Genomic DNA, 72,089 nt, shown 5'->3' with positions numbered 1-72,089 from the left:
GACTAGGTTCTCAATTCATCTGTATGTTTTTTTGCTTTCCTCGTAGGTATTCTTAATGAAAAGCACAGGGTTTAGTGTTATTAGTTTTACCAGTGTTTAGCACCTACTCTACTTACTTAGGATACTAAGTATCCTTTATCCCCTAGATGGGGTGTCAAGAAACCCCGATCGACCAGCAGATCAAGCGATGCAACTGAAATTGGTTTACATTGGGTTTGATCCTTATTTAATTGCACAGCCTATTAACACCCTCGCTGCGATTAGACTCTAAACCCCGCCAAGGCATTAAATAAGCGCGTTTCGCTCCTTGAATCACATCTATTACAGCGATGTAACTATCGTTTAATAAATCACATCCCCACTACTGGGGCACGGGTCTCCTTCCAATGGAGGAAGGGTTTTAGGCCTAGTTCACCACGCTGGCCAAGTGCGGGTTGGTGGACCTACTTACTTTCTTACGGGTAAGTGGGCAAGCCGACTGTCAGATGTTTTCTAGCTGCCCGAAGGGTTCTGACTAGGCTTAACGACTGCTGCCGAAGCAGCAACCGGGACCCACGGCTTAAAGTGCCGTCCGAAGCACGGAAGCGTCCAGAAAAGAACCGCTTGTAATCGGTCACCCATTCAATGGCTGACCGTGTCAGTTGTTGCTTAACCTCAGTGATCAGTTACGATCACTGAGGCCCGCTCGACTACGGACGCTTCTATAATTATTTTAGAGTATTTTGAGTCCCTTTCTTATGTATATTTAAATAGGTAAAGTGGTTGTAAGTCTTAAGTGCTCCTTATTATGCAGCCCAGTGTACGACACACGCGGACGCTCGGAATCCGCTCTCGCTCGGCTTTTAGTAAAAACGCCGATGTCGACCGACGGCGCATCTCACATAGATAGAGACGAGAGCACGAGACCACCTCACTTAAGTGTTGTCGCTAAACATAGCTCGCGATCGTTCCAGCAAAAACGAATAACTTCAGCACTGACTGACTGAATACGAGTACAACACGGCAATGTGAAAGCGTTTCCAGGAATTTTTATATGAATAACAAGATGTATGACATAGAATCTCCGAAACGTCTTATAAATATTTAATTTTGGAAGTAGTATCTTGAGAGTTTCATAAATATCTGCTCTTTGATTTGTTAATTTAAACCAAAAGAAAGGACGTCATGTCCAACCTGTATTATGTACATTAGGGCATCTGGCATTTGAAAGTTTACCTTTTTCAACTTTTTATTGTACTGATGACTGTTATACCGATATCCGTAGTGTGGTATGTTTTTTCTCTATTGAGTTTGAAAAGACTTCGACTTTTTTTTCGATTGTCTAAGTTGGCTCCACCTGTTTAAAAATAATTTAACTAGATGATTTATTTTTTGGACATTTTGTAAAATATATTATGAACTCTATGACAGTGGTCAAATTCATATATGCTATATTTTACAAATATAGGTAAGTACCTAAATGATACGACGTTTTTGTGCCACAGATAATAAAACCATTCTACTCGTATAATAAAAGTTGAGTGTAATTTAAACTTTCAAATGGCTAAGGCCAGGAAAGACTATGGAGTATACAGCTTGGAAAACATCTTCCATTCAACAAGATCATTATATTTTAAGGACATAGGTACATAAAAAGAAAACAACGTGTCTTTAAGATCATAATTTTTATTTATTTGATCACAGAACGAAACGTTCGTACAATGTCTCTACTTCTTTCTGAAGATAATTTATTTGAGCAATATTACTACTTAACCACATCGATACACTTTGCACCAAGGAAGAAGGACTGTTCCATTTATAAAATATGCTTCATGTACATAATATTACCTACATATTTACATTTTTTTAAATTTAAATTCTTTTTATTGCAATAAACCTTCAATATTATTATTGAATCCGTCCAGCAAAAGTACTTAAGTATACAGAATTTAAGTTACTGTTCCACAGCTGCGCCATTTTAGGTTGTGTTAGTTCATAAGTACTACATAAATACATGATTATAATGTTTATGATGTTTTCCAACCTCGACCACTCTTTCAATGTAGCAAAGAAATGGAAGTGAAACGAAAGGTACTTCTTCAGTAATTGTTTATGTGCTCGTAAGTTTAGCAAGCAACCTTTAAGTAGTGAAAAGTTAATTTTAGCTTGTCCTCATATTTTTTTATATAAATTATGAATACTTGTCTAGATTTAAGTTAGTTGCCAATGTAGGTTAGTACCTAATAATTATATCTTTAATCATTTTATGACTTGGTTGTGAGTAATTTGTCACATGATCAATAAAATAAGTAGATTTTTTATTTTATTTATTTAATGTTAAGTAATATTTAGCTATAAGTAACGGGTATATATCTATTTATATGCGATTTATTTTTATTTGTGTCGTGATCCAACTGTTTCAACTAAAACGGTTCTCGTTGCATTGATTTGTCATCTACTATGTAGTATGTTTTATTTTGCTATCTGTGCAAAAAAGGTGATATCAGTGCAATCACAAAAAGAAAAAAAAAATTACATGTATGACATTTTACAGATATTTATAGTAACTATTTCACAAACTATCATTTTATTGATAATCCCAGGGCCAATGCCGTATAAAGAAGTGTTCTGCACTGGCCTATTCGTGGTCTTGACTCGAGAACTCATTATCCCCGCCGGTTATAACTTCTACGGCATATTATGTGTCTGGCCCACTGTCACTTCAGCTTGCATATTTTAAGAGCTAGTCGGTTACTTGACTTCTCTTATATACGAATTACCTCATTTCTGATGTGGTCTTTTAGAGAAACCCACAGCTCTAGAATTTTCCGATGGGGCCGTATTCATCTGCTTTTTTGGTTTTTTTTGCAGCTAATGTATTTTCTTTTTTTATTTCTATTCATGCCAAGTCGGTGTTATCGAAACGACAGTGAGTTTGTAGTACATCGATGATCAAACGTCAGAATTGAATGAAAAAACAATGGATTGCGAATTTCATATCTTTTCGATAACGCTTAGATGACATGAATACGGCAGCAGTCCAACAGTTACTATCTATATAGTGTCCAAGTTACTGAACCATACGTCAACAGCAGCAGGACCAGGACGCATTGATTGAAGAACTGTCTTCTAGATTTATCTGTTTAGGTAGTTATAAGTTTTCTTTACACCAACTTATGATTTAGATATTTTAAGTGATTTACTGTCTGTTGAATCTTGAATAATAAATCATTATTATTCCCGTTCAATCAGAAATTCTTTTTTTATTTTGCGTTTGTTTGCACTTTTTTATGTTGAGTTCTTGGATTAAAGCGTATCAAACAATAGTTGTCTGTTTCACATATGAAAGCTTCGTGTGTGTGTGTGAAGCCGCCTGCCGCTATAATTGTCGGAATTGTTGTTGATTAGGGATTAAGGTCATGGTACAGTAGTTTATTCAAGTTAGAATATGGGCCAAAGTAATTTAAAAATCTGTATGAATAAGAATAAAAGTCATTAGTTTATTAAGGTACCTAATTTTAAATTTCAAATAAACATGCAAAATTATGGTATTTTCTTTAGTTTCACCGTATTGGGTATAAATTTAGAAACCATATAAAGAGGTATCCATACGTAGAAAGCATTAATAAATTAAAAATAATATAATTAATTTATTAATAGGGGGAAATTAGTAACCATATAGTTCTTTATCATATTTATTTACAATCCTTCTAGATTTTTCATTCAATAAACTACGTATCTATTGTTTGACCATAAAATATGATAATAGTGTAAGCCTTGTAAGGCCTACGTAAGTGTTTTCTAGACTTAAATACTTATGGTACTCGTACAATATAATTAACGTAGATTTAGATTAAGATTTAGAATTTGTTTAAGTCTGTCAGTGTTTAATTAGTAATCATTGATACTTCTATCTTTCTTATAGTATAAGTACATCTAGTACACATGTATCAATAAATTTATGACAACCACTATATCTTTAAATAAAACATTCTATTTTATATTATTTTAGTGGTACCTATAATAATTTACATGTATTTGTAAAATTTATACATTATCTTCTTCAAACTTAGAGTATTTTATACCAAAATATGTTCTAAGAAGAACAAAAAGAAAAAAGATGTATATGTCGCAGGCAACTGGTTTAATCTCCTGTTCAATTGAACCACTAGACCGTTCATTGGATGGCGCTGTTCAGTTGTATGACTAGGCCGAACGTTGATTGTACAAGCGTCACAAAACGTCCAACTAGTTAGCTGACTTAAAATCAGTCAGGTGGTGAATAAAACAAATATGGCGTCTAACAGGTAACAGCTGACACAAAAAGCACCTATATTGTTAGTTTTTTGCAAATAAATTACCTTTAAAGTGCGTTATTTGTGTTAAAATAGTGTGACAACATGGATTTACCTATTATTACGCCGCGGGCGGATAGTTTCAAAGAAAAAAAGTGGCGAAACTGGATAATTATGAGCAACAATATGAAGGTACGTTTATTGTTATTGTTTAGTTAATTTGTGAGATAAGAGCTTTGTAACATAGTCTTTTTGTTGATTCTTGTCTGGTGATGTTCACCCTAACCAGACATTACAAAGTTGCTATACTATATCCCATTCAACGACTTCGCTGAATGACGTTCAGTCAAGACGTCGAACGTTACAATCAACGACTTGACGAGTTGTCCTTTAGTCATACAACTGAATAGCGCCATCCAATGAACGGGCTAGTGGTTCAATCAAACAGGAGATTAAACCAGTTGCCTGCGACATATACATACTGACTAAACTGAGTGAGATCGTATCTTGTAGGTATTCATAATACTTTTTAATTAAATTAACAATTCAAACAAACCTGTATACTATAGCGCATATAAATTATTGCAAATAAATTCATAATTTTAGTTGTTTTTATTTATTTGTAAGATTACCTTTCAATTGTGAAGGAGTAGTATATAGGTAAGAGTAGGTAAAACATACTACCACAATCTTCAGGAGGATTACGATTTTGCATAAGTTACTTAACTGTTAGTTTGTGTCCTTGTGGCTGTAGCCAAAAGCCCATATGAAATGAGCAGGTTGTTATAAAACGGACCGCAAACTTTTTTTGAGTATTGTAAATGACTAACACTCCTGAAAATTTGAACCACTTTATCAATTCTCCCAAAAAACCAACCGTGGAAAAGTAAATGAACTTTTTATCTCGATAGTCGACATCCCATATTATTTGAATGCAATTTTTTATTATTTAGGTACGTACTCGTCGGTTTAGGTTGTTACTTAAATAAGAAAATAATAATGCTCCTAATAACGTATCGTAATGACGATTAATGGATGATTGGCTTTTCTTTGGATATGGACTAATAAAAGGGATAAAGGATAGGGGTATAGCAGTCAAATTAAATAAATATAATTATATATTTTCGATCCAAATCATCTTTACCTATTCATAGATACTAATTTTCTGTATCAATTCCCAAACCCCCCTCAATACCAGATTAGAGTGAAAGTTACTGTTATAATTTTATCTTCGTTGATGATGATAATTTAGGAGATAAAGTATTATTCGCGTTGGTATTAATTCATATTTTTTTTTAATAAAGACTATTTCCATAATAAAGTGAAATAAAATTATATTTTCATGAATTCAAATATCTATAATTTGTTTTTGGAATAACAAATACATTCGTCACATAGTTACATTTATGAATAGGAATGTATAGTGTATAATAAATGAACAGTTCACATATAGTTACCATAAATACTAACATTTTAGAAGTGCGCACTGGCAGATTGTAGAAGTGCCCCAACAGACCCAAAGAAAGGAACTCCCTGCTTAAGCCATAGTTTTTGCTCATAGTATTTCATTTAATTATAAAAAGGGCATCTCTTATAGCCGCGAGTGGCACCATCTTGTCCGAAATTACAGTCCTTCCACACTGGCAATAATATAAGTAAAACGATGGTTTCCTTTTTAACCAAGTATCTGCCAGGACGGAATACTTTCGGCAGTTCCATCGAAAGTCGAAAATAGAAAAGTTTACATCTAATGAAGGAGTACAAAGTCTGACTTTACATTTATTATCTTACATAATCTACAGCAATAATCTATACTGATACAAAAGGAAAGACATTGAAGTATCGTTTGTATAACAATTAATATAATTTTTCAATTCAATAACAATTTTAAATTATTCTGCTTTGCTTGTGAGTTGGTTTTGACAATATTTTTATAACAATCTTCCTTAACGACTCACCACAAAAGGACATTAGAAATGCAACTTTTCCGTATTTTCTTTACTTTGGTGTCGAGCAGGGATTTTGTAAAAATAAATATTTTAAATATGTATTTTACATTCCAACTGTTATATATACCTATTTAAATAACAGACCAGATGTTTATAACAATTAAACCACTAATAATCGATAAAAAATCTGTCATGCACTGTTTTATCACATGTTGTTTATAATTTATAGATTTGAAGGTAACATCACTTTTTGATATCGTGTCGTCAAAGCCTCATAATATGTTTTATGTTATGCAAATCAATACGGCAAATAGCTGTTAAGATTGTCACCTATTTCCAAAAACTTAAATTCTTACATACAGGTTGTTCACTTGAATACGTTTTTCATTTAACAATTGTAACAACATCAACAACATTTCAAGGACAACACAACTCTTTCATATATGATCACAATATGACGAATTGATGATAAACTTAAATTTTGACGACAGTGATTATTGAACAAACGGATTAATTAAAAATTATACTTTTTATTAATGTAGTCAGACTCTATTAATTACGTTAACTATTAAAATGAGACGATCGATGAAGACATTACGACAAAACGGAATTTCCTAATCTCTATGTTTAAAATAATTTCATATTTAAAACTTTGTTGGGTAGCTCTACTAATCAACCGATTTTGTTGGAAAAAAATCGCAAAAATTTCAGCAATTGGAAATAAAAGGATCATTGTGATAGATCGATATGTGATAAAGTTCATACTTATGTGATTAGAAGTTTATAAGTAATAATCTAATAATTGCACTGTAGGTAAGTACTTTGTTTCATCATGCGGGAATCATTGAATGTCTGGGAATGTTTTTTGTAGGATATAACAAAAAAAATCATTTTTTTATGTAAAAATAAAATTGCAATACAAACTGGTTGATTAGACCTGCAGCATTTATGTTTTAAGGAAAAACGCATTCAAGTTAACACTCTGTACTCGTATATTCCAATTCGACCAAAAATATGTTTGTCCATAACTGTTTGAACCTTACCGATTGTCGAAAACCTATAAATTTATTTAATTAATTGTGTACTAAGCTGCCGCTCCTAATTCTATAATGTGATGCTAAGGCCATCCCTTCGCCATGTCATAGACTCATAGTCCATTTCAAACCGAAGTTGGAAAACTAGGAACATTAAATTATTTAGGTGCCTTTGTATGTAATTCTTTGAGTGAAGAGTTCAGAGTAAGAATATTTTTTGTGAAATCAGTAAGAAGTGAATGTGAATTTCTTTAAGCGTTTAATTTAAATATTTAACTTTTTTTTATCTTTTTGTGTAATGAAGACGAAAACACTTTTTTAAAGTCAAGTTATAGAATATTACATTGAATCTTTGTCATTTTGGAAAGCATCGGTGGATCCATTTCGGATTGATGGGCCTAATTATTATAATATACTTAACCCACTGACGGACACTGACTGCATTTGACGTCATCCACACTTTTAGAAAAAAATCACAACGTCGAATGCAGTCCCCACTCTTTTTCTAATTATTTCAACAACGGTCAATGCAGTCCTGTTTTACCTAGAGTTTGTATGAAGACCATCTTGTTGTGCTTTATTTGGCAGGATTTCAAAGTTATATGTGCACCCAGAGTACCTATTTTTCACACAGCAATAAATTTTCATACAGAAAAAAGTGTGCACTCATACGCACACAACGGTCACCGACGTCGTGTTTTCTTTACTGCGTCTAGGCAGTGTGCCGGCATGTGCACCAGCAAACCATCACTCAACTCCCATACAAAAATGTTGTGCGTTTTTATGAGTTTCACCGTTAATTTAGTGTCCATCAATGTGTTAATATAAAAATACAGTAAATACTTAGAGTACTCACTGAAGACTTATGACATGACGAAGGTGGTATTTTCCTTGAGGAATTTAGTATGTGTGAAATACTTAATGAAAGAAAAAACATTGGCACTTAGCTTTCTTTAGAATTTAATTTAGAATCATTACGATACCATATGTTTGTAATTTAACTCGAGACCTTAACAGAAGTGAGTTCTGGAAGAAATCGCTTACAGCGATAAGACCGCTCATTGTACTTTTGTTGCATTATATGTCTTTATTACATTAATTAATAATTAAGTGCAATAAAAAGATTGAATACCTACTAACCTAACATAGCAAAAACTATGAAGGCGCCTACCTAATCTTCCACATTAACTATAAAACAAGGTTATTGTTTTAATTTTAAAACAACTTTATCTTACATTTCAAAATAAAGCGTATGTTTCATTATTTCAATTTATTTAGAATTGATTCGTGTATTTAGTATCTATTGTTAGCTAAACAAGAAAAGTGTAATATAATATTATACTTATTAAAAAAAACTAAATAAAAAATGCATGTTTATGTTTACCATAAACACACTATACAGGACTAGGTATGACTTCGTAAATAAATGATAATGTTTTCATAGTGATACAAAATTATATAAAAAATATATATCATGAACTGCATTAATAATAATTGTACTTAAGTAATTTAGTTACTTAGTTGTTTTTATGTATTACAACTAAACAAAACTCCCTTGGCGGGGTCCTGGAGGCAAATAAACGTTACGTAAATGATGTATGTTTCAATTAAGGTACATTAACTTTTAAAAAATAAAAAATAGCTGGACTCAATTATTATGACGGGTTTATATAACTATATGTATAATGTATATCATTTTCTGCAACTACGTTGTAGGGATATCAACAATCCAGCACTTACATATAGTTGGAATTCTTGAACCTAAATAGCGAACTATAAAAAAAATATTTTTAGAATATTTTTTCTAATCCCTTAGTACAATTATTTAGTTTATGTAATACATTACGTCTAGGATTTATTTAATATGATTTAGAATTTGTTACGCGCAAAAGATTTACGGGCAAGAAGAGCCAGTTGTATTTGTGAACATATTATAATTAAAGTTGGCATCGTATAATATGAAAAGTAGTTTTTAATTAAACTTGCTTTGTTTGGCTAGATAATTTAAAATATTCCGTGTTTGTGCCGTAGACTTACTCGCCTCGCCCGTTCTCCCGTACGCCTTCATTAAGCTACAATCCTTAAATCTAGGTGCAGTACATGCGAATTCTTTTCTTAAATATACTTTCTCTTATACTACTCTCATTTACCCGTATCTCAATTCATTTTATACTGTTTTACAACTACATACGATGCACATATCATTTGGCAATTGATTACAAACCTACGTTTCTAAAATAAATGTTTTATGGATTTTTACTGTCATACCAATGCAGATGTGATTTTAATCAATAACTTATACTATATTAACTAATTTTCTGTCCCAGATTCAAATATATTAAGATTTCTTGACTTAAGTTAATTGTAGAGTAGTTACTCTCCAAATCACCGGATACTTAAATTATTATTACAAAAAATTAATTAGTTTTAAAAAGAGTCACAGCTATTTTTTGTATTGTCATTAGCCATAGTTGATATTTAAGTATATTTAATATATAGGCCCGTCGTAAAATCGGCCAATATTGACATATTACTCTTATAAATTAATAGGCAATGAAAACTCAATATATTGAACTGCGGACTTCAAAAGATAATCCTGTACAGCAAAATAATTTCTATACGAAATTATATTTATCAGGGGTACATAAATACATAATATTGATTTATAAATACCTATATATGTTATCGATCAAGCATGTTAGAGTTTCGGTTCTTAAAAACAGACATAAACATATTGTAAACATTGTTTCAGTCTTGACTTATTTTAAGGAAATTACAGCAGGTCTTGGTCAAATCAATTTCTAGTGTGAAATTAATTATTTTTAATGGTTGATTAAATAATGAGGATTTAGTAGTTAGTACAAGAGAAGACTTGACAATGCTGTTGAATTTTGTCTGAGTTTGAATATTTAGCAATTTGTGTATTAATCCAATTGGTTTTAGTTATACAATACAATTTGATCTTACCAGCCCTGATCCATGCCTTTTGATGCGTAAATTCTATAAAAGAAACTAGGTATTATATATTACTACAACTTCGCGAACTTCTAAGCTCCTTACTTACAAACCCTAAGCATTTGGATAAACCACATTCTCGTTTCTTTGAGCAAATTCAGAGATGTCCAAAAAAAATTCTCGTAAAAATCATGCAAATATGGAAAGAATAGGAATACTTAGGAATGTTTTGTATACTCGATATGTGATTATTGGTAGTAATTAAACCATCAGGTGTTAAACTGTAAGCCATCTCGCCATATCTATTTAATTTTAAATAAATAAATGTATGTGTAGTTGCTAGTGTATTCTAAAAATTGCATATTTTAATAACCTTCCAGTTACTAATAAAAAATTCGTTTTTATAATTTTATCATTAGGTACCATCTACAAAATTTACAGATTTCCTTACATCAAATATTGACATCTGTGCATTCTAACTTTCAAATTAGTTAAGTTATTTTTTTTGTATGAAAGATTTGATCTAACACTAAATTTAGTTTCTTATAAATTGTATCTTCCATTATAAAGCCATCAAGACTGGTTATCTAAATTACACGCCTTTGTGGAGAGGATCACATCGTACACTAGTGTAGTATAATTATGTAGTCAATTTACATTTAAATAAATAAGAAAATAATTCTGGTATCATGAATAAGGTTTATACAAATCACCTGATAACATTTCAATTAAAACATAAAATAATTCGGAAGATTTTTCTGAGCAATTCCATAATTATACAGGGTGTCCCAAAAGTCAACGTCATCCCTTAAAGGGCTGATAGGTCAGCTCATGAGAGGCCAGAATATCACAATATGACCTTAGTAAGAACTCGATAATTTTCGAGATATTGACACTTTTATAAATTTGCTGAAAATCGACACCTTGGATCAGTTTTTTGCGTGCCGCCGGTACAAAAATCCATATTGTTAGATTTTGTTTGGTGTTGCATCACCCTGTATAGCCCTGCTATTGATCGAAGTCAAAAAAAATATCGAGTAATGCTGTATGTTTAAAAAAAACACGGTTTTCAAAGTCATAAAAGGTAATCGTATTTTTTTATAAACAACTTTGACTCCACATACTGTAAAAAAAATATACCACGCAAACCTGGCACCTTATTTGAAAAGATTGCTCATTTAATGCAGTTTCCAAAATGGTATGAAACGTTGCTATTGTTTCAATTAACAAAAAAGTTATTGCTATTTTAGTAAAAAACGACCTCGATGTAAAATTGTTTGAAGGAAATTTATCTGACTGAATTTATTAAGGGTAAGTCATATTGGAATGAGTAAAAGTAAAATAGGTGGTGGGGTCAGCCGTGGCAACATAGATGACGCAAAAATAGCTAAGATAAAACTTAACAAACTCTTATAAAACATATTTTGAGTTTTTTTCACCTTATTTAAAAAAAAACAAACATTTATTGACTTTTATTTTTATTTCTCAAAATTATAACTCCACATTATTATATTAAGTACATAATCAGCAAAAAATAATACTCATTAATGGTCATAATCATAATTTTGAGAGTTTGGTTTTGTTTAACAATAACTTTAAAATAAATAACAAGTAATTAGAGGTAATGTTAATGACAAACTCATCTGTCCCTTTTTTGGATACTGTGGGTGTACAATGTACATGTGTAAGCGTTTTACTTGTACAATATCACACATTAGCACTACTCAGGAATGTACTAATTACCATGCGCTACATTTATGGGGAATGTGGAGTTGCTATAGTCCACTTTTTTCGAGAAAGATACTCAAAATGCGTTTTTTTTATTAACTGTCACAACATCGTCTCTTCCCACTCCCGGCCACACCACCTATTTTACTTTTACTCATTCCAACATGACTTACCCTTAATAAATTCAGTCAGATAAATTTCCTTCAAACAATTTTACATCGAGGTCGTTTTGTACTAAAATAGCAATAACTTTTTTGTTAATTGAAACAATAGCAACGTTTCATACCATTTTGGAAACTGCATTAAATGAGCAATCTTTTCAAATAAGGTGCCAGGTTTGCGTGGTATATTTTTTTTACAGTATGTAGAGTCAAAGTTGTTTATAAAAAAATACGATTACCTTTTATGACTTTGAAAACCGTGTTTTTTTTAAACATACAGCATTACTCGATATTTTTTTTGACTGCGATCAATAGCAGGGCTATACAGGGTGATGCAACACCAAATAAAATCTAACAATATGGATTTTTGTACCGGCGGCACGCAAAAAACTGATCCAAGGTGTCGATTTTCAGCAAATTTATAAAAGTGTCAATATCTCGAAAATTATCGAGTTTTTACTAAGGTCATATTGTGATATTCTGGCCTCTCATGAGCTGACCTATCAGCCCTTTAAGGGATGACGTTGACTTTTGGGACACCCTGTATATTCATGTTGTAACACTCAAATTAAATGCCGACTTCATAATTTTTTTCAGTGCAGTTCAATTGACATGAGTTGACCACTCAATAAAATAAATGTTGAGATGCCCTGAGAGGAAGGTTAGGAACCGCGACTGCAATGTGGTGCATGAAGTCCCTCCACTACACCACCCATATTTTATGACATTATCCTGTTTCGAGAAGTTACTGTCCCATAGAAAAGACAGCGAGTAGAAATAGGTAGCAGACTGTAATTCAAGATAAGAAAGCTCTGTAGTCTGCGGGCTAGTGACTTTGGTCTTCACTGTCAGATTCAACCTAGTCTCCGAGACTATGGAAAAAATGCAGTCTAGAAGGAGGCTCCATGTGCCGAAAAAACTAAAGTGGACTATTAGCCGCCAACTCACGTGAATTATACTGTAGGTATATGTAAGTATCTGTATTATAGCCGTGGCATTGAATTTGAAATACTTCATTAGAACGTATACAGAAAAATTGGCAGTTCGGAAACAAAGGTATCAAACAAACAGGGAGAATATTACAAGTCGACAATAAACATCCCACGATAAGCCTAAGCATCAGGTTAAAACTTTCAGAAAAATTTCATCATACATTATAGTAACAAATCCAATATCAAATACAGATAAATTATTTTGAGCATAAGTCTTTGCTCTCAAAGTATTCTAGTTAGTCTTTTGTTTTTATAGACTACGTAAATTTTACTGAGAAAAATATATGAAAATATATGAAATAATACCTGAATAAATAACCCAATTTTAGTAATATTTTCGAATTAAGGACTTATTTTAGAGATATACAGATATCCGTGCATTCTAGGGTAAATTTTGTAATTTAAATCACTAACTATGCAATCGCACAGTTAGCTGTCAGTGAATTAGTGTTATACATAGAGTCGTTGGAATTAGGTAATTGCCTTACGCTTGAATTTTACGGTGGAAACGGATTCTAAAGAAATAGATACTAAGCAAGAGTTAAGTGATTAAGTCACTTATATGTAATTTTAGTGCTCCTTATTATAAATTCTATTAAAAACCGTGACTGTAATTTTGAATGTTATTAAACATGGTAGAATATTATCATAAGACATTATAATTATCTATTATCGGAGGGTTCGATGGTCATTGCCCTAGTTTCATCAGTAAAATCTTATCCGTTATTCATCAGGTATATCAATATTTAGTTAATGTCTCCAAGTAGTACCAAGTCATCAGCAACTACATCGGAGACGTGCAAGTATATAATCCAGTACATCAGGTTAAAACAGATGAAGCAGACGGGGAACACGATGCGAGAGTATTTGTCGATGTCCGATGGAGTTGTGCCGAGCAATTTGTTGATTCCCTGTAAATTTATTCAGCCTTCATATAAAATTAATAACACGTATTTGATTATAATGTTATAGATATGGGCGCGAGCTAATTCGCTGTGCATTTTTAATGTTATTCAGTCGGTCAGTCATTAAACAGATTGTAAAAATTTAACTTGCTTTTGCGAACGCTGGCTAGTAAAGGTCGCAATGCTTGTGTCGCTAGCTCGGTGCACCGAAAGTGTTAGTTTTAAGGAAATACCTTCGATGCAGGAATGAGCGGGGGTCCAGCTTCTTCGTCCGCGGGGGCTGCCGGCAGCGGCACGGGGGGCGGGGCGCGCTGCGATCCGTTGATGGTGTTCTCCAAGGTGCCGCCTTTCGAGTAAGCTTTAGGATCATGGACCTTGTATCGCACTTCCTACATTGAAAAGAAAAACATTTAAATACGTATGGTACATATCGATGGTTTACAGGTTGCATTGCCCAATAAACTATTAATGTGTATATTTTGATGAGATTTTGTTAAACAACTATACAATCAAATTCAAGGAGTAACTTACCGATGAACGGCTTGGAGGATGGGGATGTCCGTGCGGGTGACTGTGGTGGAGCGGGTGCGGGGGGTGGGGGGGATGACCGGGAGTGTGGGACCTAGAGAGAGTTCCTCCCCGTGGAGGAGGGATAGGTTCAATAGCGGGGCCTGGAGCGGGACCATCAGCCATTTTCTTCTCAGCAGCCATTTTTTGAACCGCGGTGTATCGTTGTTTGCGCATCTGTATCCTCTTGGCCATGTAGCCGACAGTAGCGTATTCTGTAATGAAATTAATTATTGAATCCTTTCCATTTGTAGCTTATTACCAAATGTAGCATCGCGTACGACATAATATACCAAAAGTACTAAATGTTTTTTAGAAGACTAGCCTTTTTTACTATCATCATAAATCATTATAATTCCATCACCATGATTTCTGGTTTGATCGATTCGTCAACTTGATCATGTAACTTGATACTGATTTAGATAAATATTTGAATGTTTTAATAGATTACGAACTCTTATAATTACCAAAGTCAGGGAGTCTAGCATCTGGGTAGCTTACACTACAATCTACCCACACAATACATATAGATAAATAAATGAATTTAATATTTAAATGCTCTTGCAAGCTTACCTAAAAGACTAGCGAAGACCATCACGAAGCATGTTCCCAGGTAGACGTCGATAGACTTTACATAAGAAATCTTTGGCAATGCTGCGTTCGTAGAAGACATGAGGGTAGTCATAGTCAAGACAGTGGTGACTCCGAGAGACACCCTGGCGGGAGTCGCATTTCGGTTCAACCAGAAGGAAACCCAAGAAATGATGACAATCAAGCCGGAAGGAATGTAGATTTGAATCAAATAGTAACCCATAGAGCGGACGAATTGAATCTCGCAAGCCAATCTTGAGTAGTTTCCTGTGAAAAAGAGTTTTTTTAAACATACACTGTCTGTACCTATATGTTTACAGAAAAAAAGATCATTCTCGAACACTTTTTGGTTTGTGCAATCTATCAGGATTTACAAAAAAAATGTAGACATACCTATGTACCTATATATTTTTCATAATTGAAATCTAATTATTACTGTATCAATATGATTGATATCTTAATAGTTGGTAAATACAAGCCTTCACAGGCTGCATAGCACTGCAACACTGATTTCATTATTAAATCCTCACTAAGATACAATTGCATTAGTATTCACTGTATTCATAATAATTAATTCCTGAATTCATTACTGTGAAATGTTTGTTCAATTCATTTCCATACGTAACAAAGCATTTCCAAGAAAGGATATTTATATGATTCTAACTATAACAGAAATGCATTAACAATTTATAACGTTGCCGAAATACAAACTGGTCAGAAATTCGCATCATTATTCCGATAGTGAAATTCAGAACCGGATGCAAACTTACTTTTGAATAATAAATTCATGTTGAAGGTGAGTTTCATATTATTATTGGTTGGAATTCACAAACGATGTGCAATGTAATAGTTATTTATCAATAAATACGATTCATCTTGCTATAACAAAAGTAATCTGTGGGCTCACTGGCGAAAAGTGGTTAGCAACAAAATACCTTCGTATATCCCGCAAAAGTTTCAAGTTCAAGGTATGAGTGTCAATCTCGATGGAATGCTATGTTAGCTTAATTTGAAGGCAAAACAAAAGTCCTAACTTTACTGAAAAATGTGCAAAATTTATTGGTGGTTAATTTTACATGTGAAATTTTGCTCAACTAAGTTATATAATAAACACATTATATGTGGCAAAACAAAAGTTTATTCATTTTAAAATTGTTTTGAACTAAATATGATGTGATGACAAAATACTTAGTACATAAATGTGGAAACCTAATTAATTCCGTTTAAGCTGAATTTTGAAATAAGTAAATTCTTTGTAAAGCCTAAAGGTTTGAGTATTTGTAATATTTATATTTCAAATAACTTCGTACGTTAATTAGTCACTAGAACATACTTGACAGTCTATACTAAACTTTTAATGATTTTGATACTGATCGACGGTAAAGTATGTTCTAATGAACGCACGGAATTATTTTATCAATATTACGAACTCTCTCTGAACTCTGCCTTACCTGTAGTGAGGGAGATTTCCATGGCCCGCTGGCGATGGCCGAGCACCTTGAACTGCGGCAGGGACACCTCGCTGGACACGCCTACCGAGTTGGGCCCCTCGTTCCACTTGTAGCGGATGTCCCGCATCGTGTAGCCGACTGTACATCGAATAAGTCACTATTAGGGTGCTTTTCCACTAGAGATTTGCTACGTTCCACCCACAATTCATAAATTAATTGGGCCACATAGCATATCACTGGTGGGAATGGATTTCTATCACATCATCGTAGCATAACTGCATACAACATCTCTGATGGAAAAGCACTCTTACACACAGACTTCATGACATGAAGTTTAATAGCGTTAATAAAGTGTCGCTTAGTGGTATAGATCGAACCCATATGCAACCTTTTGTTAGGCGCCACCCCACTTAGCCGGAAGGGGTGCTTAATGCTTATGCTTCTCTTACTGACACACATTTTTGTCGCTTGCCTTTTGCTCTTAGAAAAGGTTAATCTACTTATTACTGTGCGAGCACTATCTGCAATGTTGAGGCTTTTTCCATTACTTACGTTGAAACTGTACAATGTTTAATAGCAAACAGTCAGTTTTGGAAGAATCTCGGACTGAAACCTAAAATTCAGCAAGAGAGTTTGCTTTAATCTCCATTAAAACAGTAAAAAATAGTAATCTTAGCTTTATTTTTGACTGAAACAACGTTTGGTATCCTAACTGCATTAATCAAATTGGTAGCACAAGCAAACCAAACAATATATGTATATATTATCCTGCTATTCATCCAGTTAAGAGAAGTTAATGAAAAATGTTTACTACTTACTTTTCTAAGTAATAAATCACCCTTTGTACGGAATTGACGCTCGTAAAAAGAGTCATAGAAAACTTTGAATATAACAAATAACAAATGTAACACGAGTGAAAAAAATAATAATGCATCACTTTGCAGAATGTGGAATTTGTGCCTTTAGAATTATGAGTTATGACTTTATATCCGGTTGGGGTTTAGTTGGTTCAACAAATCAATACTTCGTATTTCGCAACTTTAGTTAGCAGCTCTCCGAAATTCAAATACCTCTACAGTATACCTTTACCTTGTGTAGTTAAGGTTTTCTTTAGTCGGTCTGCTAGTTCAACCCATAAACTAGCAATTGGAATAGAGCCAAATAGTGCTTCCGAGAAGAATACTTAAAATATCTACGTTGTTCCGCTCGCGCTCCCTTATACCAGTAGTGAAATATTAGGTAATCTAAAAGTTGTAAATGTTCGTTTCAGCTGTGTAACTTTGTGATCAGAAAACGAATGGTCTTGTGCTTGTTAATTATGAATAGGAAGTAATAAATTTTACACAATCATACAGTCCGATTTTACGTTTCTACTTTACAATTTTGGGAAATGTTTACAGACGCCACGCTTTTAGGGGCCGTCTCCCCCTAAATGCGTGGCGTGGCCTAATTTTGACCGGGAAGATAGTGCAAACCGTCCGGGACACTGGGACAAGGATCAAACCGGGACCGTCCCGGTCAAACTGTACAGGACGTAATTATGGGTAGCTATAAGTGCTGTCAATAAAAAGTGGTAGGACTTACAACTTTCAATCTCGATGTTGCAAAGTTGCCGATCCATTGGGAAGTACTGAAGGTCCATTGGACAGGAAGCCGTGATAGTCAGTCTGAAAGCATAATTTTCGTTATTCTATTTCTTTCAACCTTTTATTTTATAATTTAACCTCAACTTACAGTTACAGTTTACAGTTTTTAGTTTGTCAAACTCTGTGCAACAGAGAATAATGCTAATAGTAATGAAAAAATAATAGTAGGACTGATTACGTGAGTCACGTAAAATCTCAATTACGTGTTTTTTTTATAAACTAAGTAACATGATATTTTTTCAAAATTTTATAACTTTTTTCTCTTCTACCAGAAACGTTTGACTAAATGAAATACATAATCATTATATATGTCGCAGGCATCTGGTTGAATCTCCTGTTTGATTGAACCACTAGCCCGTTCATTGGATGGCGCTATTCAGTTGTATGACTAAAGGACAACTCGTCAAGTCGTTGATTGTAACGTTCAACGTCTTGACTGAACGTCATTCAGCGAAGTCGTTGAATGGGATATAGTATAGCAACTTTGTAATGTCTGGTTAACTGGTTATGGTGAACATGACCAGACAAGAGTCAACAAAAAGACTATGTTACAAAGCTCTTATCTCACAAATTAACTAACTAAACAATAACAATAAACGTACCTTCATATTATCCAGTTTCGCCACAATTTTTTCTTTGAAACTATCCGCCCGCAGCGTAATAATAGGTAAATACATGTTGTCACACTATTTTAACATAAATAACGCACTTTAAAGCTAATTTATTTGCAAAATATAACAATACAAGTGCTTTTTGTGTCAGATGTTCGCTGTTAGACGCCATATTTGTTTTGTTCACCACCTGACTGATTTTAAGTCAGCTAACTAGTTGGACGTTTTGTGACGCTTGTGCAATCAACGTTCGGCCTAGTCATACAACTAAGCAGCGTCATCCAATGAACGGGCTAGCGGTTCAATCAAACAGGAGATTAAACCAGATGCCTGCGACATATACAAAACTAACATGTTAATAAAAAAACTTTCGACGTCTCGAGTTAGCTTCGACCTAAGCGAATACGGAATATAGAAAATATAGAGAAAACGCGCCTCTTTGTCACCGCCGCAGCCGCGACGCCGCCTCGACTCTTAATCTTAAACTGTATTACAACTCAAGATGTTAAAAACAGTCAAAACTGCATCTTATTCGACTAAAATATGTTTTCTTACCTTATACTTCTAGTGATTGATCCGGAATGATGAATACGTATAAATTCATTGCTTGTAGTAGCAATATGAAAGTAGGATTGTTTTTCATTGACGAAGAAAGTGTCTGGCACCCATATGTTACGAATGAACTCCGATCCGACTGAGAGTGTTTCTACGCCCGGTCTCTTTTTATAAGCCAGTCTAGGGTCTGTCCAAAACTGGCGGAAGTAGAAATCCAGGGTAAAATCCTGAAATACAATTCGTATATTACAAAAAAACATTAAAATATAACTTACCCATTTACTCTTATAATAAATGAACTTGATAATATGAATATGATCGATGAATATTAAAGTGTTTCTTAAGAATTTTTCAAGACTGATAAATTTTTGACAAATTTTTAAATTTTAGTACCTATATTTTTTTTGTTAAAGTAAAGTATTTTGTTTGGTTTTTATACAATTAACGATTTACACAAAGTGTGCTTATGCTTTCCTTTTACTACACTAACCATTAGGAATGAATAAATAAACAAGGATATATAAATATATTAATTTCCGACAACTAGTTTGTCGTATTTACAAGAAATGTTAACAACTTAAATAGAAATCTATTTCAGTAAACCTCGTGAAAGAAACTCCGAGAACTATCGTGAATTGTACAATTAATTTGTAAACTTGATATTCTTGATAACTGCGGGACTTCTATTTCCATTATTTTTCTAAGAAAACTGTATTTTACTTTAAAAGTATATAGGTAGGTAAGCATAATAAATATTATAAAAAATAGAATACCATTATATTTGGATTAATTTAGGACTGGTAAAGTGTGTGCCTACCAGCTCACAAGGCAAGGCGTGAGTGTTTATGTGTACGTATACCTATACACATTTCAAGTTTAAAGTACTTACACATTTTTTTTATGAAATTAAGATAAACCTTGGTTTACCGCCACGCACGCAAACAGAAGTTTCGAATGGTGCGTAAGGATCGGCAATAAATTCAAAGGATTTTTTTTGTTAATAGTACGCATAATAGATATATTCATAATGTTTGTATATTTTGATTTAAACAAATACCTTAATATTTTGGTTTGAGATAAAACAAAGATTTCATTAAATAATACTTCATATTTATTTAGATTCTACGCTAAACAGTTCTGTTAGCATTTTGTTTTAAAATCATGACCTGTATCCACTAAAGGCAGTACTCAAACTGACAGGTGATTATATTTCTGTGTAAAGCCGCTAAGACTGTTTATTGAGTTTATAGTATCTGAACCCACACATCAGTTTGAATGCGCCATCACCATGGTTTACGAAAATTACAGAAAGAAGTACACGCTTCTAGCAATCTAAGGTCTCAAGATATGTAAGTGTTATGAAAATCGTATTATTTATTATGAAATTTAAAAGCGTGTACCTACCCCGTAACCAATGGGTAAGGTAAAACTAAGCGTACAGTCAGGACATAAGACTAAACACACTTACTTGTGCCAGTTATTTCAAAATATTGTAATGATAATACGTTTTACGTTTTTAGGCATTTCCTTTAAACATCGTCCTCACTGCACGTAACTATAAATAAACTATTTAATTCTAAGATCCGGACAATGGTCACGTCACAATGTGACTTTTCTCGTCCCCTTGATTTGGATTCCACCAGGGGTCATCCCTCTTGCACATCTCTGGAACCGTTATCAAGGGTTTTCGATCTGAAAGATTTGATGACTGTGTACACGCCCCGATGTCCATTGTGTCACCGTGTAATAGGTAAAATGTTGCAATAAGTTTGAATGTGCGACTAACCACAAGACAATCCACATGTTCAACAGATCTAACATTGCGTCAAAACGATTCGTTTAATTGAAACAGTAAGTAACTCTCCGAAAACCATATCCAGGTTCCAAGTCCTATCGAAATAACTGGATAACAGAATACATTTATAGCAAAACTACGTTAAAATTAAGAAAGTACCAATGAGTGGCGACTCCGGAAGATAGTTTGGCGCCATTCAAAAGAATAGTAAAGAAGTAGAAACCCACAGATATAGCAAAAACCTACCAAAACAAAATAAAGCTTAAAAAGAACAAAATAGAGCAAATTGACGATACTATTTTGCTTCGAGAATGCTGAATAGCGTTTTTTAAAGCTTTGAGGCAATGTATAATTTTAATTGATAGTGACGCATCCGGACGGCCTCACCGCTGTAGCCAATTAAATGAACTCAGTAATATTATGCAGGTAGTAATTTAGAAATAAAGCGGTACATCGTCCGGGTGGTCTGCTCCAATACGCCGGCATGCTCGCAGCCTCGTGTCTAGGGCTGCTCGGTCGCGACCTCTCAGCTCGGTGGCGACCGAGTCAAGCGTGAACTGACAGGGACGAGTACCATGAGCACTTCGGAGACGGAGCTGATAGAGAGCACATACATGGTGACGCCCACCTCCACCGGCGGACCTGCAATCAAGCCCAATCGTGAGTCTTACGCAAGTCTCCGAATCCAAACCAGAGGACGAAGATGTGCCCCATCGCCCGGAGGATCGCCGCCGTCGGCCGAACGTGGAGCTGAGCGCTCAGTCCACACCTCGGCCGACAGTTGCAACCTTACTTGCGCACTACAAAATGTCAATATCTACAATAATCAAGTTGATCTCTGCTGTATACCATTTTCACTTCGGAAAGGGAGCTGATGGAGAGCACGTACATGGTAACTCCCACGTCCACTGGAGGTCCTGAAAGCAATGTAATGTCAATTTACCCGCTTCAGCTAGCGTATTGATAGCTCGAGTCTCGACTTTTTTTTCATTTAGTAGGTACCATAGTAGAACCTAAATTATATTTGAGTACGTATGTATAAATCCGTTGGCGTTATAGATTAAGTAATTAAAAAAGTATTCAATGCTATTTATGTTGCATGAAGCGTTCAATGCGTAGTTTTCATTCAGTCCAATCCCTTTCATTTTAAAATTTGTAATATTTTTTTATTCAAATGTCCGATTTTAATCATTTATACATGTACCTATTGAAAAAGTCCATTCAATTCAAAAATATTTATTTGTATAAGAATTAATAAACAAAATGTGTATTCTGGTATTTATAGCATTAGCAGCGTTTTTCGAGATTTGGCGCTTGGGTAGTGCGTGCCTGCAGCAATTTCTGAGCTCTTTCTTTTTTGTGTATATCTTTATTGTATTGTTGTTATGTATGTACTATGTTTATATTGCGCCAAAAGTTATTTCTTTCTAAACGCAGCCACCCAATATTTCTGGAAACAAATCACTACCATCCCATCAACGCAAAATTGGGCGGCTGTAGACAAGACACCACAAGGCTGGCAGAAAGTATGTCAATAATGTAAATATACTTCTTCGTGTCACCCCACATTTCCCCACCCTCTATCATACATACCATTCATACCCTATCATGATTCACTCTACATAGTTTTTTGACAATTTTTTCTCGGTCTTTCTATATAAGGGTGCTTACATAGAGAGACTGGGTTCCCTTATCTACCCGTACCGTTAACCTGCTGTTTATCTTTCTGCGAGTGCGCTAGAGCATTTTCCGGTTTTTAATCTCTCAGTTCGCATACCTAATCAAGTTACCCGTACGGGTAGATACAGGGAACCTGATTCTTCATGTAAGCACCCTTAGGCCCTATACAGAAAAAAAGCTGATTAAACGTACGCCGATCTGTTAGTTTCATACTATTCCCGAACGAGCGCTGATAAGCGACTTACGCGAATAGGGCACTTTCAGCTAAATTCGTAATGATTAGTAAGTGACTGTTTGTTTCCTGAATAAAATAAATAAATAAATAAAAAAAAAATAAGTAATCGTCTGAAAAAGTTATAACGCAAATAATTTGACATAATAGGCCTGTTTCCTAAATTAGATTTTTTAGCCCGCTTAGTAAATAATATAAAATACTCTAGTATTTTTTAATTTTTATTATAAGTGAAAAATAACAAAGTTATATTAAGTCCAAATATTTTAGGTATGTCGTCAGTCCTGCGAACAGAATGTATGATCAAAAATATATGGTGGGTGGGCCAAAAGAAATCACCCTATTGGAAGAGGGTCTCATTTTTGCAAATTACCCCCAGTGTCAAATCCGTTTGTACATTTTTGCCATGGAGCTGGCACATTTTTTTCTGCTGCAGTTGGACGAATTAGTGTGGTTATTATTATTATTACATGTGGTTCCAATAAGATGGAGCAACCGCATATATGGCTCGCGCAGAGCCACAACCGATATTCGGAAAATAGCGTTCCCGGGTTGCCTAATCTCTCATTTTAACGATTTCAGTGCAATCACCCTATTTAAGCGAGTCAGGGACAACATTCGACATGGGTATGAGAATCAGTCGCCCGAAGTTCTCACTGAAATTATGAGAAATGCAATAACAGACATTAAAAAAACAAAATCGAAGTTTTAATTTTATAAAAAAGTGAGCTAACAATTTAATTTTGGATTATTTATTTTACCCACCATAAGGACGATAAGAAGACTAAATGCAGTTTGGCACTGGCCTCAAGTGCGGACTAAATAAAGTTAAGATTTGAAACTACCCTATTATCACGAAGCTTTATGTAAATGACGTATGTTATTCTTTATTGTAGTTTTTTTCGTTTAAACTAAAACAGATTTGCTAATTTGTAAAAAAAATGGCATTGTTTTTTATATCAATGCAGATCAATAGTTTTGAAATCAATTGCTCTCCCGTGCCCTATCGATAGGACAGTCGATACATATAGACAGTTACTATATGCTGTTTACCAGTAATATTGATACTATATTTATATACTATAGTGTTTCCTCGAAATATCTATGTGAACCCACCAACGCACAGTAGACCAGCGTGGTGGGAACATGGTCCATGCTTATGAGGGCAGTTTATCCCTAAGGGGATATGCTCAAAGGTTGCATTCCGAGAATATAATGGAATAGTGCATGTGCATGTGGAGATCATGAACAATATTTTTTTGACAAATATTTTACTGTTGGTTTTTCATATACGTATTAACTGGAATATTGTAATCAATCTCATTTAATTGCATTGAAATTTTGTGCACAAACTCAATTAACCAATGTCTCCTGCAAAAAACCGAGATATTATAAAAAAAACATACAGCGTATTCACAATTATTTTTTTTTTAAACATATTACCTTTTTAAATATCTAATAAATAAATTACGAGTATTATGTATATACAAAGCATAAGTCGATCGGTATCTCCTGCAAAAATCTAGCTGACATATTAATCTAGAACAAGCGTATTCACAGTCAGCAAAGGCTTAGCTATACGAAGAGATAGTTGGAATGAACTTCGGCAAAAGGATGGCTATGGAATGTTAACTGACCTCCGTAGTTGGGCCGCACTCGTTTGTCGTAGCTGACTGACAGAGAGTCGAGGATGGCAGATATGTTGACGTCGCCGAACATCCCTCCTCCGCCCGCACCCCTGCAATGTTAAATATTCATTACTGGCCATTCTACTCGAGCAGGAAACCAATTAACTAAGAGAGTCTCAGGGTGAATTGAGATGTCATTTATTTGTACACATTTTTTTACAACGACGATGTAGTTTGCGTTGGCGCTCTGGCGTGTTGGCGTAGTTTTAATTATAATTTGTTCATTTACTTGAAGTACGAGGACTTTTTCTTATAGGGAACTCTTTTTCTCAATTCATATCTACCAGGAATACCATTATTTGTTTGATATTTTATTTTGTAACTATTAAATAATCATAAGGTTATCCATTGAATATTGGAAGTGCAAGAAAAGAGCCTCTTCCAGTGATGTATCATAATTGTGTTGCATGTACTTCCAGCGCACACTTCTCGTTCGCGACTGATGGAAAAATATGTCTGAAAATCCCCTCTTCAGACATATTTTTTCATGAATTTACTTGTAATTCTACAAAACTTTCCACTCTAACGGATGCTAATACTACTTGAAAGTACTTGAGACACAAAATTATCGATTACGAAAGTATTTTTCGTATGTTACTTATAAAAACTCTATTTTTCTACACGAATATTTTATATTGAAAGTACCAGTAGTTTCATGGAATTTTTGCGTATAATTTCGTTATTGTGCATTTTAGTTTCACATTGGCAAGGGTGTTGCCTTGCCTAAATCTTTTATAGTAAATACATTATTATACCACCAACAATGAACCGGCACAAACATACATACTTTACGTCATAAATTAATAATAAACTGTGCTATCGCATACACGCATTGTTCATCATGCATTGCATTTATGTGCAATATACTTGTGTAAGTAGAGTTTAAGCCAGACATTCGAAGAGGTAAGGTGTAGAACAAAGCAAAGTGTTCTTCACTACCCTTGTTTCTTCCCAGTGACTGATCGTTTGAACGAGGAAGCAAGCACCAGGCATTATGTTCAGGACTTGCACATATTTAAGTTTTAAGTCTTTGTAGTGTAGCATTGTTGTAGGATAGTATTATATTTTAGCTTTACTGTCTGTTTGACCGTTTGCGGCCACCTCAACGATATGTGTTATTTATTATATGTATTATAAGGTAAATGTTAGTGTTTTTAGGGTCATTACTTCTGAGCTTACAAATGAGATATTACAATTTCAAATTTATAAGTTATAACTAAAATGTGGGTAACTGATATAAAAATACATATACATACTATATTTATACATAGGTATGCACTCACGACTGTAATCCCCGAAGGATCACAAGTGAGCCATCCACTTTTCTCAGATATAAAAATATAACAAGTTTTGTTAAAAAAAAAGTAAATAGTCTCATAATAGTACATTATAAACTCGTAACAAGCTTTTACCTGAGACTCTAAAGAAAATATATAAAAAAATGAATTAATATAATTTGTTAATGTATGGAATCTCGCTAGTTTGTTGAAAAATTTATGGCCAAAATGAGGAAGAAGACTTGCGTTTAAAAATTAAGAATATGTTTTTTATTTTGTTTTATTACGGATTATCTAGAGTTCTAGAGGGTACCCTGCTGATGCTTGCCGTGTATGCGGCTAGCTTACCTATTCACGGAATACCAGATATTCGGGTTTTCGAAACGGATTTTCTCATCTAGAATTCAAAGACGACATGGTAATTAGGGTAAAATGTAACGTACCTAGGGACATTTTCGACTACACCAACTTTGAATGAAGCTATCGCAGTGTACGACTAAAATTTCAATTTGAAATTTACTTTATCCGGTAGGATATTATTTAATCTAAAATCACTAAAATTTGTGCTGTAGCTTTGGTGTTGTCAGATTTTATTAAATTAATATAAAATTAAAAATGTTTTTTTTGTCCCAAGCTACGTTACACGTTTGTTCCTTAGGATACTCTTAAGTGTATACATATTGGTGCAAATTAAATTTATTAAATGAAAAATATATTATTTTTTTGTTAAATATTGCTTTTTTACCCGACTGCCGAAGGAGGAGGGTAATGTTTTTCGATTTTATGTTTGTACGTATGTATGTATGGTTCTACCTTTTTTGGTCTAAGATTTATTTGCCTAATCTCATATTGCTTAGTAACGTTTGGTCAAAGTCTCGTTTCTCCGAAAATCGTATGGCATAAGTCCCGTTTAGTAAAACTTATTTAGCATAATCTTGCTTAGCCAAATGATGGTATGGCCAAATCTTGAATAGCCTAATAATGCATAGGTTATACAAAGTAATAATATTCGTTTGGCTTTGACGGAGCGTCTCCCTATACATAGCGGAAACAGGTGCCTCGTATTGATTCCTTTATTTGCGAACGCGTCGCTCCGCTTCGCTGCGCTCCGGTTTGCTTTTGATGAACATGTGCACCTAACACGCTCCTCCTCGCTTTGCTCGTCGCGCACCTATCTTTAGGTTTCGATCCCATGGGGTTTAATGGCTTTTGTAATAATTATAAATGATATTCGGGATGTAGGAGAAAAATTAAAAAAAGGTACATTTAATACATACATATAATTTTTACATACATACGAGTACTGTATTTTATTAAGATAATATTAGGAGAAACAAGATTATATACCTATACGAACATAAATTTGAGAAAACTTGACTTAGGTGTTTCAAGGTTGTGCCTAAAGAGTTTTAGACGAAACGAGCCTTATGCCACATAAGTCTTGGCAAAATGATGATTCGACCAAAAAAGTTTAGACCATACGAGTTATGCGAAACGAGTTTTGGGAAACAAAGATTAGGCGAGATGAGGGGAACCCATGTATGTATGTATGTATGTTTGTCTGTTTCTTTGTTCCCTCCTGTAGCCTAAACGGCTTGATAGATTTGATGTATGAGGTATCGTTAGAAGTGTATTGATTGCGCGATGGTTATAGGCTGTGTGACGTTACATTTATATATACATAGAGCAGTGTTTTTCAACCTGTGGGTCGCGACCCCCTGGGGGGTCGCGAAGCTTCTGTAGGGGGGTCGCCAAAGGGCGAAAAACTGGGAACTTTAGTACAAAAACAATAAAGACAATTAGTACACATACATTAAAAAAAAAAAAAAACTTAAATGCGAAGGCTGAGCTTGATTATATTAATTAAATTATCTCATGGATCTGTTTTAGTACAATAGACCACATCCACACAGTAAGGCAGATTACACAGAATACCGAAGAGTATAATCAGCCTCTGTGTCTAGCCTTTGTGGACTATGAAAACGCCTTCAACTCCATCGAGACATGGGAAATTTTGGTAGCGTTGCAGAGATTTCAAATCGAATGGCGCTATATCGAGGAGTTGAGGAGTCTGTACGATGCCGCCGGACTTGGCATATGTATAAATGGCGAGTACATGACACACCTCTCTGCTTCGCGGACGACATCGTTATCAGAGAATCTCTGCAGACAAGACGAAAGTCATATAGGTACAATGCCCACATCGAACTGGAGCCGATGATCGTTGGTGAGGCAACAATCGAATTTGTGCAAGATATGTCTACCTCGGGGAGACAAAAGGCAAATTCGGCTAGGCAGAAGCAACTTCGACAAGGGGGCTGCAAGGCGCATCCCGCATCCAACTGGGTTGGGCTGTATTCGGAAAACTTCGTCAGCACATATTCTCCTTGGCCATCCCTCAGAGCCTGAAGACTAAAGATTTCAACCAGTGCGTCCTGCCAGTGATGACGTATGGTGCAGAGACGTGGGCACTGACGGTAGGACTAGTCCACCGATTTAAAGTCGCTCAGCGTGCTATGGAGAGCTTGGGGTTTCTCTGATAAATCGTATCGGAAATGAGGTTTTCCATCAGTCAGAGGATTAAGATTACTGGCATAGCTGTCAAAATATGCAAGCTGAAGTGGCAGTGGGCTGGTCATATCTGCCGAAGAACCGATAACCGTTGGGGTAGACGAGTTCTCGAGTGGAGACCACGAATAGGCAAACGTAGCGTGGGTAGGCCTTCCTGCCTGGTTCAAAGACGACGACCACAAGTATTTTTTTTTGTAAAGCCAGGTAGTTTGTCTTTTTACTTTCATTTCACCGTTGAAAACTTTTATTCAAGATATTCAAATGCTCAAAAAAGTCAGATAGTCGGGTCGCAATGGCATTAGTTGTACGTACCTATGTACATGGCCACACGTATTCTAAGTGTGTAATTCTAAAATAATGTGTTTTTAAATCCGATAAGTATGTACTACTTTGAATCCTAATCATGGAAACCATCAATACGTCGTATGGAATGAATATTGGGAATACTGTAACATACACATACATATATGTTAAAAAACCGAAAGGGCCAAGGGGGTCGCGAAATATTTTTTTATACCAGGGGGGTCGCGTCATGAAAAAGGTTGAAAAACACTGACATAGAGGACACAAAGTGATGAAAGAAAAAATAATATTTTTCCAACTATGCCGTGTGGGGTATCAAATGAAAGGGCTTGATTAGCACATTACAAAAATATGCATATTGTAGGTAAGTATTTAAATCACAACACCAAAATTATTGAAATAAAAAATATTCATAAACTAAAACTACTGACATAAAATTTAAAAAATTAAAACAACTAAAAAGTTATAAATAAAAAAATATAATTATAAACAAACAAAAACCCGACTGCACGCTAAAAAGATGAAAACAAGCCCCAATGTTAATGGAAAGTATCGCAGGCGGGGACCAACTTGACCGCCACACAGTGTATCTAGCTACCTAAGTAACATTCAGCTAAATGGTGGACCGTCTGCTGGTCCCCGCCTGCGATACTTTCATTAACATTGGGGCTTGTTTTCATCTTTCTATCGTGCAGTCGGGTTTTTTGTTTGTTTATAATTATATATTTTTTTGGACACACTTAATCAAGTGTACAAATCTGTTAATTAAGTGGACAAATTAAACTACTTATAACATTTTTAGTACAAAAAGTCTTGTAATCATCGTAATTTTATAAATACACTACCATTTCCAGAGAACTTGCTTCGCCTTGAAACATTTTCCCGAGGAAATATACTTGTTTACACACTTTCACGGAATATTCATCGCTATTTCACACAAATGTTTTTTCCCGGCAACTCCCGTTCCCGTGGGATTTTTTCCAATAAGTCCTGTGCATGCCAAATTTCAAGAGTCGGATTAAGCGGATTATGTTTTTCATAAAAAAGGATTTTAACCATTTCTTAGTGTAGGTACCTCTACGGTAGTTAAACTACGTCCCTTCCAAATTTCCTAACCCTGCTATTAAAACTATAGAAGTTTCATACAAACTTTGACAACCCTTTTTACCACCTTAGGGGTTAAATCTCGCAAAATCCCGCCTTAGTAGGACTAAAGGAAGTAGGAAGTAGTTCCTTAGGAAGGAACCCCCATGCAAAATTTCAGACTCCTATAGCACTTGTAGTTTCTGAGATTTCGTGATGAGTCAGTGTACACGTGACCTTTCGCTTTTTTTATAAATATAGATAGATAGATTCACACGCAATTAGGCTTATCGCAGTATAAGGTGTAGTTTGCAATTCATGTTTTGAAATGTGCAATTGTGAAGTTTTTTGCTGAACGCTAAATATATCTATAAGTCTAAAGTGAATAGGGACGGTATGACAAACTCCTACAACTATTAGGAAGGAAAAAGGTGTTAGTGCATGGAAAATTAAATAAAAAATATTGCTAAGAGGAAGAAGACGACGTTTAAAAACGCAGAAGAGCAGCCAGAAGAAACATCACCATGCCTCTTCCTGACACCTATGAATACCAGTGTTCCAAGCCTCAAACCAAACCGCCACAGCAGGACCACTGGAATTCCCAAAAGTAACACCAGTTGTTTATTTGTGGGGAACAATAGCTGTCTACGAAACAGCTGCTTAGTTTTAAATATTTTTTATTGATTAAATACTAGTTAATTAGCTTAAAATTAGTGTAATTGTATCGATGTATTTAAAATAAGTGTGTAACAAGTGAAGTTTGAGCCTCAAGACAAGTTTTTAACCAAATTGATGAGGTTGAAATTGGAACCACCTATAACCTGTCAAACTTCAAATTTCCAACGAATTATCAGGCGAGTATTGTGTAAAATTATCTAGTTTTCCCTCCCTTTAGCCTTTATACTTAGTTTAAATTAAGATATTCTAACTTTCTTTGCCGTTTTACTTTCCTTTTCTTTCTAATAAGTAGGTATTTAACTTAGTTTTTTTAGTTATTTTTATTTCTCTTCTCAATCTCATCTTTACTATTTAAAACCTAGTAACTTAGTTTATCCTAAACTAAACTGTAGTCTCCCTGTCCCGTCTCATTGTTTAATTTCAAATTTTACCACAATACATAGGATCAAATTGTTCAAACAACATTTTATAAGTAAACTTTTTATTTAGAAATATTCCCTTCTAACATTACCTGCTCCCCATCCCTGTAGTCTAGTAGGTAGTCCTGGTTTAGGAGTTTAGGAATAGGGAATTAAATCCTTCTATGACTTGTGTGCTTGGTTCACTTGACTTATATGTGGAAGTGAATTTGAATGCCTGTACTTGTTACATAGATAACTAACAAAACATCCTTTTATTAGACTAGTCAACAAATAACTAAATTAGGTATTTTTAGCTTACTCAAAGTATTATATTATTATTTAGAAAATAATAACAATTCATTAGTGAAAATCAGTTACAATTTAAATTCTACTACTACCAAATTGCTTATAAATTATCAGTAACTTCATGAATAAACATTTGTTCTGTAACTAAAACCCTGAAAAATAAGCCCTATCTGGTGCTCTGACTATTCACCCCATATCCTATACCGATATACTACCGTAGCACCCCGTGTTTTTTCAGACAAACCAAGATGATGTCCCGAAGCAAGGCACATACCCGTGACCTGGAACTCCGGCTGAGGACAGCCCTGGAGGACCTCAAAGCATCCCGTGAACTGACCGACCAACTCATGAAGGAACGGGATGAAAATGAAATGGAATTTGAGTGCATCTTAAAAAAGAACACAGTGCTAAAAAACCAATTAGTAGAACAGGATATCCAGTACCAAGATCTGCAAGGCAAGTGTGATGAGCTCAATGGTCTACTGAGGTCATACCAGCAGTGCCAGAACATCCATGAAGCTACTCTGTCGCAAATCCACAGCCTGGAACAACAGCTGGCTGAGGCCAACGGAGAGCTCCAAAGACGGAATGAAGAGCAAGAGCGGGATGAAAATGATAAAACCATCGCTTTGTATGAGGAACTGATCAACTCCCAATGTAAAGCAGTACCTACCATAGACCTCACTACACCTTGCAAAGAACCCTGCGAACACAAAGTGACACCCAAGATTATCGGTGCGAATAAACTGAAAAAATACTGTAAAATCAACAGATCTATAAAGAGATGTCAACATACTTTGAGAAAGTTACAAAAACCAATGAAATCTATAAAAGAAGAAAATGTTAGACTTGGACTACTGGTCCATAAGTATGAGAAGGATATTTTAGTCCATAGGCAGGACCTTTCGGAATGCAACAGCTACTACGAGATGAACATGGCAATGTTGCAGCGCAGACTGGTCAACTTAGAGTCTGCCCTAAATAGTACCCGTACGCCATACTCTGGGGATAAAACCACCAGTCCCCAGATGTCGGCACCTCTTTCTGGGTTCAACCAGAGTGCTTCATCTGAACAGCACCAGCAGCCAGCAGACAGTGTCCTACCAACTGACACTCAGCTACATCAGCTGCCATCTGCCTGCCCCCCTGATGAGATTCAGCCACCTACTACAACCTGCAACAACGAGCCCGCCGTCGCGACGAGTAGTGTCCTACTAACTGACACTCAGCTGCCACCAGCCTGCACTCTTCATGTGAACGAGCCAGCTAGTACAGCCTGCAACGACGAGCCAGCTACTACAGTCTGCAACGACGAGCCAGCCGTCCCGACGAGCAGCCCGTCACCGTGCGACCGGTCCGAGATTGCCCTGTCTTCAACACCGAGTACCTGCCTGCTTCGAGAAGCTCCTTATGAGACAATTGTCTTCTCAGATAAGCTAGGTAGCAAAATGGGTCACATGTTAAATGACTATCTTAAACAAAAAGTCATTAATATATGTATGCCAGGGGCTTCTTATAACCAAATTGTAGATAGAATTTTGTCAGGACAATACAGTGCAAACACTACATTAGTATTGTTAGTTGGAAACAGCTTAGATGTGACAGAAAATGACTTAATAAGATGCTATGACGCCCTTTCTACCATGGAAATCAAGAAAACGATAATCTGTGCCTTTCCCTATTCCGCTTCACGGTCTCATAAGCAGAACACTCAGATACATGAGTTAAATATGTTGATATTTAACATGACATTTGGTCATAGGGAACAGATGATGTATTTCGATACAAATAAATTTATTCACAATTTTATTTTGACCAAGAGTACATTATTTGTACCTAAGTTTTATAAGCGACAGATAGCTAAATTGTTAGCTTACAATATTTATGACCCTGTTATAAGTAGTATAACAGAAGTAGGACCAACTGATACGATAGTTAGTAGTAATACTAATGTAAATTTAAACTGCCATGCACGACAAGAGATGAGCAACTGAGAGTTGTACACCAGAACATTCAGGGGCTTTCTCGCAAACTTCTAATGCTAGAGTTATTTTTAGAACAATACGACATAGACATAATTTGTATTACTGAGCATCACCTTAAAAATGATGAAATGAATTTTAATGTAAAAAATTACAATGTTATTAGCTCATTTAATAGGAAATCGTTAGACAAAGGAGGATCATTAATATTTGTAAAGAAAAATTTAAAATGTAAGGATAGGAAAGATATTGTAAAATTATCGGTCGAAAGAATAGCTGAACTAGCTTGTGTTGAGATGGACAAGTATATAATTTTAAGCGTGTACAGGCCCCCCTCTTCTGACTATAAAGTATTTGAGAAAGTGATGGAGGATAGTCTTACCATCTTATCTAAGAGCTCAAAACAAGTGGTCGTGGTGGGAGATTTTAATATTGATTTATTAGTTGAGACTTCTATGGAATGTTGTATAATTAATATGTTCAAGTCATATAATTTAAGTAATGTCTTCCTGGAACCTACCAGAATTACTCCCACCTCAGCCACTTGTATTGACAATATTTACTGTAATTGTGATTTACTAATCATTCTGTAATCAATTGTTTACCATCCGACCACAGTGGGCAAATTATTACGTTTCCTTGTACTTTTGAACGTAAGTCAGCCACTTTCAAGTTCAGACCAGTAACATCATACAGAATTGATAAGTTTAAATCTCGATTGAACAGTAAACTTGGCTACTGTAGAAGCTCTGAAAGAAATCCCAATGATGCCTTTAAGGAAATATTTCAAGGTTTGTCTCAAGAATTTGAAAACGTGTTCACTAAGAAAGAAGTAGATGTTAATTGTAAACTAAGTCTTAATGACTGGGCAACATCGGGAATTTATAAGAGCAGACGTAAATTATATGATCTCTATGAACAGCGTACATTTACTCATGATGATAACTTTAGAGATTATGTAAAGAAATATACAAAGATATTCAAAGCCGTTTGCCACCAAGCTAAATCAGATTATATAAATAGAAAGATTAAAAACTCTAATAACAAGATTAAAACCGTATGGAATATCATTAATACTGAAAACGGGAAGAATAAACCACGTGATTTAAATTTTGAACTTAAAATTAATGATAAAATTGTTTCATCTAGTGAAGAAGTGGCTTCCGTCTTTGAAGATTTTTTCCGTAGTATACCGATAGCTACAACTGAGAACCTTGATTCATCTTGCGCTGAAGCTGAACGTTTGCTAAGAGGGAATGCACCGCCTTGCGATCTCGACTTTCAATTTCATTGTATAAATACACAGACCATAATTACCACTTATAAAGAATTAAATTTAAAACCGGCCAAGTGCGAGTCGGGCTCGCGCACAAAGGGTTCCGTAGCTTAAATCAACCTATCTCAAAAACTATAAGAGATACTTTGATCAAACCAAAAATCGTTGAAAGAGTTAATTAGCATGCATCACCTCTATTTTTTTTAGAATTTTATACCCCGTAGTTATAAAAATAGAGGGGGGGGGACATACTTTTTACGACTTTGAGAGCTGATATCTCAAAAACCGTTCACTTTAAGAAAAATGTTTTTTAGAAAACTTTATATCATTTTAAAAGACCTTTCCATTGATACCCCACACGGGTATGTACATCGAAAAAAAAAATTTCATCCCTCAGTTACATGTATGGGGGGCCCCACCCCCAATTCTTTTTTTTACTATTTAGTGTCATATTTTTGTAGCGGTTCGTACAACACATATTCCCATCAAATTTCATCACTGTAGTACTTATAGTTTCCGAGTAAATCGGCTGTGACAGACGGACAGACGGACAGACGGACATGACGAAACTATAAGGGTTCCGTTTTTGCCATTTTGGCTACGGAACCCTAAAAATGACAGAAGATTTATGGGGCATGTCCGTTAAAGTTATTAGTCATGTTATTGATATCCTAGCACCCCACTTGGCTAATCTTTTTAACAGATGCATTGAGGTCGGTGTATTCCCCGATTTGATGAAACTTAGTAAACTAATACCGCTTTTTAAATCTGGTGAGAAAAATGATCCCAATAATTTTAGGCCTGTATCAGTTTTGTCAGTACTGAGTAAAATATTTGAAAAAATTATGCTGCATCAAATGCTTTCGCACTTTAGTATTCACGGCCTTCTCCATAACCAACAGTTCGGTTTCACCAAAGGTCGATCTACAACTGACGCTGGTGTCGCGTTGGTCAAACACATATTTAGTGCTTGGGAGGAACGTCTTGATGCTGTGGGTGTATTTTGCGATCTATCGAAAGCATTTGATTGTGTGGATCATGCCACTCTACTTATGAAACTTAAATATTATGGGCTAACTGGCAAAGCTCTTACATTATTGGAATCATACTTGAGCAACAGAACTCAACTAGTTGACATAAATGGAGTGCGTTCGGCTGGCTGTCCTGTCAGTATGGGTGTTCCCCAAGGCTCGATTTTAGGACCATTCTTGTTTCTTGTATATGTTAACGATTTACCGTTTTTGGTAGATAAATTATGTGAGATAGTACTGTTTGCTGATGATACTTCACTTATATTTAAGTTGAAGCGACAAGAAGTCAATTTTGCCAATGCAAACAGTACTCTTTCCATAGTTGCTAATTGGTTCACTGTAAATAATTTAGCTCTTAAATCCAAGAAAACAAAATGTATTAAATTCACTTTGCCTAATGTAAGACAAGTAGAGACATATTTGACATTGAATAACGATAAGCTAGAGTTAGTAAATGAAACGGTATTCCTGGGTATTACAATTGACTCAAAGTTGCAATGGGGACCCCATATTGAGAGGATAAGCGGTAGATTGAGTTCTGCAGCTTATGCGGTTAGAACCATTAGACAGTTAACAGATGTAGATACAGCCAGGCTTGTGTATTTTAGTTATTTTCATAGTGTTATGTCTTACGGAATTCTATTGTGGGGACGAGCGGCTGACATTAATCAAATCTTTATTCTGCAAAAACGAGCAATTCGAGCCATATATGTATTAGGGTCTAGAATTTCATTAAGAGATACGTTTAAGGAAATAGGTATACTAACTGTTCCATGCCAATATATCTATGAAAATATTATGTATGTTCGTAAAAACTTAAATTCATTTAGTAAAGTAGGAGCCACTCACGGTATTGAGACCAGAAACAAAAATAAGTTGCTTTTCCCCACACTCAGACTTTCGAAAACAAACACATCATTCATGGGGAACTGTATACGTTTTTATAATAAATTATCAAATGAAGCAATAAACCTTACTGAGCAAAAATTTAAGAATTATGTTAAAGCTACATTATGTAGTAAAGCTTACTATAGTATAAATGATTATTTAAACGACAAAAACGCGTGGTCTTGTCCACCTCAGCTAAGGCTATTGAAAAAATGAAATGGATATAGGTACTTAAGTAAAATTGTAGGCACTAGATATAAGTAAAAATTGTAATAGATTATAAGGAAAAAGTTGAAAAGATGCTCGAGGAGTTTCTTTCGCCATTTCTTTCCTTCTCAATGACAGGGCCTTTGTGAAATGGTGGTAGATGACTATCGACAAATAATTGTAAAATTTTACGTCGATTAAACCATTTGAATTTGAATTTGACAAGAACAAGCCGGACTAAAACTCCGAAGTGTGACTCTATTCATGGACAGAAATTGACGGCTGAATGATGTAGCGGTTAGCGACCCTGACTGCTATGCCGAAGGTGATTTTCTCCCCTGCACTGTTTAAACGAATCAACAATAAGAGTTAATAAGTGAACAAGGCCCAAGTTCATGTCATTAAGTCAAGGGTTTCTCAAGAGAAATAAAAAAAAACGTTATTTTTTCAAGAAAAGCCAACGGCGTTAAGTCTCAGTTGAGTGATACTTCGATGACGAGGGCACTTAGGAGCACTCGGGCAGCTTATACTGCTCCATGTTCCTTATCGAAACTTGCGCCTGCAAAATTAAATGTGAACTCTATAGTAACTTGATGAGATTGTTAGGTACTTAAATAAAAAAACTAGATGCATTTTAATTATTTACATTTATCTAACTCGCGCCCAGATTCAAAACGGCGATATTCAAACTGATAGCAATTAACAATCCATAAGCAGCGTCGCCGTTGCTCGCCTGTCAAACATCTGTCAGATCCATACAAGTTCCGTCAGAGTTGACTAGAGAGCAACTTTGCTTAAAGATGGTTAATTATGCACGCTTGTATGATCGCTGGTGGTGACCCCATCGGTATCGGTGTTGTAACTAGCGTTCTATTTTCACTTGTTTCTTCAAGCTCGGCGAGCTGTCTTGCTACATGAGAGGCCTCCATGCAGCACCGGCGCATGGTCATATTTCTGAAGAGCGTGCTGGTGGGTCAGGGACGTTGCGGTAGTCACAATCATCGGGTGCATCACTTTCTTGGTCTTTGTTGTCTTTATTGATTAATCGTGCACTACAAAATAATACATGCAGCTGTTGATACATTCCGGGCTCGTGATTAGGTTAGGTACGACTACAAATTTAGATTATTGATCAGATTCTTAAATAGAAGTCTTTCGTTCGGTATTGTCCACGTCCCTTCGCTTGGCCTTTTTAGGTTTACACGTGGACTTTATATTAGGATATCTTGATATAAAGTTGCAATGTAAAATCTAATGCACAAAATTTATTGTACAGTTAATGTAACCTATTGTGGCTTAAATTAATTTACAAATTGTTTTAGGAAAAAAGTATCTGCAATGTGTCATAAAATAATAGCAATTAAAGCCATTTACACACACACACTCACGCCTTGTACTAATGTACTCCCTTGCGGGGTAGGCAGAGGTACATTGCTGCACCCACTTTTCGCCAGAGTGTTATGTTCCCAATGTAATGGGGGGCGGGCCTATTGCCATTTTACGGGCACATCCAAGACCTGAGAACAAATATCTGTGTTTAAACAAATATCTGCCCCAGCCGGGAATCGAACCCGGGACCTTCGGCTCAGTAGTCAGGGTCACTAACCACTACGCCATTCAGTCGTCCTTTTTTAAAACCATTTATTACCAAATTAAACCCATTCACTTATCGGTGAAGAGTCGACCCGAACGCCAGCGCGATAAAATTTTCCTTTCACGTCAAACTCAATGAGATCTCTCGAGTTTGAGTATCATTTGCCTTGATGTTATAATGTTACTTCATAAAAAAGACGATGGTTAGTTTCCAGTGATTGTTGGTATTTTGAAAAGATTTTCATCTTCGGTTAGAGTGGTTGTAGCTCAGTCGGCCAACATATCTATAGAATAGAATGAGGGTTCAATAACCGTGACATGCATCTTTTGATGAATTAAATAATAAATTTATTATAAATACGCTCACGGCCGCAGCCGAGAATTCATTTCGTACTAATCAGGATATAACCTCTATAACCTCATATCACACCATAGCTCTGCAGTGTGATTCTATAAAGCTAATTGTCAAAACTCGGTTCGGAGTGAGTTTTGCTCTAACTCTAAACCAATAATCATTTCTTTTAATTATCTTTTCATTTATCTCCATAAATAGCAAAGCCGACTAAGAGCCTTCAACTACATTCAAGAAGTCCTAATTTTTTAAAACGAAGCGATAAAACTCAACCCGAAATTTCACTCTGTATACCGGGCATTTTAATACACGATTTTAAACTAAAATTGTATTGTTGCATGCCTGTTATTGATCCTTCCCTACTCAAGAACCAAGTAGTCTACTTCAACGGTTATTTCCTATTTCCCAGATAAAGCCATGTCAATGCAACTTTAGTTTATATTTTTATTGTATTGTTAACTTTGCTAAGTTAGGTAGTCGTTTCTACTCAGTGGTCTGTAAAGTTCGCTGTTTCTACTGCGTGGTTTTATTTATGATTTGGTTTGTTACACTAACTACCAGCAAAGGGGTTTCCGTATTACCATTAGATGATTTTAATCGGTAGCCAAAAAAACATATTTACTCCAGTTTTTGTTTTAAAACACCGATATCTTATAACACTCTTTATGTGGCGTCGGTGGTTAAAGCAGAAGAGCGGGGCAGCGGGTGGCTCGGGTGAACTTTGCCTTTTTTCCAAATGCGACTCTCAAGTTTATCCGCCGACTATAGCTCGAGATAGGGTACGAAAGTTACCTAATTATAAAAGTCTGTGGGTCGATTCTGAATAGCTGCATGCTTGGATATATTTATTCTGGTGCAAGGTTAAGCTAAGCTTTAATTTAGCTCCAAGCGGTTCTATACGGTAGATTTATTCAATATAAATTCTTATGAGGTAAACCGTTTATTATTCTAGATCTATTTATGCCTCGTATATCCCTTATTATTCTAAAACCGTCATTGAAAATGATGGAGAAGCAACTTACATATTTTTTATTTTAAAAACCCCTTAGTAAGTTTTAGCACTGTCCAAATGCCTATTCCATTTTTTTATAATAATTGCACAAATTCACAAAGGTACCTACATAGTTTTTGTATTATATTCCTTACAGAATTGACAAGCTTTTTTCTAGAATTGCTTTTCGAAATATGAAATTAAATTTTATCTTTTTGCGGATTCAGTGTTTTTTATTTACCTACATACGTTGTCGTATCAAGTAAACAGAAAATATTGATATGAATATGATTTTATCGAAGCTTATATTTCAATTTGTAAGAAAGCTTCTGCTCAAATATAAGAAATAAGATTTTTTCTATAGAAAATAAAAGTGATTTTTATTATTATTATGTAGCGTTTTTTTCCATCCCCATCTCAGGACCATCCACCTTGAAGGCATACATGGGGCTTAAATCAAATTCAGAGCCAATTTCACAACAATCCTAACTAATATTATACATAGATGCGAAAGTAACTGCCTGACTCTCTTACTTTAGAATAAATCCTAACTAATATTATAGATGCGAAAGTAACTGCCTGACTCTTTTACTGTAGAATAAATTTGATATATCCTAACTAATATTATAGATGCGAAAGTAACTGCCTGACTCTCTTACTATAGAATAAATTTGATATAATAGGTTTTGTATTTATTGCAGACAACTGAAAAACTTTAATACCGCGTTGTAGGATTTCATAGTAATTTGTCTCGGTTCCATACATCCTCTGTGTATTGCGCTTTTACTGCCATCTGTTGGTCGTGACCGCCAATGTCTGTCTGTCTATTACTCTTTCACGCCAAAACTACTGAACGGATTTGAATGAAATTTGGTATACATATGGTCTAGACCCTGAAAAAGAACATAGGCCTTTTTATTGCGAAACGGAAGTTGTAAGGGGTTAAAGGGGAGGGGGAGGGAGTTAAAAGTTGTATGCGTATGTAATTTTAAAAGATAACTGCTATGCCGAAGGTCCCGGGTTCGATTCCCGGCTGGGGCAAATATTTGTTGAAAGAAATTGTAATATATATTTTTTTAATTTTATATTTAAGCACTTGAACTTGATGAGCTACCATTAAACATTTGTTCTAGCGTTTTTGAAACTTCGACCTGTGAGGGAATGAAATAGGGATTCAAATTTTGTATGAAGTTCGTCATTTTTGAAAATAAAATATTATATTTTGTATTTAGGCACTACATAATCACAAAAAATGATAATTAGCATTAAAAAAAATTACCAGTCCCCGGGTGTAATATAGGGGTTGAAAGTTTTTCGGATGTTGAGTTTTAGAAATTTAATTTATATAGTAGCTACTAAGTCCGCTCACAGATGGCGTAGTCGTGTTAGTTCGTGTAGATCGCGGTATGGTTTGATCTTAGCTGATGTACTTATAGTTTGTATGAATTTGCAGTAGGGTCCTAGGGTCCTCGAAAACAACCAAATAAACGACTGTACTTTACAATACGAAGTTTCATTCATTGTCATTTGGTTCTTATGCGTCATTTTTGAAGATAAAACCATGAAACTTAGTACGTAGGTGTCTTAGGATAAATGTGCAGAGATTTTCTACATACAGAATTCCCATGACTGACACGCACACGATATCAACGCATAGGCTAAACGTAGCGTAAGCACTTAACATTTGGAAGGGACGTAGCTTATGTACGTACCACAAAAACGGAAGTTAGCTGTTGAAATTCGGCATATAACTTAGGCTGTTTCTAACAGCATGCGGATTTGATCACGCACGCGGGATTTCCTTGCACGCGTTCATACAAGTATTCATTGTAACGCGTGGAATATGCACACGAGATGGGGGAAAATGGCGTGCTATGCCACGTGCGTGATGAAATCTGCATGCTGTTAAAACAGCCTTAAAGCTTAGTTACAATAGGATATTGCAAGATACCTAGATGTTTTCAATCTAACATGTCTGCACACCTTAGTAAAGTTATGGTTTTGTTATGAAAAATGGGAGTTAAAGTGAAAAATATGAAGGATGAAAAAACCAAAACTGCATAAGTTAGATGCTTGAAATTAAACATTTATAAATTAACCATACAAGTCTGTGCTCTATGAAGTCATGAAAATCATTTTTAGTCAAGTATCTTGTTACTTATTTATATGTCAACTTTCATCTAATTTAATACCACCATGGCATGTTATTGGGTAGGTACTTAGGTAGTTCGGGAATCGTCCACGGCAAAATAATTTTAAGGTGAAGCGAAGCTCACGAGCAACAGCTAGTAATCTATAAATGAAAATGGTATAAGATTATTTCCAACAATGGTGGAACATAAAATCGGGAATATGGAAGAACTATGGCCCCTGCCGCTGCCTGACCTATATTATGTTTCACATACAAAGGTATAATCTCACGTCATTCATTGTCCCTGGAAAGCCCCTCGTTCCTCAACTTCTCCTAACTAGATTGGACAGATTCTCATTTTATATACGTAGTTCGGGGCAGACTGATGCTGTGAAGAAGCGGGTCGAGCATGGACTCCTGACACAGGTGGCATGGTCACAATAAGATTTTTTTAAAGATTAATTAGAAATATTATCCATTATCGAAGTCCACAAATTTTCTGTCTGCAGAAAAACGCGAAATCTCGAAACGCGAATCTAGTATTTATTTATTTATTTTTAATAAATATACTTAGTAAAATTGGGAAAAAATCGTAAGTCCATTTTATGTATACCGCGAACAAAATACAATTTTAATTTGAAAGTGTTTACTTTATTGGGTATCCTAACTAGAAGTACAAAATAAACAGGTTTTTCTCCTGTAATATTTGGTCGCGTGGAGATACGAGATTTAAGATCCAAGGTGACGATTGGCTTTCTACTTTAGAAGCGAAATCTCTGCAGATATGCGCCCTACATGAGCTATCAGTAGCTGTAGCTAGATACACGGATCACCATTTATGCACTCGGGTGCACTTTCGTGATTAGTGCTGCCTCCTCCTCATTTTAATCTTTCCAAATGTCAGGTAGTACATCTAAAGTGTGCATATTTTAAAATCTCTCCTCCATATCTTTTCTTTGCTCAACAGCAATAAATAATTTAGGTACTTGAATTTAACGCTGCCTTTAATATTTTATGATTATGAGTATCATAGGTACGGTGGCCTGCGCCTAAAAGTGTACAGGCGGAGTTTTTAAAATAGCGATCCCTGATGATGACGGGACCAGCTACATCTGTTATAAATCCGGGGACGTGTTGTGTGTGATGTGTGTAGCAGTGGTGTTTATGTGGATGTGCTTGAGCAGCATGTGAGCTTGAGATCGCTATTTCAAAAACTCCGCCTGTATACTTTTAGGCGCAGGCCACCGTACATAGAAATGCGATATAAATTTATCATTAATGAACATCAACAATAAAGTAGTTTTCAGTTTAATTCTAATGAGTACAAAATGTCGATGGTAAACTCCAAGCTTGTCAGGCGATTTAGAGATACCACACATAATAAAAAATACACCTATGAACAAACATCAGTCTTTTAACTAATATTTTTGCTCCGGCCGGAAATCGAACCTGGGACCCTCGGCATACAGAGTCACTAACCACTACGCCATCCGATCGTCATTCGTCACAATACGCTAACGCGACTGTAATGACTAATAACCAACTTTGTGGACTAGTATCCTATAGTCACGTACCTAGATTTAGCTACTATGAAAGTTAGAAATTATATTTTTTGAAAAGTAATATAAATAAGTGTAGAAACAACATGTTCTGAAGAAGTTAATTCCCCTCCGTAACTAATAAATACTATCAGGGGTATTTAAAAAAGGATAGAACAAAAAATATATTTTTTATTCTCTAATTTGACCACTATAAAATGTGGTATATCTGGTAACCTAGGTCCGATTTTATCGCTCAATATTGTTGTGTAAATGAAGCGCTTATTGATACCTTGGTGAATGCTTGGCAATGTCAAGGCGAGGGCAGAAATCCGATTTCAGGTCTGTTGTTCTTGGCCGCAGTCTAATGTGTCACTTTGATTTAGACTTCAATCTAGGTTGGTATTTTACTTGATGGGAAGTGACCACGAGAAGTATAGATTAGTTACCTTGCGTCGCTATGTACTAAAAATATATAATACGATAGAGCGATTGTAGATACCTTTTGAAAGAGCATGTGTAACTTCGAATCTCAATAGTCTCATGTCACACTGTTTCAAAATTATGAGATTATTATTAAGTAACTACCTAAATCAATTTCACTGTAGTTATACAACCTATAAATAACAATACCAAAATTTTTATGAAAATATTGTATTTTCAAAACAAAATAAAAGTCTCTTTTGTTGATCTGTTACGTCAGATTAAAATGAAAATATAAATCATTTTATAAGCCGCATATTTTTATCAGTTTCGTTTTACGTAAATGCCACACCAGAATGAAGGTTGAAAAAATAAAGAAATGAAGTTCATCTATTCGCTATGTTTTCCAGAAATTGTTCATCCATATAATCCAACCGCCCGGTCTAGGTGAGCTAAACTAGGTCATGTTCAAACCTTTAATTAGTTTATAAACTAATTATGAAAGTTGCTGCGGGTGAACTTTTTCACAGTATTTTCTTTACAAGCTTAGTAAAAGCATCTTGGAATGCTGAAGGTCAATTCTCATCATTTTATACAGAATGTTTCACTGACAACATCTTTATTGTAAAGCAGGGCAAGGTCAAGAATTTTTTTTTCTTTTTTTGTTACTGACAGCTATACAATGTGTTTTTTTTCGAACCCGACAAACTTTAAGGGGGGATTCTACGAGTTCATAAAAATCAGCCCTTGACTCTAGACTCTTGGAACGGCCACATCCCATGCTTTGATATTGAATATAGCATGTTTTTAGTACTTTTCCAAGGTTTTTATGAGAGAAACAAGGTTTTTATGAAAGAATCACGTAATTTTTAACATACCGGATCCGGTAGGTACAACAAAATTATCGGATCCGCCAGATTACCGGATCTGCAGGACCGGGTTGCAATCCCTAAATGCGCAATCAACGCAATGAAGACATGAGAGCAGCGAATTGTCACCAAGTGGTCAACGCGCCGTCCATATGTGAAACTTACGAACGATGCGAACCGGTGGACGCTACGAAGTCGATATAGTGAACGTATACCCAAAATTCATATAAAGAAGAAGGCACATGATACGAGGCGGAGCGGTGTGGGTACTGGGTGGCTGTAATAAGCTGTGACCCCGGATCAGAAATCAGAAAAAAAATCTTAATCAAAATCAGGATTGATGGATCAATAAGATACTCAATTCAACTTAACCATAACATTCATAACTTAGTACCATTTGACCTTTTCTATCAATTACTAAGTTTAAAAATAACTTCATATAGAAATAAGCTTTAACATGTATGTTTTCAATATCTGATACAACGTGGGCAGAATAAACTCGCAATCAAATGGCCTCATGCAGAATGCATCTCGCATTGGTTCTATTTCTGTTACTTTGAGCTGAAATGTATTTCAATATACGTACAAGTAGACCAATCAGACACGGTCCGTATTATATCACGGTTGTCAAGCTTATTTCCATGCATCAAAGGCTCTCAGATAAAGCCCTTTGGATATAATTATTTATGTGAATTAATACAGACTTATTCGTCACTAAAATGAAGTTATGAACCTCGCATTTCATTTTAGTAATTCAGTAAATTTCATGATTTTATTGGTTCCAGTCGTAATAATTAAAAAATATTGTTTATTTAAAACAAATGCTTTATTTAAACTAAGTTGTTAGAACTAGGTAAAGTTCGTTGCCAATGATCATTGCCCACCGATTTACGAATTATACAAGAATAACTCGAAATATATTTGGTTTTTAATTATTTTCGTACTAATTCTCTGTAACTATCCGGTGCTTTTTTGTAATTCAAATTCACTTGTAAGGTCAGGTGGTGTAAGAGGGACGCTGGGGGAAGAGAGACAGTGGCTAATAAAACGAAAACTATAATGCGCAGCTCTATGGTCACTAGATCGATAAAACAGTATTAGGCGTAGTTCAAATATTCTTGGATTGATGGCGCTGGAACACGGCAACTAAGCGAGTTAAAGAGAAAAAAACAGTCGACAAGCTAAAAAAACAACTACCTTGCGCGTTCCTTGTTTAAGTTATTTTTAATATCAAAAACGGTTGTTGTTGCTGTTGATTGTTATGGTAAGTGTAACTATTACGTTTAATCTATATTTAATTGATACATTGTTTGAAACGTGTGTTTTTAGTGCTTTTTCGATGTCAGTAAAACATTACCTTCAAAATGGCAAGGTGGGAAAGAGGAACAGCTTTACCAGGTTAAGAGAAACATGTGTTCCTCTTTCCCGGTTTCAGGGGTTACAAACATTTTTTAAATCCGCTAAAATATAACACGTTCCGTAAATAGCCATTATTTGCTTACCTATTTATTTGTTACAGAAAAAGCAAAATGCCTCGAGCTTACGTTTGTAAGAAAGACCGATAGAAGTTCTTTACTATTAGCCAAGACTGAATGTAAAGAAAAAGAGACTTATTTTTATGCTTATTTTTATATACCTAAGCTAGACTGATTTTGATTATAGTTTACATTTCACTACGAATGTTATTGTTTGTAACAGTATTATAGTTGTGATACATTGTTGCTTGTTATTACGCGTATAGACCAAAGTGATAAAAGTACAAAAGTGTTAGAAGTTTATGTTTTGTTTCTTTTGAGTTGATTTTTTTAATGATAATTAAAGAAATTTATTAATACATTATCTGTTTTTAGATTTACATTCATTTAGTTAATAGCACAAAAAGTTTAGCACCCCTGTCCTTACCTATATGTTCCTCTTACCCCAAATTACGATTTTGTTTGCTGTCATCTCAATAAAGACGTTATTTTAAACGGTGTTAGGTTCAATTCCTTTTACTTATTTTTTTTTTCAAATATGCTATAATAAACACTTAAAAACATGAGTTATTACTTAAAAGTATCGGCGTTCCTCTTACCCCAAATCTCGGGAAAGAGGAACGTTTTTAAGACCTAGCTTTGTTGCTAAATTGTTCCGTAATTACACAAAGAATTCTGTGTCAAAAAAATTTAAGTACCTATATGTTAAAAACGAAGATTTGTTTCTATTAATATCGAAATTAATGCATTATTTTGGTAGCTGTAGGCCAAAATATGCAATTTCCAGTAAGGTAAGTTTCTTACCCCACCTGACCTTATATTTATTAATATGCAAATTGTAGATGACAGTATGTACGCTAAAAGCATTTACTGTTTGTGTTACGAATTTCATTTAAGTACAATTATTTTACTTTGATAGCGTAACCTAACACGTATAAATTTACAAAGAATAATAATTCTAAAGGTACAGTCAGTTATCCCCAGATAAAGTTTCTTAATTATTTATAAGTACAAGTATCTATCTAGATACCTACATGTGTATCTAGATACATGCATAATAAGTGAGTGACCAATAAAATAACAGAAATTTAATAGTTAAACAGGATAAAACAATCCAGGGAATAGGAAGGGGAGGATAGATATGATATTAAAATAAATAATAATATAGTATAGGTATATTTGATGAAGAAAAATTGAAGGGAAGACAGGAAGAGGAAGACCTAGAAAAAGTTATGTAGACCAACTTAAGAGCAAGGCAAAGGTCGTGTCGTACCAATAAATGAAAGAACTGGCTTGTGACAGACCGCGGTGGCGGGAACTACATCGACAAGAGCAAGGCTCTTAAATTTAAGAAGAAGAAGATATCTGGTGATGTAAGTAAGTGTATGCCAGATGTGTGTGGGTGCAAGAGTGTGTAGGGAAGAGTACGTCAATTATGTGTGTACCTAAGTGTATAAGTGTTTCAGAAATATGTTTCTTGTCTTGTCACAATTGGTTGTATGTTGCAACAAGGAGATGTAGTGGTGCCTATCCGCACTCGAAGGCGCGAAGTACCCGTGAAGGATTAGTGTGGATCCGATTAGAATATTCCTCGCGGCTTGAACCCAAAAATTTATGGTTTTTTGTCCCGCGTCCGATATTAGGCTGTTTTTAACAGCATGCGGATTTGATCACGCAAGCGAGATGGCACGCCATTTTCCCGCGTCTCGCATGCATATTCCACGCGTTAAGCGGTTTTTAACAGCATGCGGATTTGATCATGCACGCGGGATTGCCCCGCACGCGTTCATTGTAACGTGTGAAATAAGCACGCGTAACGCAGGAAAATGGCGTGCCATCCCGCGTGCGTGATGAAATCAGCATGCTGTTAAAAACAGCCTTGGCGTGTGAGTGCGGATGCGGATGGGCCTTTAGTGAGTCAGCTGGTGGACCCGAACAACTGATGAGCAGCTCGCTGTTCGCCGCTTCGACTTGGCACGCGGTAACTTATTGAGTTGGTCGGCTCAATGGAATCGAGTCGATGTCTAACTAAGATTGCAAAGCATTGTCGCTCTGAGCAGTATGCGTCTCGATTTAAGGGTATATAATATATGTAATTTAATTTCCTTCACTGGAAGGTGCCGCAGCAGTGGGGAAGTGGTGGGTTGTAGTGATTTGTAATATGTACATAGATATATTTAAGAGAAATTCCCACGGAAATAATTGTCATTATTATTAAATTTTTATATCGATTTAAATTTTTAATTAAATTTAAATTACAAAAACGTATCGTAAGTTATAATTATTGAAATATGTTTGTAAATTATGTTAAATTGTTTGTACCTTTTGAATGAAATTATGAACACTTGATAGATATTATGATAAATTAATTATGTAGCATGTTCCTTATATTAATATGATTATGTGTATGCAATGCATGCTTTGGAATGAAATCTAGATCAATGTAAGTACTTCAATGCTTCTTAATTTGTAACGATTTTATTCTATTTGTGTACCAAATAAATTAAATAAAATATATTTTTTTTATTATCGAAAAATATTTTTTTTACCCCCCCTACCATAAAGCGATTGATTCGAAAAATTAAATAAGGTGTGGGGTAAGTATCGTTAAAAAGGTATCTTTAAATACAAACAAAAATTGTCTTCAAACCATGTGGATCAAAGTTTGACTAGGGGGTTCGATCATCAAACTCGTCTCGAGATATGATAATACAAAGTTAAAATTAGAGCGTCCCCCCCCTTACCTTTTAAAATATAATAACAATAATTCTGAAAAAAATGTGCTGTATACCTTTAAGTAAGTACGTTCAACTAAAACTATAGCGGATTCTGTAACATACATAGTTATTTTTATACAACTCGACCATCTTATGACGTGCAGTTGCCCTAACTAAAGGGTAATGTATGGGTTTTTTTTGTGTCAAGCGGTCGGCCCAGCTTATGGCTACGGAACCCTTTCATGTGCGTGTCCGACACGCTCTTTGCCGGTATTTTTATACGATTAATTTAAAATTTGAACACAATATTTACGTTTTCAGTTGATAGTATTCTGATGCGCTGTTAAATATAGTTCAATAATGCTGACGGCGTCATGAACCCAGCATTTTTAGTTTATCAGTACGTATGTAATTTGGTGCTATTGTCACTAGAACTTTTACATTGCTCTTAAGTGAATTATCCGATTTTCATAAGTTTCATTAATTGATTAAATATTAAAATTACTATCAACATACCTACATGATTTCGTTATTAAAATTACTATCCACAAGTTGTCTATTAACATTAGATCTGCTGACGCTAATATGGCAAATTCAAAGCTACATAACCTCTATGTACTACGTAGTATTTGTGTATTGGAACGAGGATCGGTAGTTACTGCTTTAATATTTGAACCTGGCAGTCCGCTTGCAAATAAATAAAACGATCACGTGCCCCGGGCTTTCGGATCCGCAAGCTCGAGCGCCATCTTGCGGGGATTTACCTACGATACGTACCGAAATGTATTTATTTTGCTCTTAGGTATAGTCATCGCTATAAACACAGTTACACTTTTGTGCCTTTTCAAAGTATACATTCGGAAACTGTTAGTTACTTGTCTATCGGATTGGTTGTTATTAACAAACAATATAATTATAGACTTGTTTATATGAAACATTTCGGCAAGGTACAACGCTGTATATAGATACAATTTAGTGAATATATCTATCTAAGGTTGGCTTTACCATCACCAATATCGTTAATCTTTAGTACTAACCACTCGAGTCACTTGACTTTGGACGATTAGATATTATTGCATTTTGCGTTAGCGATCACCGCATTAGTGTGACTGTAAAACCAGCCTAAAAATTAATAAAATAATAGGTAACTTTAATAAGAACATGTGGCAACATCGCACATACGGCCATCCGACCAAGCTAGGCAGAGCATATAATGTTGGTATTGGACAGCTGATATATCTGGGCAGATACATAAATATATATATATATATACATATTGACACCCAAGACCCGAGTACAAATATCTGTGTTTTTAAACAAATATCTGCCCCGGCCGGGGATCGAACTCGAGACCTTCGGTATAGCAGTCAGGGATTTGGTCGTCAAAACTATGTAAGTTTAAATAATTATGTTGACGACTTCTGTGGAAAACCAATCATATAAATAATGTAAGAGAATTATCGATTTTTGAAAGTCTTTTCAGTCTCTTCTTAAAATTAAAATAATATTTTTATGTACCTAAGTAACTATCTCGATCTGATGATGTGCACATTATGGTCATAATAATATTATTAAGTAAATTAAGCAAGCTTGCAGTACGAAATTTTGAAATAAAAAATTCTTTATTAGCTTTTGTTTTTCTTTTATGTGATAATGATAATAACCATATTTCAATTATTTACTTATTACAAATTTGAACACATGGTTATGTTTACTCTATAACCCATAAGAGTTTTATATTCGGTCCAAACATTAACCTAAAAATGTATTTCTAAACCATTGTTTTTTTTATTTGAATTCAATAGATTTGAAATTTGAGTAGTTAATTTTTTTCAATAAGTACTTGTAACAACTTATAACTTTAAATTAATAGTCAGTTTGATGTATCTAGTGTTACATTAGCATCTTAATTCATAATATCTATTATCGAGACCAATTATTTATAGTTGATTAACCGAACGACTTAATTGATACCGTTTACTACCCGATATTACCATAATTTACATAAAATCATACCCTCACGCTAATGAAAACACCTACACATATTTAAAATCTGGGAACATACGCTAGGAATTCTAATGGCGAATAAAATGTACAAACTTAACAAAATAATCAATAAATATTACTTTGTGTATGAATTATGACCAAACTGTAAAGAAGATGTTTATGATTTTTTTATTTTGGCTCGGTATAATAACAGGGTGAGTGAAAATTATTTAACAAAACGGCTTTGTCTCACCATTTATGTTAGGTAAGTAACAATTATAATTATACACTCGCTATCAGACTACAATTTTATAATTTAGAGTCGGCATTTTGATCTTTTCATCGCGAGCGAGTGTATACAATATTGTAGAGATTATAATTTACCGAGCGCTGTTAAGTAACGGAAGCTAACCATAAACAATGTTCTTATTGGAAGTTTTATGTTAGTCACTATCAACTTGGTAGTAAATTTTGTATACAGATAGTAATAGCAAACCCCAACCTTTGGGACGCACTAATTTGTAGCAGGTATCAAATGTTATAATATTGAAGCACCGCTGTAGAATTTTTTATTATATTTCACAGTCATCGTAAAAAATATTTCTTGAATATGTCTTCGTTAAAAATTTATCATGTTGTAGAAAAATCCCAGATGATTAATGAGCACCATGTGGTATGACAAAAAACGAGTAAGCCTGAGTATGATGGATGGTACATGTGTACAGTTGTGCGACGAGACTAGGTATCATGCTAACGACGAAGCCATAGAGCCACTCAATCCTTTTAAACAAATCTCAAAAAAATATAGAAACCGGTATGTAATGAGAGTAAATACACAAGTTGTAGCTATGGCTTCGGTGGGAGATGGGGTGGGGAGGGGGGGTGGCGCGAACATTCCCGGGCGCGAGCCGAATGTTTGATGCGTTGCGGCATGATCAATAGGTGATGTGTGAGGGCGGTACTCACGCGGCATGGTCAGCATGCGGCAGGCAGGCCACGGCCAGCGCCAGGATGACGGCAGCGCCAGGCACGCCGCGGCGGCCTCTGCCTTGCATGGTGCACGCGTCCGCGAGCGCCCTAACGGACGCACTACAAGCTCCGCGTCTCGATCAACCCGCCGGCGAACTAACGTGATCTACGGGAGCAGAGGCGCTAGCAACCCGCGCCTGCGCCCGCCGCCTATCGACCGCGGCCCGGCCGTCTCCTTCCGCTCGCTACGGCTACGATAACGCTCAGATCCTCACTCCGAGCCTTATCGAGCGACAAACAGTCTAAAGACTCTATCTCGCCGCCGCACCATGGTGAATCCGCCAACATACTTCAGACGGGACCGGAATCGGCCGCCTAAGCTTCAACGTAACCTTGCCATTTATACCGCTTATTTGTAAACAATACTACCTACTATAAAAGCTTAATTGAAGGTCAATCTGAAAGAGTAAACCTTGAATACTGGAAATTCTATTGAAAACTTTATGAAGCCATGGAACCGGTCTAGAAAATTTAATTTCATCTGAAGTTGTTAGGTGTATTGAAGATTCCGTAGCAACACTTTAATAACGGTCGTATTTAAATTGGACTTTTAAATCTATTCATTTTTGTTTTATGGCTTCACCTACGACGAGTATGATTGCTATATTATTTTAATTATAAATATGTACGTACAATCTTACATACAATAATATATATAGGTAATTATTTAAGGTCCTTTTTGGAGAAAAATGCTAGGGTGCTACCCAAGGACGCCACTGAACTGTTTATACTGTTTGTGTATAATGTAATATTAAGATAATGAAAGCAAATATCGGTAGGTATAGTTTTTCTTCAGGAAAAGTGAAAATAACTTTCTAATAAATAATATGCTTTTTACGGAAGTTATGATTTGTATAATTATCGGCACTGCGCTGTAAGATTGTACCTTTTTTTGGTGGCCATTTAGGATATTAGATCTCAGTAATAAATAAAATATGAAATGCCCAAAAAAAAACATTGGATATAAAGCTTTTCTGACCGATAAAACCAAATGACTTGTCCAGTTGCCTTAAAATTACATTAAGGCCCTGTTTCACAATGTCTGGTTAGTGGCTACTTGTGAGATAAAATGCATACTGTCACTGTCAAAAAAATAATAACAGACAGTAACAGCATGTATTTTATCTTACAGGTAGCCACTAACCAGACGTTGTGAAACAGGGCCTAAAAGAACTAAATAATTAGTGTGCCCCCGCCAAGTCGAGCAAAACAGCGGCGGAGCGGCGCGACTGAACCAATACTAATTTAACCGAAGCATTTCAGGCCATATTCGACCGCATTGTAACTTCGTTGTGTATAAAATTAGAAGCCAAAATTATCAGTAATAATTCTAAACAACACTTTAGTTATATACTCAAAATTTCATTCAATTTGAGATAGTGAGTAGTAATTACTTCATTTTGTCACTCACGTATTCAGTGATTAAACCATATCATGTCAATCAATTTATTTTTTTCAATGGGCAGATAAACATTATCTGAGGAATAATTCTGATGCTGTCACATCTGATTTGTATTAGACAGTGACAACAACAATTTTATTCCTTAGATATAACGTTTATCTGACCATTGAAAATTTGCCCTAAAACATACAAGTTTTTGGTGTTAAGATGGTCTCTACAAGAAGTTGTTAGGTGAGCTATAATTATGTAAAACTTGATTAAGATAAAAGGACCCTTAAGTAGAGCTACTCGGTTGAAGAATTCGATTTTTTACAAGTTTTGTTTTTGATGCCTATTTTTCATTTGCATACATATAGATATAGAATATTTAACATATAGATATATACAGCCAACCATACGCATTAACATTACCCATAACACGAATTTATCCAAAGGCAAAGGCACTTGTAACTTTTTCTATGCTCACAAAGCAATAGTAAAAATTAATTTGCATTTTCATCAAAGAGTTGAGCTAATTGTTTGTGTTTCCACTTGCTGGGAAAAAGTTCAGTACTGTTCATGCTTTGTTGAGAATGAGACCATTCATTCAAAAAAGCAAAGTAATTTCGCGGTACATTGTGCCTCGTTGTATGTCCTTGATATAACAATTCCCATATTACAGTAGCTTTGTTAAGTGATATGCGTACGCTACGAGTATGTTTATTGTAAATATTGTAACTATGCATACATAATGCTCACGCTTATAATCCCCAAAAGGGTAGCCAGAGGTGTCTCGCACAAGCCACCCACTTTTCTTTGTACATTTGTACGTGATAGGTCGCGAACCGTATCGCCGATTTTAAATAATTTGAGCACTTATCTTTTACTTTATGAATTATTGAACTTTCTGAATTCTTTATTAATAGAAAATATTTCAGAATCGTAGTGGCGTAACGGATAAGAACTCGTCCTTTCATTCGAATTATTGAATGAGAGGACGAATCCTTATCCGTTAAGCCACCGCGACTCTATATAAAATCTATTTTAATAGAAAATACGTATATAAACAAGTGCATTTGGATGGGTAGTTATTGAATTTTTGAATGGAATAGCTGATATTTCTTTCCCCTATAATAAGTCACCGAGTCTTTGAAGTGCATCTAGACGGGCAGTTAATTCATCTTCGTATAATTTAATTACACCTAACTTTGAGAGATTCTAAGCCGGTCTTTCAATAGCTTGTCGAGTGACTTTTCTGTGTAAAATATTAAAGGAACAGCTTTTATAGTGAATCCTTACAAGCTCAGGTAAATTTTAAATAAAGGTATATTTTTTCTTCCATGAGAAACTGCATCGCTCTACTCTATTCACTAAGGTAATCCCTTCTCTATCATACTAAATAATGGTAAAACAAAAGACGATGGCATAATTATTTAAAACCATGCGTAGCGATATTATGTAAGTACTGTATAAATAATATTTCTCCGAGAGAAGAGACGATCATACGAAAGTACCAAAAAAATCTAAGTAAATTAACTAAAGTTACCCATCGGAAATCGAAATCTGATAAAAGTAAAAAAGAAACATTTAAATTTTATCAAGCACAATATTATTCGCCCTCTGCCCTTTCGACTTATGGATCGTTTTATTCCCGGTGAGTGGATATAAATAAGAAACGCCAACCAAGGCCGCAAGTCTGCAAAATTTTACAGTTGTCAATTGGACAAAGAGGAAATGTCTTATTTGTCATTTATTTGGTAGAGAAATCGGCCGAATGTGTGATTTTAATTTACTCGTGTTTAAGGGTCGGCAATAGGTAATCGAGGGTTGGCATTGTCATAGAATTATGTAGTAAATGATGCTCTACAGCCTTGAAAAAAATCACACAGGTAGCCGAAGAGTCTAGCTAGGTGCTGAATCATTCGAATTTAAGTAAATGCTTATGGATAACTGTAAATTAATTACGAAAAACCAGTAAATCACACTCCCGTATTGTAACAACTGTGTCGTAATTATCAAGAATTTTCATATGATTCTTATCAAATTATAAAGATAAATGCTTGGACTAGGCGCTAAATACCTTGTTTTTTAATAAACACACGCCTATTTTGTGTAAATTAATCCCAAACTTGAGCAATTTTTTTGCCTCAAATCTTCATACAAATATCTATGGCGGCTTTCTGTGTTATAAAATCATAAACACAAGCGACGTTTGACTCAGTCGGCCGGTGGCCTCCAAAGAAGGGTCACGTCGGTTTAGGCGGCACTGACAGCTCGCGATCTAATTGTGTACAGACACAAAATCACTGCACATTGGTTGTCATTGCACTTTTTCAACTTTTATGACACCAACATAATTTGATTTGAAATTGAGGAAGCATAATTCTTATACTATATTCAATAAATTAAATGATAATGTTTTTTATTAGTTAAGTCCATGGCGACTTGATTAAATTATAATTATTAATGCCTAACTAAAACTCACTAATATAAAATTAAAATTAAACTAAAAAGAAGATGCTGGCCAGATCGCTGCCACTGTCGGGTAGGGTACCCAAGACGCTGGCCGCGTTACCCCGCTATATAGCGATGCTTAGCCTTTGTGATAGGTAAGTGCAAACCCTAGGGTCCCTTGAGACTTCTATTAGTCTGCTGCTGATGTCTTTAAAAAGCTGACGTGCCTCCCCACGGCCCTGGGATGAGGAGCAGAAATATAGTGAATGGATCTAAGTGATGACAATACGTAGGAAGATTAGGTTAGGATTCAAAAACACAGTCTCATGGTGCTGGTTGAGGCATGGTCTCGTGAGGATCTGATGAGGGCAGTAACACGGAGGTGACTGAATTTTATTTCAAAGATTTAATAGCTAAAAGCATCGAGTTTGGGCGCGGTGGTAGCTCAGTCGGGTAAGCGCCCGCTTCTCACGCAAGAGATGCGGGTTCGAATCACGGTGCTGACATGTACCAATGAGTTCTTTTAACTTAAGTACAATGTATACCATCGCTCTAACGGTGAAGGAAAACATCGTGAGGAAACCTGCATATCTAGATTTAGCACATCTAGATATGTGAACCCACCAACCCGCAGTGGACCAGCGTGGTGGGAAATGGTTCAAGCTTAGGAAGGCAGTTTAGACCTTGGGGATATGCACAAAGGTTCCACTTGAGAGAGCCAGGTGCAGGTACTACACCCCCACAGAGAATAGAATAGAATCGAGTTTGGGCTATTAAGTATGTTTTTCAAAGAGAGAGAGAAAGATATTTTAGGTTTCCTCTGGATTAGTTAGGTTTACTGGGTTTGGTTGACTAAATTGAGCGATGGTATACTAAATTCATTCGTAACGTAAAATTGTCAATGACGGAATTTCTTCTATAGACAGTAGCCACTAATAAAAACAACGATATATGGCGCTATTTGCAAAAGTACCTATCTAGTCAACCTGCCACGGGGTGACTTCGGTGGGTAACTCAGAATAATACTAATTATATGTTATTGCATCAATAATAAAAAAAATCAAGAAAATATTCAAAGTTTCCATCCTCGCTTTTCACGCACACAAATCACAAACTCATGCCTTGTTCTAGGAGCAGGGTCTACCCTGGTGCATTTCCATGACCACTTTTCATTAGCGTCCCACCGGTTTCGATGCTCAGCGGAATAGCACCATTAACCATTATTATTCTGAGATATCATCACTTCTTATTCTGAGTTACCCAACATAAAATCACGCCATCTATTGAAATCATTTTTTAAATTAGGATTTGTCTATGGTGTGGTCCCCAAATTTAAGGGTAAAAGCCAAATAATTATATTTTAACCTTTTTTTACACCTATTATATTAAAAGACCTATTCAACAATACCCTACCTACACTATCAAAATAACCGGAAAAAATATCAGCCCCAATTTACTTGTATGGGAGAGGGAGTACCCCAATTTTTTTGGGTACTCCTCATATCCATGCGAAATATCAGTTTTATATCTTTACCCGTTTCTGAGAAAAAGGGCAGTGACAGACAGTCTGTCAGACAGACGGACAACAAAGAGATCTTATAACGGTTGCTTTTTTCCTTTTGAGGTACGAAACTCTAAAAATATGAAAAAATATTATTCTGCCACCAAAAAATATACTTACATACAATCAAAAAACATTACTCTCCTCCTTCGGCAGTCGGGTTAAAACAAGTGAGACTGATTCTGAACTTTTGTTCTACGAGTTTTAAAAATTAACCAAAAAAACCTTTATCATAGAAACTTTGTTGACACGTGACTTTTTACCATGGAAAACGAATTTTTTTTTCGCGTTTTTGCAAAACTCGTAGAACTAAAGTTGTTCAGAATGACCCCTTGAGTCATCCCCTTTCGGCTTAGTATACCCTTAGTATAATTTATTATCTACACTTTAATACCTGTAGTTACCTTTCTACAAGTAAATACCACATTTGTTTAGAAATCTAATCGGGTTCCGAGTATGGAGAAAAGTGGCACCCCTATTAATTTCTACTCTTTCCTGGTGCTTACCAGTGTAATTAAAAATTAAACTTACCCTCAAATCACTACTTGAAAATAATTGTCAATAAAGTTGGCGAGTAAAAGTTTATCGACCCACTGTGCAAACTTACATGTGTGCGTGTCACTGCGTGTGCTGTGTGAAGAGCATTGAAAACCCAAAATTGGCGCGGCACGTCACCCTGTACGGGCCCTTAAATCCAATTGACAACAGTTTACAACATGACAATAATTTCGTTGGTAGAACCGTGCACTGCTGTAAGTTAACATTTAAAAATATGAATATGATAAAACCGCCTTTTTTCTACAAATCGGTAATTTGTCTAGCTCAGATATTTATTGGTTAAGTTAAGTTACTGTTGCGTACAGTATAAGGCAGTTAAATCTAACCCCTCTCAGAAGCATTGTTACTATGAGAGGGGGTCAGGTTTCTCTGCACATGACCGTACAAGAAACCTAATAACCAGAGTAAATGTTCCTTGATGGTACCAGAAGCATGGAAATTAGTTGAATAGTCAGCTTTAGCTTTAGTACACATGTACATTGTACAATGGCAGATGTAATCGGAAATGCTTCATTGCGCTACGGTTATATACCTAAGCTATATACCTAATCACTGCTTTGCAATAGGTTACCGCTTCAATGATTTGGTTCTGTGATTTGTAAGTACAGTCAGCTGCATAAGTAGCTATACACTTTTGTACCTTGTCAATCTGAAACCACCTATCAATTCATTGAAACATTGACGGTTCCTCAGTTTGACAAGGTACAGAAGTGTATAGCTACTTATGCAGCTGACCGTACATTAACAAATAAAAAATTGTCTGTATTAGATAAGATTAAATTGTTGGAAGATTTAAGATTTTTCTGCACCGTAAGAGTTACTTGAACTCTTTATTTCCAATAAATTCATTGGTACATAGCAGGATTTGAACCCATGGCCTGTCGATTGAAATAAGATATTATCCGTTGCACCACCATGGCTGGATAGCATGTAGTGATACATATTGAAATGTACTTAACCAATTTGAGCATAAGCGTATCATATAATATATGAACCTTTCAGACTGCCTCTTTTTTCCAAGTTATTTTTGTGCAATATAACATAAAAAAATAAATAAATGGAAATTCACCCACGACAGCATAGTTGAATGCTGTACACTACCCACATGCCTCTACCTATTCATTCTGTTCGATTGAAAAGCTTGCTCTTATTATTTGCTAGCACGTAGACTTTGAAGTTTATAAAGAGTTAGTCCTTTGAAGTTTGAAGATATGAATTTTATTTTAAATGTCAAGTATTCTATTTTTACATTCTCTATACAATACGATTCAACGATTTTTTAAATGAATAGGAAAACTTTAATATTCAGACTAGAAAATGTTTACGAAGAGGACATGTATTTTTTCACAAACAAATCCAAAGTAGTAAAAATTTTAGCTGCTCTCAGAATGACAAGCTGAGTCAACGCCTTCCGTTTTACCGTGGATTACCCAAGGACTTTGAGTATGTCATTCCACCTAGATATTTTTGAAAAATATCTAGACAAAGTAAAATAATTTTTTTTGAATGTGTTTCTGTTTTGCGTGTTTAGGGCTTTTAGTATGTTTACCTCCTACCTAACCTAAATAAAGTTCTGTAGTAGAAGTTTGGGAATGCTCCTTGACCAACCTACTGTATTGATAATTTATTGTGTAGCATTAAAATAAATTTTGTAGGAGCATCCCTATAATAGCAGCATATACGTTTCTGCATAAACTCTAGACTCTAGGGCCTAAGTAATACTTAAGTGGCACTAATTTCTAATATATTGTAACAGGAAGAGCGGAACGTTCGATAAACTGAAGCACGATAGGCCACAAAACCCATGCTGTAGGTATAGTTCAAAACTTTGTCGAGTTGAAACCGAGCCAAAAATGGATATCGGGTAGCTTGCACACACCCACACGTCACAATCGCCGCTCTTTAACTTACTAGGTATACGGTATACCTAGTGAGAGCCGTATACGGAACGTAGCTTCTTCTGTAAATGTCACTTCGTTATGGATGTTGTATATGACCTGCAAAGTGTACCGTTTTCTCTAGGGTTAAAGTGGTTTTAAAGAGGCTACTTTTCTGCAAAATTTATATTGTTAGCGTAACTTTTTATATGTATTATACGATTTACAATTTTCAAGGTATATCTTAATTTAATTACTATTTTATTGTTAAATTTCTGGTATTTTAAAGCACGAAATTTAACATTAAATATCTAAATTTTGTTACTTGATATGACTCCTCTAAATCTAAACTGTAATTTTACAATGACATTCGTGAAAATAGTATTTATTATGTAAGTACTTACATCCTTAATCATCCACATAAACATAAAGCCATCTTTTTTACCTTAATTTCATTTAGGTTTCTTTAAATTTAAAAAAAATATTCGTGAAAGTAACTATACATACCTACATAGGAAAGAAAATAGGTCAATGAATACACTGCGAATAAGCCGGTCGGATAAAAATATATTTACGACTACAACGCGGTTGAAATTGGTGTCATGTCATGACATTATTGGTTATCGTTTAAAAAATATATTTTTAAGTGAAAAAAGTAAGTTATTGTTATGAGCAAATACTTAATCGTAACTTAACGGGTGTAATATGGAACTTACATAGTAGGAGCAATCGGTTATAAACAGGAACCAGTAAGAAACATTGATGACTGTTTTTAGGTTTTTGTCTCGAGATTTAGTTATTTTGGATGAAACAAAAATAATCATCCGTATTATTAAACTTTGTATGGATAAGAAACTTAATTTTTGGTCTTATGTTTTTTTTTTATTGTTGGCCTAACACCCGCCTAACACAATGAAATGATGTTCTGGCTCCTGGACTTCCACAATTATTTCAAGACCAAAATTAGCTAAATCGGTCGAGAGCGGTGGTAGCTCAGTCGGGTGAGCGCCCGCTTCTCAATCAAGAGATGCGGGTTCGAATCCCGGCGCTGACATGTACCAATGAGTTCTTTTCTGAATTTAAGTACAATGTATACCATCGCTCTTACGGTGAAGGAAAACATCGTGAGGAAACCTGCATATCTAGATTTAGCACATCAATCTAGATATGTGAACCCACCAACCCGCATTGGACCAGCGTGGTGGGAAATGGTCCAAGCTTAGGAAGGCAGTTTAGACCTTGGGGATATGCACAAAGGTTCCATTCGAGAGAGCCAGGTGCAGGTACTTACACCCCCACAGAGAATAGAATAGAATAGAATAGCTAAATCGGTTCAGCCGTTCTTGAGTTTTAAGCAGAATATACTAACACCGCTCTAATTTTATATAAAAGATAAACATTTTGTAATAAATTTTTTTTCAGTGATAAGTAATCTTTTTTTCAGGAATTCAGGTAAACAAGTCTACTTTGCAGGGAAATAAAATAATAATGTCGATTTTGAAGGCACAAAATATAATATAAGCGATGTCAAGTTTCCAGTGAAAAATAAAAGTTACAAAAACACAAAATATCTAGTACCAACTTTAAGTTTTAAAAAAATGATTTAACAGCAAAAACATTTTAATTTATGTTTCCACAATCGATATCAATAACAAATTATTTTTCAATTGTGGTTTTATTTAAACCATAAATAACAATTCAAATTGTTTATGTTGTACATGACAACTTTACAACGTTTGCTTCCTTGGAATAAAATTGGCGCTAAAAGCATTTGGTGCAGATATGAGACCGAATACTGGTTCAGCGGAAGGCAGCGTTCCGTTGCTCAAACAAATTTTGTATTTCTGAACTATTCCGACGAAAATTATAAAAATAAATGATTTCGCTAACGCATCTCCTGGGCACCGTCGTCGACCTGGAAAAGTGTAAGCAAATAGTCAGTTAGAACTTATATATTCATAGGCAATATAATAATAAGTAATATCAAACTACATTAAAATCTGGTTGTTTATTTACCTAGTCCGAACGGGTACAGGTGCTCTATATTTTTGAGTGTTCCCCTTTCATCTATAAAACGTTCTGGGTTGAAGTCATTAGGCTTATCCCAAATCCTAGGGTCGAAGTGCAAATCTCTGAGAGCTATTAAAACTGTACATTCCTTTGGTACAGAATAACCATCAATATTTGTATTGGCTAGCACCCGACGAGGTCCAGCAAGCGGCACTATTGTATAGTAGCGTTGTATTTCCAATAAAAACGCAGAAGTGAAAACCAATCTGCAAGCAAATTAATTAACTGTGAGCGATATTGAACTTGAACCCGCTACTGAAAGTGAATTGTAATGAAACGTAGTTCAGATTAATTGGAAAATATTAATTTACTGGAGCTTCTATTACGGCAAATATTTATCTTTTGCTTCCAGTTACCGATATTATGAACGAGGTTGAAGAGGTTGAAATGAAATTTAATATTGCAATTTACCGTTCACTGTCGGCCCAACATGGAGTTTCATTGCCAATGGCATTATCGATTTCATTGAATATTCGCTCTTGCAGTTTCTGGTTGCGCAGTAATGTTAACAGAGAAAATTCCAATACATTGCTGGTTGTTTGTGAGCCTGCTATGAGTAAATCTAAACAAACCGTCTTAAGCTGCATTTCTGTAAATGGAAATAAAAACTTTAGAATGTTAAAATTTGTTAGGTACTTACCTATACTTTATCAGTTTTGTTAAATAAATTGCTGTAAGATTATCATTTTTCGAAGATGCATAAAATATAAGGGTCTTATTAAGAAATATCTTATTTCGACATCACTATGCTCTTTGATGGAGGTCAAGAAGGTAAAAAATGACAATCTTGATTTTCATATAATTTGCCTTACACGGCTTCTGTTTCGGCATCTTTCATTCCTGTTTTCAGGGAACTCATATCTACTGTCAGAGTATGAATGATGAAAATTCACGTAAATAATATTATGGTAGAAAAGCACATTATTGTGGTAAAATATCTAGAATATAGTAATGACCTCAGCATGAGGACCTCCTGAATAACTATTTGTAGAGTTGTGCATGTGCACATACTAATTTATTGGAAATTATTAATTAGTGCACATCAGGTCAGGACTCGAACCCACTACCGTCCACTCGAATTACGAGCGCCCTCTTGGTTAAAGTCATGACTAGATCTATGAGAATTTCACCTTTGCTTTTAGTACCAGTCACGAGTCAAGGTTAGTGAGTGAAATTCCAGGACAAAGTGAGAGTGGGGCTTTGGATAAGCTTTGCCTTTATGTAGAGTGAAACTTCGGTCGAACTGTTCCTATGTTGTACGTTAGAAAAATCGATAAGGCTCAGGGTTCTATGCAAAATGTTACTATCGTAGCCCGGTTTTGGCTGAAGCCTGTTATATTGAACATTCATGCATACTTAATAAATATACACGTTGGAATTCTGTCTGTGATTGACCCGACGGCATTTTAATGTCGCCGTCGTAGGTACTATTTATCTTATCTTCTATATGGTATCTAATCGAATTACCTGTTTAAAAAATCTTACGTAGCAAAAAAAATAGGGGCTCATAGAGTCTAATTCAACCTATATATACCTTAGAAAAATAATCAAACGTTGGATTATCACAAAAAGTATAACATTATAAAGAATCTATGTTGTCGGTTCCAAAATCGAATCCTGGCTGAAATACGATTACATACAGAAAATAATTTGCTGCACTTCATAAGCTAAAATGTCTTCAGTTTACAGTAGTAAGTAATCAATTTTTTTGCTTACCAGTAAACGAATCCTTCTTCTCTTGCATTTCATTCAAAAACGAATAAATGAAGTCGTCCCCTTCCACTTTTTTACTCTTGTGCTTTTCAATCGCTTCCTGTCAATAATAAAATAATGGATGGAATTTATAAATTGGTCCATGTACCAACCGACAGTGGGTTATGATTAGGTGGATCAGTTGAAACAGTGAGCATGCTGCATGAGTAGTAAAATTGGAGGCTATCACTGTATATACCAGTAACACAAATAAGTTAATCTTTATCATTTCCAAGTCCAAGTCAAAGACTGGCACAAAATCTTCATTTATGAGTAAAGTAGGTGGCCGGTAGTGGCTGGATGGGGAAGGCCGAAGACAGAGTGTTGCGGCGCTCTTTGGTAGACGCAAATGTCCAGGAGTGAACCATATTTTAGAATAAGATAAAATATTGCCTTTCCATTTGTTCTCCTTTTAGACCAGGCCTTATCGATATAGTATAAACTCATTATAATATTTTGAGTATTGTTCGATACCTGGCAATTAATATTAACCTATGAAGAATCAATCCAAATGAAAAAATATATTTTATAGGTACCTCAATGATGCTAGAAAGCTGTTCGTTTATACTCTTAATAAGGTCGTATCCACTAAGTTCTGGAGCTAAAAACCGTATCCACGGTGCTTGGTTCAACCAGCCCCCAGCCATGGAAAACGCTTTTGACCGCTCGCTGAGCAATTTCAAGAGAAGTTTTAATCGGTCTTCTTCGATTTTTTCACCTGAAATTAGAGAATTTTTATGGATTTACATATCAAAGCTCCGTTTGATGCTAGTCTGTAGATGTCAAACTACGAAACGTAAACATCATTCCGTAGGTGCACGCTGCGCACGCCTAAACACAAACCTGGTGTGCCCTTGACCTATTCCGATCTATTTCTATGCTTTATTCATTCAGGTATTCACTTTGCAGGTTCCGGTGAAAGCGAAATACCGGCTGTATTTTGACTTTGACCTGACAGGCAAAATTACGAGTATGAATGTGAAATATTATTTTTCAATCATTGCAACTATCAGGTTTGGACGTATATGTTTGTAACTTTCAGATTTTACCAAATTTAGACAAGATGCCTCATGACACACTACCACTGCGGACCGTGTGCATTATTTTAAATAATTTACCTGCAGCATATTTCCATAATGTGTTCATAACAGCAGATGCCAACATATTTCTAGGATTCATTGGTTGATTGCCATTTTCTTCTATACTGCCAACTATATTCTGCAATTCATTTTGGATTTCTTTCTCCATTACAGTTTTACCAAAACCCACATTTTTTAATCTTTTCACTGTAAACTGCCTGTGCTCCCTCCATAATGGCCCATCAGTGAAGGTTATACCTAGAATAATACAACCAATCGAATCATTACAAGGGTGATAAACCAGATAAATATACTATACATCACTGGATTCACTGGTGAGTGCTAGGTACACTAATCATTTGTCTAATTTGGACACATGTCTGGCTGGCTGGCGGAAATGGAATGGAGGGCTACATCGGGCATGGGTATTTTTTTTTCCTAAGTAATTAGTCCAATCGAATACTCAGTACTCGAATCAAAACATTCTAAAAAGTCAGTGCAAAAAACAGCCACCAGACACGTAGATAAGGATTACAAAAAACAACATTCATTGTATTAAAAAAAAATCTAGTTACCCATACGGTTTCCAAGGCACCTTAGCCTAATAAAGAAGCTGTCGGGCCTTCCCTCGAACTCCTTTTCAGTGAACACCTGTCGTATGTTTTTGTCACCGGAAACGACCACAACTAATTCACTTCCTAGTTTCAAGCCCAACACATCCGTGGAGTACTGTTTAGCTAGTTCCGAAAATCCCTTCCATTGCGAACCATATTTTCTAGTCACATTTTGAACGACACTGCTGCATCCAAAAAATGGTATCCATTCTGGACCTAAAAAGAAGAAATTGAAAATATTGAATAATGGTAATTCACGGGTATAATTAAAAATTGTGATAACGATATGATATATTGATAAGTGGCCTTTGCCCAGCAGTGGGGTGAGTTTGGGACACTACACAAGTACACAGGCTACATAAAAAAAGTATTGCAGTAAATGTAATTAATTACTGAATAAATTGTTATTTATGAAATTATGAATCACGTTCTTTGGCAGAATATATATACCAAGTACATTCGCGAGCAATGAAAAAGTTCCACCCTCAAAGTGCACGCACCAGACTAGGTAGCCCCAATTTTATACTTTACTTAAAATTTGTACACAATCTTACGTTTTGGGTTGGTAATATTCTGCTGCGCTAAGGGTCTAGACAGATGGACTGCATTTCAACTGCAATCCAAGTGTCAGGTGCAGTTTGAATGCAGATGACACAACTGCAATAGAACTGCAAACCAAACGCAAAGCGAATCCGATTGCAGTTCAATTGCACTCAGCGTGCAGTCGTGTGAACTCGGACTTCGCGTTTGATTTGCAGTTCTATTGCAGTCGTGTCAACTGCATTCAAACTGCACCTGAACTGCAATTTGCAGTTTTTATTTTTTTATTTTTATTTTATTATTGTTAAGGAAACATACAGAGCAGATGGATGCATTAAAGTTAAATACATAAGTAGTACTTTTTCCAATAAAGTTTCCATTAATATTTAAAGACATTTTAGTTTTAAAAATCCACAATACACACTAAAAACTTAACACACACAAAAACATGGTTACACAGAGCAATTATACTACAAAATTAACAGAAAAATTACAAAGGTCACAGAGACTATCCAAAATTTAAGATACTACAAGGCTAAATATAATAATCCTTATAAACCTATTCACAAAAGGTATTCATTAGGTATTTTTTAAACATAAACATTTTAGTATTGAATGGATCAAGTTTGGAGAAGTTTTTATTAAAAGACGTACATGCACGTGATATAAAAGCATTATCAGCATACTTGCAGTTGAAATACGGTCCGTCTGTCAAGACCCTAAAAATATTACACAGAGTGACATCATGTATTTTATCTCACAGGTAGCCACTAACCAGACATTGTGAAACAAGGCCTAAATGTACTTAAATATTGCAGACAGTGTCATTGGTACTTTTTTCGTTGCTTGTAAGTGTAGTATTTTTATCAAAAATTTAAAGGTTAAGAAAAAAATATTTTTATTCCGAAAATCTACGAAAACCAGTTTAATGCCATGGAATCTAGTAGTGTCATTGGTGTATAGTACTACTAGTATAATAAACCAATGACACATTCATGCACATAATCTTAATTGGTACTAATTGTAAGCAATTAAACATTGTTCGCTGAGCGGCCGATACGATCGAAATCTGACAGATTGTATCGTGTCGTGTCAATGACTGACTTCCATTTCCGTTAATGCGGAGTAATCAGGACGAATTAGTTACTAAAACCATAAACTAATCAAAAATTTGAATAGACATGTAGAAAACCAAAAATAGCTCCGGTCTGGCATACTTAGCCATCATTTAATGTCTTTAAGGTATCTAAGACAGTTTTCACTGATCGTTTCACCCTCAATCAGTCAATAGTCAATAGCGTTATATGTATCTCGTACTCGTAACTCACACTATACCTACAGAGTGGCATATCATCACACATACTAAGTATGATGAGTTGATGACGGACAGCGTAATAGGTTCCGTGTTTTTTTTTTTTTTAATCTTAAAAAGTAAGCCTCCATTGTTTACCCAACTTACGAGAACTGATGCTTATGAAATGGATGTTGAAACACACATTGTGTTATAAATGCAAGTGTGGATATTTTTATTGGATAGACATGACTTTTTGCGGATAAAAGCATTTTATTTCATGTCCGTAAGGCGTTTGAATATCGAGATATGATTTTTATGAAGAAGAAGAAAAAACTAAGTTTCTAAAACCTTACAACCTTACAATAGCCGCCATTTCTAGAATATTGAGATTTGACCCCACTTATGTGGGTTTTTTCTCGATGAAATTACTCGTAGAATCTACCCTTAAAGTTTGTCGGGTTCGAAAAACAACACATTGTATAATAAGTTTATTCAACAAATTACACTCCCAGACACGATACAGACAGTTCGTCATTTATTTATTTATTTATTATCCAAAAAAAAAACAACATGCATGTTTACAGTTTATAAAAATTGCCAAACTGCTATTGCAGTTTATCGGCAGGCTCTTGGTTGGTATTACTTACATATTTATAACAACATATACACAGCGTCGTCGCACACTAAACACAGTAACAACATCAGGAATACAGATATTAAGATAAGGATACATGGATCAAGGTAGGTACCTAACTAAACTATGCTTTACAATGCACTTATTAGATGACGCTTAAGTTTGTTTTTAAATAGATTTTTAGTTAAATTTTGGTTACATAGTTCTTCCAGGAAGATTTTGAATATTGTAGGTATCACACAAACACCCATTCGAGATCCGTAGTAATTAGTATGCTTAGTTTTTAGGTATTTAGTTTTATGTTTTGTTGTAGTACGGGTTGGATAGCTATGGCTCCATATTTTTAAGTAACATTGTTTACCAAAACTTTCTAATGCTATCTCATATTTTACCTTCATATCTATAGGCATTATTCCGCAAATTTTAAATAGAAATTCCTAAATTAAAAAAGCTATATTTAAATAATATAATTATAGCTTATTATTTGTATAGATACTACTATACTGTATCTGATACCGCTAATACCCCTTAATAAATACGCTTATGTGATATTATCGAAAGCTCTGCTAATTAGATAAATTGGTAGGCATTTATGATAACATTCATGATGAATCGGAATTTAGCTTCCGATTTAAAATTATATGCAAATATTTATTATAATTATTGAAGTTTCGGTTTACATTGAGGATTTAACATTATTTTATGTGTCTGTAAAAATAAGTACCTAAACGATTTCTAGTGTCTAGTGTCTACCCCTATCCTTTCATTTGATTTGGATAAGCAAGATATAAAGGAACTTATATAATAAATACAATAAATATAAATAACAATCAATTTAATAGAAATATTCTGTGAAAATGAGTTTATTTCTGAAACTGAGGACAAACTTCGTTAAGAATGTTGGTAAATATAAATGTATGTTTTAATAAATGTATGTTTTAGCAAGCTATAATGAAAGTAATTTCCTCAGCATTATATTATATTAAGGTTTTAAGTGAAATTTTCCATTAACTTAAAACATTTGTATAAATTGCCCACTTGTCTGTGCTGAAGAGTCTTTCCAGACTACTTCAAGGTAAAAAGAGCTTATGATTCAAAGAAAAAATCTAAGAAATATATTTCATAGACCACTTATGTTGCTCTTAATTGTAAGAGCATTTAATATGATACAAATAAACAGATATTTCATGTACCCATTAAAATGAGATTCCTGTGAAAATACAAAGAAGTTCGCAAAGCTTTTAAGTGGAAGTACGTGACCTTCGCAAAATATCGTGATTTCTTACCTGGTGGAAAGTTTTTCGGTTTTCTGACACTGTTGAATATGTAAGCAGCTAATGCCAGCACCACCAATGCAAATACCACTGCTATCATTGCTGACACTCTCCCTCACGTTAGCAGTTCTGTGGCGATCTCACTATGATTGAGGCTTATATGACTCCGCTTTATCAATTTATAAGCACATTTTTTTATCATCAACGATCACGATGACTCTGGTCTGTTGCGTAATGCAATGTTAGTGAGCAAAATACTCAATTGAGATACATCATTGTACATTAAATTATTCCACTAACATATATCCTGAGTCAACTGCCGCGTGTTTGTCTGTCTGTCGAGTGGACGACTGAGGCGATCGTGTGATCGGTGAGGTATTTTTTTTGGATACCATTTTGTCTCACTCACTCAGTGAGCGAGTTCCAAGAGAGAACAGTTTAGATTAGAACGAAAGTAGTTTCTATTGCATTGAATTAGGAGTAGTAAGTATATGAATGAACGTCAATCCTTATATAATAATATGTACCTATAGATAACAAGAGATTATATGTTTCGATACTCAGGGCAGCAGCCAAAGTTTTATTGTTTTGTGAAATGATTGTCTTTTTCTGACCGTATCACTACCCTTAAGAAATGAGGATTTGCACACAATGTATACAGATATAGGTAATTGACGTGGTAGTGGTTACTGTGGTTAGTGACCCTGATTGCTATGCCGAAGGTCCTGGGTTTCAATTGCCGGACGGGGCAGATATTTGTTTAAAGACAGATATTATTTGTACGCGGTTCTTGGGTGTTCATCATCATAATCATCATCTATCGCCCACTGTTGTGTATAGGCCTCCTTTTTTTACGGCAATTCTCCCAGTCCTGTGCTGCTCCGATCCACTGCTAACCCTGCAGATGCCGTCGGACCATCTAGCAAGTGGTCTTGGGTGTTAATATGTATCTATTTGCGTAAATATATTAGCCGTCTGATACCCATATTATAGGCTCTGCCTAGCTCGGAGTCGAATGGCCATGTGTGAGATGTCCCTATAAGTTATTAGGAGTGTGAAGTGACTGTCTGTATCCCCTGATCTGGCAAAGGCCTATTTTGCCATGGCCGCGTCTGGCAAATCAAAAATTCACTTAGACTAACTGTGAATTGTGATTTTGTGCTTAAGCTAGCCATGTATGAGCGAGACTGCCGGATGCGGCTATAGTAAGACTGAGAGAGTAGATGTTAAAAGTTGGCACGCTTGTTTTGAATACAAATGATTCGTGATTCTTACGATATCTATGTAAATTCTGTATATCTGTGAAAATAGGCCTCCTCTATTATAACTGCAAGGTTTTTCCATAATCTCCACCTTGTCACAGCTGACCAAAGCGACAAGCCCCGGATGGGGATATTTAAAAAAAATCAAATCCTCGACTTCCGTATTTGTTTTACCCAGTAGTATTCCTTTACACAAAAACTACTGAACAGACAAATATACTTTGATAAATTTAAATTAAATAAATTTAATAATAAATAAACCTGTTTTTGCTTTACCACCTCCCCACCCGCTCTAGGCCAGAGTGGTGGACTAGGCCCTTAAAACCCTTCCTTCATTGGAAGGAGACCCGTGCCCCAGCAGTGGGGGTTGTGGATGGGTTGTGATGATGATGATGATTCCCCCGACTACAGTATAAAAAATCATGAATCTTAAATATGAGGCAAAGACAAAAACTACACCATGCATAATTGCTCTTTCTTCTTCTTCTTTAATCCCGTTACTCCTCCGAGGAGTCTGGGGCTGACACCAGGAGCTTCCATCCTTCTCTGTCGTGGGCCAGCAAGTTGAGCTCTGGCCACGACTTCCCTTTCTCTTGGGCCACGCTGTATATGGACCGCTTCCAATATGGACCAATTGCTCTTTGAAGTTCACAAAAAAACACCTGTGTATTTGTACGATAAGCTGCACTGCCGAAATGCACCAACGTACCTCCACCACCTCTCGTATTGCCACAGAGTAAAACTGAAGCTTTTCGAGGCAGCTTTAAGTATGAAACGACAAAGTGCTGGAACAATAATTCCGCCCCCACTGCTCAAACTGAAGTTCAAGCATTTATTTAAATGTGTTTTAAATGTTTAAGTTATGGCTGCTTAAAAAATATATTAAAACAAAATATATAATAAGACGATAAGTGCTGGAAGCTTAAAGACAAAATATTAATTATTTACATTTACAATTAAGAACTATTTCTTGTGTTTTTAATCTATTTACTAACACCATTCCACAGTACTAAATAGGTATATTATTCGGAGCAAACACAGGACATTAAACATTGTATATTAGACGCGCACTACCTCAACACATTGGTTCTGGCAGAATTACCAGCGCTGTATAAAATCTATACAGCACATGCTGATGCTGAGTCAGAACCATTTTGGGAAGAATAAAGGAACAAACGATTTACAAAGAAAAAATATAAGTATTAGACAAGACTAGACAAGAAACCTTACTATGATAATCCTATCAAGAACTGAATAAAGACATATTTCAGGATATATCAGCAGAATTAAACCCCTAAAAGGGGTGTCAAAATATGAGTTGGTATCGGTTTGTAGTTATAGGTAGGTTACTGATTACAAAAACCATGAAGATTTTAAAATTTGACATTTCGGAAAAGATTACCGTAATTTCCTGTTATGGTGGAAATGTCTAAATATATGGAATATGGATGTCGTTTTTATGTTTAGGGAAGTAGAGGAGATGATGTGAATGAGATCAGTGTCAGAGACGTGGATGACGGGGAGGGGCCGGGCAGGAAGGAATAGGATGAATTCGGCAAATTTTAATTTTCAAATATGTAAATTTGCATCCTGCATACAATAGTTCACCGTAAAAGTGCTGCATCATTCTTACACTTGGTTAACGTTAATGATTGTTATGATAGTAATTATAATAAGTATTTACAGATACGCCATATCAACAAACCTTGGGATAAAAATTCCTTGTTTTGTCTCATTTTGATGCCGGGCGTCTGTGTGATAAGAAGTGGGCATTTTTTGCATTAAGTTTAAGACAGAATGGTGGACTATATAGGCCCT

At 35.2% G+C, this 72,089-nt stretch overlaps 2 protein-coding genes across 3 annotated transcripts; both read right to left on the bottom strand.

Annotated features, from left to right (window-relative positions):
- Nucleotides 1-13,427: 13,427 nt before the first annotated feature.
- Nucleotides 13,428-52,524, bottom strand: Rdl-2 (gamma-aminobutyric acid receptor subunit beta-like). 2 transcript variants are annotated; one of them, XM_048632365.1, is made up of 10 exons: nucleotides 51,859-52,524; nucleotides 24,764-24,864; nucleotides 21,789-21,856; nucleotides 19,420-19,646; nucleotides 18,192-18,274; nucleotides 16,608-16,745; nucleotides 15,139-15,423; nucleotides 14,530-14,780; nucleotides 14,232-14,387; nucleotides 13,428-14,004 (listed from the first exon to the last, which is right to left on the bottom strand). In XM_048632365.1, the coding sequence occupies exons 1-10, from the start codon at nucleotides 51,945-51,947 to the stop codon at nucleotides 13,840-13,842; spliced, it is 1,563 nt and encodes a 520-aa protein (XP_048488322.1). In that variant the 5' UTR covers nucleotides 51,948-52,524; the 3' UTR covers nucleotides 13,428-13,839.
- Nucleotides 52,525-61,354: 8,830 nt separating this feature from the next.
- On the bottom strand, nucleotides 61,355-69,358 carry LOC105396623 (probable cytochrome P450 305a1). Its single transcript, XM_048632774.1, has 8 exons — nucleotides 69,022-69,358; nucleotides 65,229-65,483; nucleotides 64,693-64,911; nucleotides 64,111-64,292; nucleotides 63,539-63,635; nucleotides 62,234-62,411; nucleotides 61,769-62,028; nucleotides 61,355-61,667 (listed from the first exon to the last, which is right to left on the bottom strand). The coding sequence occupies exons 1-8, from the start codon at nucleotides 69,107-69,109 to the stop codon at nucleotides 61,480-61,482; spliced, it is 1,467 nt and encodes a 488-aa protein (XP_048488731.1). The 5' UTR covers nucleotides 69,110-69,358; the 3' UTR covers nucleotides 61,355-61,479.
- Nucleotides 69,359-72,089: the final 2,731 nt, after the last annotated feature.

The sequence above is a fragment of the Plutella xylostella genome, chromosome Z (assembly GCF_932276165.1).
Source record: "Plutella xylostella chromosome Z, ilPluXylo3.1, whole genome shotgun sequence".
NCBI classification, from domain to species: domain Eukaryota; kingdom Metazoa; phylum Arthropoda; class Insecta; order Lepidoptera; family Plutellidae; genus Plutella; species Plutella xylostella.
Note: the sequence above shows the minus strand (reverse complement) of the source record. Positions and strands in the feature narration are given on the sequence as shown.

Coding starts and splice junctions, on each gene's coding strand:
- Rdl-2 (XM_048632365.1), bottom strand. CDS start 51,947: ATGCAAGGCAGAGGCCGCCGCGGCGTGCCTGGCGCTGCCGTCATCCTG. Junction 16,746..18,191: donor CAACATCGAGATTGAAAGTT/GTAAGTCCTACC, acceptor TTCGATGTACAG/TCGGCTACACGATGCGGGAC. Junction 14,781..15,138: donor GGTCTTCGCTAGTCTTTTAG/GTAAGCTTGCAA, acceptor ATTTCATTACAG/AATACGCTACTGTCGGCTAC.
- LOC105396623 (XM_048632774.1), bottom strand. CDS start 69,109: ATGATAGCAGTGGTATTTGCATTGGTGGTGCTGGCATTAGCTGCTTAC. Junction 64,293..64,692: donor ATTATGGAAATATGCTGCAG/GTAAATTATTTA, acceptor CTCTAATTTCAG/GTGAAAAAATCGAAGAAGAC. Junction 63,636..64,110: donor AGCTTTCTAGCATCATTGAG/GTACCTATAAAA, acceptor TATTATTGACAG/GAAGCGATTGAAAAGCACAA.